Below are 69433 nucleotides of genomic sequence, written 5' to 3'. Positions count from 1 at the left end.
ATTGCCTGTTACATTTTAGACCTGGCAGCTGGATAACCATGTTCACGGCTGCCTTCTGGGGTAGCTTTGAGCAAGTTTTAGGTGTCACAGGACTCAAATCCTTCTCCCAGTCTGCAGAACAGGAATGGCAGGGATCTATATCTCAATTCTTGTTGAATGGAAAGAAATCTTTTAGCCATCCATGACTGGGTAGACTCTTTGAGGTGGAGCATTTTGTGTGCGGGAAAGGAAGGAGTTCTTTGATTGATAATCATCCACGTTGTACAAACAGCAGGTCAGGATTGTCATAGATGGCAACGTTCAGGTGAGATTGATCAGTGATTGTTACACAAAACCCAGCACAGTTGTGTACCTCTTTATAGACATAGTTTTCCATAGTTCCAGTTTAGGACTAAATCTAGTGGATGACACTGCACAGGAGGTTTACTGTGGACACAATATAGTCCACCAATAATGTTGCCTGTGTAAGAGTGTCAAGCAGGAAGTTGTCAAATGCTTGGAAGACCATGGTGCATGGCTTTATTTGGTTTGGTGAATCATTTGTGCAGACCTGGTCTATCTAAATGTGTGCTTATATTGACACAAACTACTCTTTGCAAATATTTTTAATAGCAGCAAAATCCCCCCACACAGTTCTTGGGTCCATAGGAGCAGCGCAAGCAATCTACTCCCAGGTCTTGTTTTCTCAAGCAGTTTGTGGGTGACATCCATTGCTTATCATGTATCTCGTTTTGCTGTGACACCATCTGGGTTCAACAAAAGAAGGAGTGAAAGGGAAGGAGACTTGAGAGTCGGCTAGAGTTTATCAGGCCCTTGTTGTACTAGACCGCAGCTGTAGGAAGATTTAGGGTAGGTTTCATTCAGGCATGATTCTCCTGAGCTTGGTCACATATAACTGAATGGGTGATGTTGCCAGCAGTCATCAAGTGTTGAGCATCTGTGTATGAACTAATTCTTAGCATCCTCACAGTTGGATCAGCACACAGAAGCCCAATCAGAAAGACTGCTTAGTGCCTTCTATCATACTTGCAATCAGGAAGAATGCTAGAAGGCTGGATTTTGCTTTATATTTCCAATGGAGGCTTATCCACATTAACTATTGTGAGTGGAAACCCGAGGGTCTATTTCAGAGCATTCACAGCTGTGATCTGATTACTTAGTGCCTGTAAAGAACTTAAAAAGAGAGTACCTTGTTCCCAAAATTAATGAAATTATTGCAATGGTTTATTTATCATTTGTCCCTGAAGGAAATAGCCAATATTCTGTATAAAACTGGAACATGCTGCAATCAAAACTAGATTCTTTATACCAAGAATGTTTCTGTTACATACCCTGGTTATAAACCTTGAGCAGCAGGAGCTAAGTGTGGTGTTGGTAGATGCTCTTCTTGTTTTAGGAGCTGTCATCTGCAAGGAACTGGGTTGGTGCCAGATCATGGAGGATGAGTGGTTAGTTACAAATCCTAACCAGAAGCCTGTTTACAGGGAAACTCACCAGGAGTCTTGTGAAAGTCTGGTGGCACTCAGTAAGTATCTCTTTCCTACAACATAAGCTCTCAGATCTAAGAGAAGGACACATTGCAGATTCCAGATGAAAGACTTTGGCTGCTTTGGCTGAAGTCTTTTTCAAGTTGTGCCTGTAGTAACTGTTAGAACCAGTAACTGCAACAGGCAGCTGGAGGTTTCTGAGCACATAGAGGCATTTGTACACTGTGGCTTTTTAGCATAGAAACAAAGGGGGAAATATTAATATCTCCACCATCTCTAACAAGAATCTGTGCACTAAACAGATTTTTACTTTCGTGTGGCAGATAAGCTTATTTCGGTTCTGGACACGTCGCACAGTCTGTCAGTTTGCATGGCCCAAACTGAAAATAATGTAGGCAGAGTCAGACCTGCTTTCATAGAGAATCCTGTGAGGGGGCAAATGTTGTGCCCTGGCCTCAGACCTCTTCGATAATGAATAATCTACTCAAGGGGGGTTGCAGCTCTTGAATTCACCGGGCAGTGAGCCTAATTTTCCAGAGGCCCGGGGTTTACGCTTTTGAGACTCTCAAAAGCTTATACCCTGCAAACTCTTTGATGATGGTCTTTAAAGTGCTACTGGGCAGTGCTCATTTCAGTTCTTATAATTTAAAGTTTAAAACCGATTGTCCTCTCATAACTTCCAATGTGCAATGGAGGGGGTTTTCACCAGAGATGCTGTGGTATACGCAACTTCCCTTGGTCATGCGTGAGAAGTTTCCACTTGCTCTGCAACTTAGCGGCAGCTAGTTCAAGTTTGGCCATGGGTGTCGCCAGAAGGATTGGGGAGGCTGTACCTGACAGCCAGTGCGGTGTAGTGGTTAAAGTGTCAGACTAGAATTTGGAAGACTCACTCTGACATGGGATCTTGTTGAGTGACTTTCAGCCAGTCACACTCTCTCAGCCTGACCTACCTCACAGGGTTGTTGTGATGATAAAATGAAGGCAGGGAGAGCAATGCATGCCGTCCTGAACTCCTCGGAAGAAGAGGGGGATAAAATGTACTATATAAAAAAAACTATTCTGCTGGATTCTTTTGAAATGTGGTTTCCATGGGGCATTTTTATTGAAATGCAGATGTGAAAAGGAATTGAAAATTATATCCTAATGGCTAGCCTCAACAGTGTTACTTCCAGAACTGAGATTCAAGTAAATTTTTATTCTGATTTACTCGATGGACTGGAAGATGGTTACCTTGACTCTCTGAGGTAGCCAGTACCAAATGTAAATCTTAGATTAGTGTGCAGGGACAAGTCACTGACTTAGGCTTAGTTAAATGCACACTTGGTTTCCTTACACTGATTATTGTACTCATGACAATTGGTAGTTGAATAGATGAACTGGCGTCAGTGAAGATAATTGCTTTGGAGGCAAGGTGACATGAGAGTTATATCCATGGGCTGAGATATGAGATGACCCATTCACAGATGTAAATCCTCACTTGGTGTTGTCCTCATTAAATGATGGGGTTGTGGGTCAGCAAAAGAGTGTCTGTTTGCATCATCATCATCAATAACATTATGATGATGACATAATCCACCTTTCTCACTGAGACTCAAGACACATTATACAGTGTAAGACAAATATGATCAACAGCTGGGATATCCAATGAACAATGCATGCAGAAGTTCCCAAGTTCAATCCCTAGCATCTCCAGCTAGAAGGATAAGGTTGCAGGAGATATGAAAGACCCTCTGCCTGAGACCCCAGGGAACTGACTGTCATCAAAGTAGACAATACTGACCTTGATAGACCAACGTTCCAACTCGGTAGAAGATAGCTTCCTGTGCTCATGTATTCAAGATGGATATGTGAACTAACCCTTAACCCGCTGGAGTTTTCATAAGAACATAAGCAAAGCCATGTTGGATCAGGCCAGTGGCTCATCCAGTCCAACATTCTGTCACACACAGTGGCTAGAAATCCAGTGCCATCTAAAGGACTGTCAGTGAGGCCAGGACACCAGAAGCCCTCCCACTGCCTTCCTTCCAGCACCAAGACAACAGAGCACCACCTCCCCACAAAGAGAATACCATCTATTCATTCTCTGGCATTAGCAACTAGGAACCAACAGCATGTTACTACTGGATACAATTGGCTCAGGCAGGCCAAACATAAGAAAAAGTAGCATGCAGTCCAGACCAATTAATACAGATTGATAAGTAAAATAAAACATTGCACATATTTGAGTAAGTAGTTCATGCTGGTTAGTTATTAGGTGAGTGGCAGAAGCAGCTAGAAAAAGTGGGTCAAGGAAACCTGGCTGCAGTGGGCACCAGCAAGTCTTAAATCTTTGAGATTGCCTGTTTTTCTTCTCTAAGCAGGATCTTCAAGTTCCAAACCCAATGAGATTTTTCTTGTGGATGAGGAAGAAGAGCATTGCCTCCAAGAGCCTGGAAAACGGGAGAATTCGAGAAGAGCCAGCTTAGGTAAGGAGTGGATAAAGCTTTTTATGCCAAGGGAGCAAGTGCAATAAAGTGGTTAGAGTGTCAGACTAGGAAGACCCACGTTCAAATCCCCACTCTACCATGAGAATCATTGGGTGACCTCAGGCCAATCCCTTTCTCTGATCCTACTTACTTCACAAGTTAAAAACAAAGGAGAGGTGAACTGTGGGTACATTGTCCTGAAGTCCTCAAAGAAAAAAGCAGAGTCTACAGAACCACTGGATTATTTTCATTATGCAGTTAACTTCACCTGAACTTGACACTTATGCCCTCTTACCAGATTTGTGTCTATTGCAAGCATATGTTCACTCCCCTGGAGAAGCACCGAAATGTGGCATCTACTGTTGAAATGTGGCATCTAATCCTGACCATTTTGACTTCCATAGCTGTGGGTGGAAGGAACCATGAGGTCCAAATGCAGAAGTCTCCAATTTGGAGGAAACCAACAAGGAATTTTAGACTGTAATGAAATGCCTCAGGAAGTAAATGTCCTACTAGCCATTTGTCGCACATTCCTTCAGTACAGAGATGATCATTTGTATCATGTTGTCATTTCTTTGCTTCCAGCAGGTGAGGGATTGGGCAGTGAGGAAGAGGAAGAGAGTGAGGAGGAAGATGTTCAACAACAGGACGGTCCTAAGGTGGTGCAGTTGGATGCTAGCATGGTTTCTGGAGAGTGCAAGAGCCTCCGCTGGAGGGTGGTACAGCAGGTTGGCGGCGGCAAGGTTTTGGCAGGAGAGGGGCCACCCATCATGGTTCTGCAGAAAGGATACCAGTGCGAAGACTGTGGCAAGGTGTTCAGCTGCAGCTCGCACTACAGCAAGCACCGGCGCACGCACACAGGCGAGCGCCCCTTCTGTTGCGGAGAGTGTGGCAAAAGCTTCAACGTCAGCTCCAACCTATACAGGCACCAGCGGGCCCATGCCAATGCAAATGCAACGCCGGTGAGTCCCGCACCCTCCCTCCTACCCACCCGTGGCTTGCCTTACCAGTGTGCGGACTGTGGCCGGTGCTTCCGCCGCAACACAGAGCTGGTGACTCACCAGCGGCTTCACACCGGCCGCCTTCCTTTCCAGTGCAGTGACTGTGGCAAGAGTTTCTCATGGAGTTCGCACTTTGCCCGGCACCTGAGGATCCACACAGGTGAGAAACCCTACCCGTGCAACGAATGTGGCAAGCGCTTTAGTCGCAGCTCCCATCTCTACCGACACCAGCGTACCCATGGCACCAATGCTGCCGCCAATGTTACCCGTGCCTACATCTGCACCTACTGCGGGCGCAGCTTCAGCACCACACTGCACTTTGACCAGCACCAGCGGACCCACCGTGGCCGCAAACCCTACAAGTGCACCCTGTGTGGCAAGGCTTTTGCCGATGGCCTAGCTTTGGTGAAACACCAACGTTTGCACTTAATGGGGGGAGACCAACATCACCAATGTTCCGAGTGTGGGCAAAGCTTTGCAGGGCGGTCGCAGCTAGCTCGCCACCGTCGACTCCATGGCACTGCTGACAAACCCTACGGATGTGGCGAGTGCGGCCAAAGCTTTGGTGCTCGAACCCAGTTGGCTCAGCACCGACGCCTGCACATCTCTGCTGACAAGCCGTTTCACTGTGGGGAGTGTGGGCTGAGCTTCACCTGGAGCTCGCATTGGGAGCGGCACCGGCGCATTCATACTGGGGAAAGACCATACTCCTGTGGGGACTGTGGCAAGCGCTTTGGGCGCACCTCTCATCTTTACCGGCACCAGCGCACCCATGCTGGTGGCCAGCCTCACGTCTGTCCAGACTGTGGCAAGAGCTTCAACAGCACCTTGCACTTCCAGCGTCACCAGCATGCCCACCACCTCGACTCAGACAGTGCTCGGCTCTCTGCCCACACTTGTGGGGACTGTGGCAAACCCTGTGCTGATGCATCAGCCCTGCTCAAGCACCAGTGTGTGCATGCAGGTGATAGGCCATATCCCTGTCCCCAGTGCGGACGCCGCTTCCGTGGCACCGCATATCTTTACCAGCATCTCCGTAGCCATGCCCGCCAGGTGGAAGAGACAATGCTCATTCCAGCTTCTACACAGTGTGAGGATATTACACCATGCTAAGGAGCAAGGAAGGCCCACCCAATCCTAAAAAGCATTAGGCTCCACATGGGGGATCCTGTCCTTATCTGGCAGACATTCAAAGCTTTTGATGAGAAGAGTTTCCAGGTATAGGAGCCCAGTCTAAAGCCGAGCAGGGGCTGTTCCTATCTAAATATGTTCTCTGGCCCAATGTTTCCCTTATATTTCTGAATTATAAAGGAGGTAAAATGATATCCTGTAGGACGAAGTTAAGTTGGCAAGGTTTTGGGTTTCACTGAACTTTTTTGTAGGTCCATTTTGCCTGATGTCCCATCCCATGAAAGACAAAAACTCATTCCTTTATCTGTCTCATTTGTCCCTCTTTATAGTGCCTGTCCTTTGGGACCAAGATGGCAATCGGATCTCAGTTTCTGAGAATAGGCCAAATGCTCCACGGGGGCCCTGTCTTTCTACAAGATTTGCTTTCTGAGCAGCAAGCTGGCCTTGCAGAAAAGGCTTTTGACAGTGTTATGAGCACGTCCACACACTAGGCCAAGAAAACAGACACATAGCTAAGAAATAATGGGAAACAATTCTGCACCATGAAAAAGAAACTAGATAGAATCCATTATGGAAGTCTGCACATACTTGCTTTAAAATGGTTAATTTGTGGAACTGATTCCGATTGCAATATATGGGTTTTTGGAAAATTCATTGTATTTTGGAAGTGGTCTACATATGCAGCAAAATGAAATGATAGAATCTGGACATGCATAGGAAACTACGACTTCAGACTGCAGGTTTGCAGAGAATGCCTTTTTTTTAATGCTCTTTCACATAAAAACTCCCTGTAATACTTTTTTTAAAAAAAACATAGCACTTCAGAGAGAAAAGCTCTGGCTCGCCTGTTCCCTGCTGTATCAGTGTTCTTCCTGAATGTCTGAAGAAGGGAGCTATGGTGACTGCCAAACGTTTGCACTCTGAAAATCTTGTGGGTCTTTAAGGTGCCACTTGACTCAAATCTGGCTGTTCTAGCATTCTTCCTGAAGACCAGTTTTAGAGAGAGGAGCCTGTGATCCTCCAACTTGCAGTCCGAAGAAATACAGTCAATTTAGCCTCTCCCCGCCCCTTGCAGTAGACCTGGCCTTTGACAAGTATTGGAAATTAGTATAGAAGGGCTGCTCTGGCCAAAGGAAGACATCTGAGGATAAACTCTGAGGAGAAACCGCCAGGTCTTATTTTTTCTCCAGCTGTCCCTAGATAATATTTTTTCCTGAGGTGGGAAATCCAAATGGCACCCTCTTTTACATGCCCCCCCCCCCACATAACGCTAGTGAACACCCACCATGAGGTTCTCTTGCGCCAGTAAATAAGCAGGAGCTGCACAATATCCTGGCATCTTTGTAAGGAAACCCAAGCCAGGGAACTTCATGGTTGATTATGCCCTAGAGAGGGGGGCTGTTGTTTCTCTTTCATCCATCCTTCACAGCACCTGCTTGGCCAGTGCCAGGTTGTGTCTTCGAAACTGTAAATTGTGTTTCCCTTTTTGTAATGTTGACATGATGCCCATGCCAGTTATAGAAAATGGTTCCCCTGGTGGGGAGAGGACACACTGAGCAGATGGAACCATGGCTGAGTGGCTGACAAAATTGTTAGGGAGGCAAGCAAGCAGCAATGAGTAACGATGGAAGCCTTTCTCCAGGCCAAGCAATCTTCCTCTCACTCGAGTGCTGCTTCTATTGGAGAAAGAGCCTCTTAAGTGGGAGAAGGGCTTCTTTGGTGAAAGAGATTCCATCCAGCTTAAGGTAGGATGCATGGCAGATTCTCCCTCTGGCCACATTGACAGGAGTTCTATACTAGCTGGGAAGTAATAGACCTGTCAGAAAACTCAGCACACACTTCTTCTCAGCCTGCATTTTCAGCGCTGAGAAAGTGGGGTAGCCTTGCAGTGCAGTCCTAAACAGAGCCTCTTTCTAAGTCCCCGGTGGTCAATAGGCTTAGAAGGGTGTAATTCTGCTTAGGACTGCATTGTTAGCTACTTTGATGTCCCTCATCCCATTGCTCGCTTGACAGAAAATTTTGACATGTTGTTCAAAGGTTAATAAATCTGACTGTTTTTCATTATGCCTTTCCTCCACGGAGCTCAGTATGATATAAATTTTCACCCCTCTTCCATTTTACCCTCATAACACTATGTGAGGGGGAGAAAGAATGACGAGCCCAAAGATATCCAGTGAGCCACATGGCAGAAATGGGGATTTGAACCTAGCTGGTCAGGGCATTAGCCCAGCACTAAATACTACCCTATGGTGCCTTGCATAGTTGCTTTCCCCCATTCTACTATTGTAGGTTTGTGCCATGTTTTTCTTTCCACCTCATGCTGCCATTTTGCAAAGATCTTGTGCATGAAATGGAAGCATGACATGAAGAAACTCAACAAAGCTTTTGACACTACTCCAACTATCATGCAGGGAAAGGTTTTGCCTGTTGAACTACTGCCTGTTAGGTAGCCATGTAAAGTACTGGAGCCCTGTGAGAAGAATTAAGACAATAACCCACCCTCTAGCACTCAGTTCCTTGCTGTAACGTTCCTGATTTTCGGAAAACTCAAATATCAAAAATCAGAATAATTTATGCCAGGTAAGCAAAGTTTACACAGATCTCCTCAATCTATGATCTGTTTTGACTCTAAATCTGGCCCTGTGCTCCTGCTATCTAATCTGAGATTTGCCCCCTGTCTGTGGAAGGATTCACATATATTCCATATTAGACTAGAAGGCTCTTCTACATTTCAAAAGAACGGTTTCAAATGAGGTTAACTGTCCAGGAATTGTAGTGTTGTGAAAATGCTGAGAATTCCCTGTGTTCTCCAGCCCCTCAGAAGAACAAGAGCTCCTAGAGTTCCTTGGGAAAGCCACATTAGTTAAATCTGTTTGCGTTTATAGAACAATCACGCGCAAAATTAAAAGGGCATAAAGCAACCACCAAAAAAGCCTTATCGGTTCATGCAGCAGCAAGTCATAGACTGCTAAATGGATTATATCACCACTTCAGAAACCGTATTTTATAATATCTCAATTTAAAGAAAGAGGAGAGAAACCCTGAAAGTAGAAAGCATAAGAGGCAAAGGGCTGGGTTAGAACCTTTCTTCTGCTGCTGCTTGATCTCTGCTTGCAAATAAGGTTTTTGCTTGTGAAAACATTCAAACGTGCTATCCGTCGCCTATATTCAGAAGTGGTACAGCCCATTCGCCACCTCTTTTCAGTCTCATCCTGCTGCATGTGAAAGACCAGCTCCAGTCTGTATTAATTTCAAAGAAACCTACATTTCATGAGATGTTTTTGTTTGCTTTGGAGATAGCCCTGTCTGTTCACATTAAAAAAAATTATTTCAGTCGTAGGTTTAGGGGCTGTTTATACAACAGAATCAAGCAATAAAGATCTTCCTAGATTGCCTGTTTAAATATCCCCATGATGATACAGTCAGCACATAGAAAATATACGTATCAGATAGAAAGTTAAACCTGCCCTTTATGCCTTGCCTATTAATGTTCTCTGTGCAGGGACATATTTCTTTTCCCTATGGGGGAGTATTCAAACATGACCCCTCCCACCACCACGGCTCAGCAATCTAGGAAAACCTTGATTATGCTAATTGTATGATTAGCTCAATCACCTTGTAGGCTTATGGACAGGAAGCCAGAATATCAAGTTAAATGACAATTGTAAAATATATCCTGTGCCAACTGAACCCATGTCTTGGACTGAGTCAAAGTATTGACCTGTCTGACGCCTAAAGATCTTTCTGCAGTTGCTGCCTGGAACCCTTTAGCAGGAGAGCCTTCTAAGAGCAAAAAACGTGCTATGACTGGGCAATGGTTTTGGGCCAGAGTGCACATTTCTGGGCAGCCTGGGTCAGAGTGCTGACTTTTGTAAACGTGCTTTGGATTGGGTTGTGAGGAAGGTGAATAGATTAAGTGGGTAGATTAAATAGCCGTGTAGAACGGGGTGGTATAGTAGCAAGGGATCAGATGTGATGCAGAGCAGGGGGTTACTATGAGAGGCACCTTGGGATCTTTTCTGGTGATCCCACTGCGTCATACACATAATCCCACTGGAGCAGGTTCCCTACCCTGTTATGAAGAGGAACTGGCCCTGTTTGGAAATGTGGCAGGAATATCACCAATATTTCAGTGCCTCAGAGCTGGCAATCCCAGTTCTCAGGTGAAGCCAGTTACAAGAACAACAGGTGAGTCCAGATAGGAAACCAAGGAAGTGCTTCTTTATGTGGGGTCACCCCAGATAAAGGCTGCTTTCACAGGACATCCGGGCCTGCCTTAAAATCGGGAGGTATTGTTTTGTTTTGCGTTTTTAGTATCTACACAATGATTTCACATTGTGTATGGTCAGGATGTTAACATTTTTGCCCTTCCATCAGAGGCTCCAAGCCCGTTTCATCCCAGACCACTTCTGAACACTTCTGTTCTTACTTGTGTGCCGTGGGCCCTGTTTGCTTTAGTGGCTAAAGGTATTTTTCATGGTAGGGAAGCCATTGGAACGTGTAAGCCAATCGAACCCTTGGAAGCCAATTTCAGGCACTGTAGGTGTCATATGTGAGTGCTCCAGTGTCCAAATAAAGAAGTAAAAGCCCAGTTTCAAAAGCCCAGCTGTGATTTTGCCACATCCTTCTCTTTGCAAGGAGCAATCCAGAAGGACAACGTTTCTGCTGCTTTAAAGAAAAGATCCGGTGATCACACTCAACAAAGACTGTCCATTTTCCTCTGTCCCTTCTTTCTGGGTGTCTTGCTAGTGGGTTTTCACATCTACCTAGTATTGTACTGTTAGGGCAAAGGAGGGAGGGAGCCTGCTGTGGCAAGCATAAGGTACACTCCTTAACCACCTCAAGACCGACCAAGAAGTGACTGGGAAGCATCTCTTCACAGTACTTCTCTCCTCATCTTGCCTAAAACGGCTGATGAGAGTGAAGGATGATGGTAGCAGAGTGAGTGCCACTCTTTAACTGATAGCTTTACAGCCTCTCCCATGGGCCTGGAAATCTAGATAGACATCCGCCATCTCTGGGAAATGGACCAGTTTACTAAAAGATGCTGGGAATGAGAAAATGGGAGGGGGGATGCAGGAATCATGGCTTCCAAATTACAACCACCCTCAGAGATTCAAGGCAAAACTAGACTTTAGCTCCTGACATGAATCAAATCAGGGTTTCCCCGGCCCAACTGTGTTCTTTTTACATACAGACACGGTGTTGGGGAACCAATGTTCCCAAGTGTGTCAGCAACAGATTCAGCTCGGAAGCGCAGCACATGCGGGGTGGGAGGATCAGCCTGCCCTTCCATGTCCCGTGCCATTTTCCTGAGTTGAAATGGTGTGTGTATGGGGGGGGTGGGTACTGTGCTATTTGCCCTACTGTGAAACAGGAAAAGAACACAGGTTGGAGCAACCCTGACCTGACTCGTATCAGAGGCAACATATAGTGTGGCCTTCAGTTGCTCCCTAAGATAATTCCTTTGTTGGTTTATCAGAAATGTGGTGCTTGTTGCCCTGAAAGATTGCTGTCTCTCTGATCCACCTGTGTCTGCAGTGAGCAGGAATTTGTGTGTGTTGTGAATACAATAGATTAGGGGAATAAAAAAGTTAGAAGTGTTTTGTGTTCAAGACTGTTTTTCTCTCTGTCTCTCAAGAAATGCCAGTGGGCTCTACTTTTATGAAGAATAAAAACTGTCATAGTTCTAGCATTTCCATGAGTTGAGTAAAATGGATTGAGACCTGCCTGGCTAATACTTTTTACCCAATCCTATGGCCTACTATACACTCATGAATGAGCTCACAGACAAGGTGGTATTTTGTAATTCAGTGGTTGGTCCCCAAATATGAAAGCAGCAGCAGCCGTAACAACAACAACATTCAATTTATATACCACCCTTCAGGACAACTTAACGCCCACTCAGAGCGGTTTACAAAGTGTGTTATCCTCACAACAATCACCCTGTGAGGTGGGTAGGGCTGAGAGAGCTCTGAGAGAGCTGTGACTGACCCACGGTCATGTAGCTGGCTTCAAGCAGAGGAGTGGGGAATCAAACCAGATTAGAGTCCTACCGCTTTTTACCACTACTAATTCCGCCGAGTACCATCCTACAAGTTCCCAATTTATTTATTTACTCAATTTCTTGTCCACCTTTCTCATAGAGACTTAATATGGATTACCAAGTTATAAAAGACAGTGCAACACCCCCCAACAATATACCATGTAGATTGAACAATGCAACAAAACTGAATTATACAAATTAACAAAGTGCCAAAGGGGACTAAAAAAACTTCCAGTGGCTGGGCAGCTCCTCTCTGCGGACCCAGACAGTATAGTTCTATCTTTTTTTGTAAAAGTGAAGACACCAGTATCAGCATGTCTATTCTCCTTTGAGAGCAAGATGTGTTGCATTGTGAGTGTTCTTTGTTACATTAATGCGAAAATGCAACTGGGTGCATAATGGATTGATCAGCTAAGGTAAACCCCAAGAGGTTGGAATATATCTTATCACCGTTTCAACATGGTTTAACACCAAATCAAATCACAGGCCCATCTAGATCAGTATTATCTGCTCTGACCAGCAGCAGTGAAATCTCTCTCGACACTTTCTATCAAAGCCCTGTTGGCAGGAGATTAAACCTAGAACCTCCTGTATGGAGACCACGTGCTCTACCACTGTGTCACAGCCCCTCTTCATTTGAGATCATGCTGGCCATACATGCACAGGTCAGTTGCTCAGTAGCTATGCAATTGGCAAGAGTAACAGAAAAGAAACTGAAAATGCTCAGTCGGAATTAGCTCAGGCAAAGATGCTCACTGGAGGGATGCAACTCGTACAGAATCAAGATAGTCCTAAGCAAAATCAAGATGGGTAAGATGTGTAACTCTGTCTGTAGCAGTAGAAAAGAGCAAGAGTCCAATAGCACCTATAAGACTAACAAAATTTGTGGTTGGATATGACCTTTTGTGAGTTTGCGTATCTGAGGAAGTGAGCTGTGATTCAGGAAAGCTCATACCTGACCACAAATGTTATTAGTCTTATAAAACTGACCTAGATAGTCCAGGACAGCCTGATCTCTTCAGATCTCATGAAGCTAAGCAGGATGGACCTTGGTTAGAAATTGGATGGGAGACCTCCAACAAAGACCAGGGTTGCAGGGCCAGGCAATGGCAAACGACCTCTGTTAGCCTCTTGCCATGAAAACTCCACCAGAGTTGCCTCGAGGGCAGGATTTCATTCATAGGTGCTACTGTACTCTTGCTCTCTCCTAAGCAAGTCTAGATTGGTAGAAAGACAGGTTCTGTGATGCTGGTGGGATACAGAGGGGTGGTTGCTCCAGTCTGTTGAAGCAAAAACAAGCCGGAATCGTGAAACAGGAACATCCGCTTGCAAACGATCGCTAAAGTGCTGTGAAAGCAGCCGGCCCTCGATATAGTGCCAGGATGGATTTTGCAGGAGAAACCTATATAGCTGCCAGTCTACTAAAAGCCAACCAGGGACTTCTCCCACCACGTGCCCCGACGCATCCGTGTCTCTCCTCCCACCCTACAGGTAGCTTGATGAAGAGTTCTGCTGAACTCAAAAACTCGCTCGCTGTCCTGCGGTCGGGAGTTCGGGCCCAGGGTTGCTTTGGAATGCTGGACGGCCCAACCCAGCTCCTGGAGATGCTTCGTGGATAAGCGCGGAAATTCCGGGAAGCCAGCAGAGGGCTCTGGCTGCGGCTCTCACGCACAGGGGGCTGCTGTCTTTTTCTGCGGCTTTCTGCCGCCAGTATCCGGGGTTGAGCTTCCTGGGTCAGGAGGCTGCTGCCGAATCCATAGTGACTTGGGCGTCCCCCGCCCCCCACCGAGCAGCTGCCGATGCCCCCAAGGGACGCCCCTCCGCCCCAGGGGTCTCCCGCGCCCGACCGCGGTGGGGGCCTGGATCCGGCTGGGAAGCCCCCGCACTGTCCCGTCCCGGGCGAGGAGGCGGCGGCGGCAGCCCCCGGCCCTCTAGCCCTTGAACGACCGGCTACCCCGGGGATTTGAAAGAGAAGGGTAAATAAAAGAACGCGGTCCATTATTTCTGGGGCGGAGCGAAGAGAGCCCTCCCTCCGCGGGCAAGCTGGAGAAAGGAACCCGGCTGCAGCCCTAGGCGCGCTCATCTGCCGGGAAGTCCCGTTAACTCAGTGGGTCTTACCTGGAAGTAAAGTGCATAGTGTCTGGCTGCTCGTTCCTCCCACCCTCCAGCACCCGTTACATAAAAACCTGCTTGGAAGACTCGGGGCAGAGTTTATTCTGACGTGGCTTTGATCACGTTTGGTGCAGTGAAACGTGTGTGTATATCTGCATTGGGGCACGTGGGGCTTAATAAAGATCAAGGCGTTTCTTACAAATAAATAGATGAGGGGGAAAGTTAAAAACTGATGCTACTGTTCTTCCCTTCTTTGTAGTCCTCGCATTTCTTTCTCTGGTATCTTATCTCCCTTTCCCCTTTCCCCTTCTTTATCATTTCCCCTTCTTGTCTGTCTTTTCTGATAGAAAAACGACTCAGAGTTGTTTTCAAAGATTGAGAATGTCTGCGCACACATTGGCTGCTTTGAGGGTGGGGGATCTTTTTAGAATAAAACTGGCCAGGGTAGAAGTTCCCGCTTTGCACCTGCTACTTTGGTGGGGAATATGCTGCCCCAGAGAACAAGGCTAAAATACACACAAAGATGGACGCACCTATGTGTCTCTGGGCGCATATTCAACATCACTTTTTTGATTCATTACTCATGCACTCTTTAGCTAATCTGTCGTAGTGAGGAGGTTAAAGAGCGCTCAAAGAAGGCTGGGGGAGGGTTCACCCTTTCTGTGCATACTTATGTGTGCAGCTGGAAAAGTATTTTTGATACCTAAGAAACAGGCTTATATATGGACTATTGACAATTTTACATACTAAGTACAAATTTGCAAGTAATTGGGTAGCCAGACTATTGGGAGTTTCCACCACCCTTCTTAAAGGCGTGGCAGAGATTCCAGATCCAGATGTGAGTTCAGACCCCTGGAGGTAGTGATATGTGGCAGGGCTGTGACCCAGTGGTAGATCCTGTGCTTTCCCCACAGAAGGTGCGAAGTTCAAGCCTTAGTCTTTCTAGCGAACAGGATTGCAGGTAACAGGGGCTGATTCTGCTCATGATACTGCAGACCGCAATGAGTAGGGGGCTCCATGCCTCTGTATGAGGCAGCTTTAGATGACTATGGGCCAGTTCATAAGGCTGTGCTTTGCTGTTGTACATGTAACATCAGTGAGGGTGTTTTTGTTTTAACCTGGAGGGCCAAAAGATGGATGGGTTGTTGTGCTGGATTAAAGGGACAGTTTCATGGAGAGACAGGCTTTGTCCCTTCCCAGAATCCCTGCAAGTGAGAAGCAGGCCATGCGCTTTGGCTGCCACTGCAACTCTGGCCCCAAGCAATGCTCTTACCTTTCTTTGCAGGATCACCTGGTAACTGTTTAAACCTTTTTTCCTGCCCCTGGTGGTCACAGTGACCCAAACCAAGCTAACTTCAGCACAGACCCACCATTTAGTATCTGCAAGGCCCTGTTCTTGGGTTCTGTTTCTTGATCGTTCTAGACTGTGACAATATTTGGGGCTGTTTTTTATCCTTCATTTATTTATCCTCCGTGCAAGGAGCTCTGGATGAGGGAGTTTAGCAGTGAAAGACCTACTATTCACCCAGAAAACTTCACAGCTAAGGGAAGATTTGAACTCAGGTCTCCCCATCCCTAGTATAATTCCTCTGGAGAAGAACTATGTTGGTATTAGTGGTCTGAAATGACCCCTTGATCTGATAGTTTGTAGTGAGATCTGCGTCTGACTGAAATCAGCACGAGGCAGTGGCACATAGAGCAAACGGGAATATTTGTTGATGCTGCTTGCAAATCAGAAGGACGAGGATGTTACGGCAGTCACTGTCTGCCGCAGTTCTCCTTATCCAATCAAATGCTAGATATTCCTACTGGAGTTCTAGAAATAGCAACTGTTAGGTTGCTTTAGCATCTGCATGCTTTGTAACTTCTGGTATAACAGTCTTAGGGTTTGAACAGAGGCCTAATGGAATATTATTTTTATTTATTTATTTATATTTAATTTATATTCCGCCCTCCCCACATCAGCAGGCTCAGGGCGGATCACAACCAAGTTTAAAAGCATATTTCATCATATATACAATTTAAAATCATAAAATATCCCAATACATAGATTAAAATAGATTTTGACTTGTTATTTACACCCTTCTGTAATCCCATCAGCATCATGTTTTTCCACATGCCATGAAAAAGCTTCAGCTGCCCATATCCATACGTTACATCTCTGTTAAAGGAGCAAGAAATATTTTCTACAGGTAGTTGGTAACCCTAAACATTTTTCAGTTTTGTGTTGACCAAATGCTCCACCAGAGAGTTGATTAAGATTGGTTAAGAGTGGCAGGACTCTAATCTGGAGAACCGGGTTTGTTGTCCCACTCCTCCACTTGAAGCCAACTGGGTGACCATGGGTCAGTCACAGGTCCCTCAGAGCTCTCTCAGCCACACCCACCTCACAAGGTGATTGTTGTGAGGATAATAATGATATACTTTGTAAACTGCTCTGAGTGGGTGTTAAGTTGTCCTGAAGGGTGGTATATAAATAAATGTTGTTGTTGTTGTTGTTGTTATTGAGCCCATTGTAAGCAGGCAGAACTGGATTTTACAAAACTCCTTTTCAGATGTTACACCTACATGCCTATTGGGACATACACTACCATGATGCTTCCAATATGCACAGTTATCTGAACAATGAATACAATAGCACATCTCGGGTAGAATTCTACTAAAACAGCCCTTCATCTCAGCGGAAGGTAACACATTGCATCTGAATAACACGAGAGAGTGTTGATATTTTGGAACTGTTAAGTAGAAGAGATGTTTAGCTGGTTCAAATATTTTCTGGTAGGATAACTGAAAATAAATTGGGGAGCATTTCTGATCAGCTGTGAATTTTAATATAGCCCAGTCTTTTTAAAATATTTGGTTTCATACATCTTGCAATGATTTTTTTCAGTGAAACCTTATGAATCAAGCTTGGATTTAATGTGGCAAGTTTTGAATCAATTGGGCTAAATCGAGTTTCGAACCAAGAATCAGCTATTTCTAGTTGTAGAAGAGATGGGAAAGCATTATATTCAACTGTCCATATCCTTTTTAGCTGCCCCCGTTACAATTTACTTTGTAATCAATATATTATTATTCCCTGGACTGAACGTCTACAGAATATTTCTGAACAACAGAAATTAAAGATCTTGCTATCAGGCAAGATAAAAAATGTACATGTGATCTAGCCATATTTATCCATTGAGTTATAAACTACTTATAAAATACTTGACGTATGGCTTGTAGGTTGTTAAGTTACAGGGAAAGGAGTTGTCTGAACAGAGCAATGTGCACATTTTGGTACACTCAAACCAATGGTTTCCAGGATTCTGGTTCATGCATACTGAAGCTGTACACGCATGCAAAACACGCTTATTTTCCTGTTCAGGCTACATGGTGACAGCATGTATTGGGAGCGTCGTAAATAAGTGTTTACTCCCGAAACATGCATGGCCATAATGTCTGAAAAGGGCCAAGCACATAACAATGCGCTCTAGCCACCCAAATGGGACTGACTCAATTTCCAAATCTCTTATTGTGTAAACTTCCATAAGAGTTTTAGATGCTGCAGAAAAACCAAGCAGCTGTTATTCTTCCAAATCTGTACCCTCCTTTCATTATTTATTTGATGCCTTTGTCCCACATCACTCTTCTTTCAGTGGAATATATGAGGTTATTTCACTTTTCCCCCTTACTACAGCCTTGCAGGGTGGATTCGGTTGAGAAATTGTGTCTTATATGTCTAACCCACTGTATTACACTACACTCCCAATGGGGACCCAGAGGTATTTACAACATTCTCCCCATCTTCATTTTATCGTCATAACTACCCTGTGAGGAAGGCTAGGCCGAATGTCTGTGTCCGGTCACGAGGTCACCCAGTGAGGTTCCATGGCAGAGTGGGGATTTGAATCTGCGTCTCCCAGAGTCTAGTCCCATACTTTAACCACTATACCATGCTGGCCTCCCTGCTTTTATCTCTGTTTTAAAGGATCCTTAGGCTGTTACAAGATGGAATTCATCAGGGATGGAAACTTTCTGAGGGAAAGGCCCTAATTGCTGTGCTTTTATAGAGCCCAGAGAGAAGATGCCCATAGCTAGGAATCAAGTCATGCCCTCAAGTGTACTGCATAGGATTGGTTCCCTTGACAGGGCAGTTTTGTGGAAAGTCCCTAAAGTTGTGTTTTGAACCCCATGTTTTGGTAAGTCACCCCACCAAGCCTCCTGGTCTCCCATTCAACACAGAAAGGATTCCTCTAGTGGTTTCAACTCCTCTCTCTCCACAGTTCTGCCTCTGGATTCAGAGGGGAGGAAAATTGTCATTTCACAAGTTGCCAACTTTACCGAAGTACTTTTGTGCATCTCCCAAGAGAGTGACATCATGCAAGAGAACTATGAAAATGTGATCTCACTGGGTAAGAATTTATTTATTCACACTTTTTACTAGATATCAGAATGTATTGGTGGCACAGGCTTAAATTAGAGGGGGTTATGTCAAAGAAACACTTCTCGCTTGCATTTGTTTTTAACAATTGGGATTTATCTTTTTTCTGAACTCAGTTTCTTCAGTATGATTAAATAACAGTTGTTACCGAGTCCTGGTATTCCAGCAATGGAAGAGGTTTGGGAGCAGAACAAAGGGGGAAGGTCTCAGGGTGCCTTCTGTATGCACCTGCCAGTCAGAGTAGAAAATACTGATCTCGATAGACGAATGGTCTGTCTCAGTATAAGACAGCTTCATGTGTTCAAAAGACCAATCAAATAAAAATGTTTTCCACTGCCACTTATAACTTGTAATTCAAACTGAATCTTGGTAAGGAAGGCATTCCACAGCTTAGGTTATCATTGAGAGAACCCCAGTTCTGGTCTCCCTATTTTACCTCAGAAAAAAAGTCCTATATTGTTCCTGCTCGAAAATCAAAAAGCCACCCAAGACCTGATTGTATTTCTCCTAAACATCTCATTTGTATGATGTCAATGCTGCCGTTTCATTATCATTCCATTGTTTAAAATCTAGCAAGGATATATCCTCTGTAGCCATTAACACCAAACATTTGGCTTCTAGGACTGTTCTCTATAACCTTTGCTTCATACAAGTTGAGACCCCATATAGCTAGGAGGCAGCCTACCTTAGAGTAGTTTAATCTTCAAGGCTCTGTGTAACACCATATTGATTTGATCTCACACATCTTCCCGAAAAGATGAAGTGGCCCTTTAAATGACTACACCCTGCCCAGGTCCTCATAGTTTCTTCCGATGTGCATTTTAATATGCATCCTCTGCTTCTCCCATCCACAGCAGAGGAGATTGCAATCAGCTGGCCCAGGATAACTGCTTTTGCTGAGTCCCACAGAAGGAGAGGGCTGATGTCTGGTAAGTTAGCAATGGAAGGAGGGCCTGGCACACAGTACTTTTAGGGAGCTTCAGTTGGTGCACTGCCTGCACCCTTTCCTGGAGAAATATGCTCTAGCTGCAGTCATTCATGCCTTGGCCACCTCAAGATTGGACTACTGTAATGCACTCTACATGAGGCTGCTCTTGAAGACTATTTCAGAAATGTTGTCTAGTCCATAATACTGAAGCTGGGGTGCTGAGTACCCTGCAGGCTGGCTAGCTCTGTCCTCTTCTGGAGTAAGGTCACTGGTTTGGCTGGCTAGGGAGCGTTGACTGGAGCCAAAATCAGGGAGCTTGGAGTTGGAGCACAGGTTTTGTACCTACTGGACCAGTTGGTCCTGCAACACAGCCTTCTCAAGCCTCAGCTTAAATAGCTGGCAGGTGTGGAGGTTCCTGAGACTGCATTTGGCTTTGGCTAGGATCCTGCAAAGAAGCACTACTTTCAGAGCCCTGTTCTAGATCCAGGCTGGGATTGCATGCTGTTAGCCTGGCGCTTTGTCTCCTTAGCACTGCCTCAGTCGAGCCTTCCATCAGCACTGCTCTTGTGGCAAGGGAGCGGGTCCTGAGGGGCTACAGGCCCAAATTAATTTCCTGGCTGGAAGAGGCTTACTGGTTATCTCCAAGGCTGGCAGCAGGGTCTCCCTAGCAGGCTCTGGTAGGGTGGCCTTTGGTGCTGCTGGAGCGTGGCCAGCAGGTGCCTCTGCAGCATCAGGTCTTCCTTGATCTTGCTGGTTCTCCTGGCTCCCTGTGCCTGGGTCCTCAAGCTCCTCCTCCGAGCTCTCATTGTCACCAGGCTGGTCAGAGGGGGTCATGACACCGACAGGTATAAGTGGCAGTGCTCATGTTATACGTGCCTTCAAAGATCTGCACTGGCATCCAGTTTGGTTCCAGGCATAGTTCATCTCTCCAGTACCGTGGGCACTGTTCAGCTGGTGGCACCTTTCCTAGGTGCACCCTGGAAAGGGCCTTCTCAGAGCTAAGCTACAAAAGACGAATTACACGAGGACAAGCGCGTGAAGGGAGTCTCAAATGTTTGCCGGGAAGCTGAGTTTTAAAAGAGATCGGAAGGCTTTGTCAATTTCCCCTCTCTACAAAGCCAGGGTGATCGCTGCTCAGCCGGTTTGTTAATTTTCTCTTTGCCTCCAAAAGGCTCTGTCAGTTTTACCTCCCCTTCTGGGAGGCGAAGAGGAAATTAACAAACCTTCTGAGGAGAGAGCTTTGGGGCTCTGTAGAGAGGGGAAATTGACAAAGCCTTCCAATCTCTTTTTAAACTCAGCTTCCCGGCTAACATTGTGACTCCCTTCCTGTGCTTGTCCTTGTGTAATTTGTCTCTTGTAGCTTAGTGGTGGCACCTGTTGAATGTAGTCCCTAGGATGCACAGTGTTACAGAAATTCGCTTTCTACTCCTCTTTTCATTCATAAATTGGCTCTAGGCTCCGCTGCAGCCAGCATCAGCATACTACAGTAGTCATATATTCAGTTACCTGCTAGAAGGGAGGACGGGGTATGGGGAATTGCCTTGACATTGAGTGTGAGCATTAGGAGCTTCCAAAGCTTGTAATGTGAACCTGGGGAGTGGAAATCTCGATGGCTGTGGGAAGCTTCCCCTGCTGATTTCTGCAGATTGAGCTGCTCTTAAAGACACAAAAGCAACCCAGGCCAGTTGATAAAACTGCGTGCGGTGCTCACTTTTCCTTACCCATTTTCGTTTTGATCTTCTGGGGTGCAGACACAGAGCCTGAACAGGGCCAGGTGGAACAGGCCCCCATGCAGGACTCAGTGGCAGCAGGCCCAAGTGAAGGCGGACTCAACGCTGACCTCCGACGGCAGCTGGGACTCATCCTGCAGACTGCAGGCAGGAGCCAGGTGGAGAAGATGCTACGGGAGCTGGTGAAGGAGCAGAGCCAAGATGGAAAGCGTAAACCTCGGAAGAAAGCGCTCAAGAGCCCCAAAGATGAAGGTGGGTGAGTCTCATCGCATGTGCTGCATGGGCAATAAGAAGAGTGTGTAATTCACTGGAAATAAAGAGGGATGCCCAGCAGGGATGCCAGGTGGACCAGGCCACGCCTCTTGCGTACTTCCATCTCTGTATCTCTTTAATAGATAGCAGCTTGCTTTGATCTGATTTTGTGTACTGGTTGTTGGAGTATCTTGAATTTAGTGCGTCTTGCTTGCCAGGACCAACATTGCTTGTTTTATGTAATTTTTAAAAATTGATTATGTAAGTTTTACTGATTTCAACTATTACAACAACATACTACCTATTGTACAGATGTAAAAGTCCTACGGTAAATGGCTGTCAATTGGAGATAAACTAACCGTTTCAGTTCAGCTCAAAAGATTGTGTAGGAATTTTTTTCAGAAAAAGATGAGCTGGTCAAAATGTTAATTGCACTAATTGCTGTTCCTGTGATGACACTGGCTGACCAAAGTTTACATAATCAGTTTTGTAGGATAGACTCATTACAGATTTATAGCTATAACTAACCATCTGTATGCCAAACGGTTCTTCATTTGCAAATGGGCTTTGATGTCCATGCTGGGTGTCTAATAGAGGCAAGACAAACCAGGAAAATGGCGGTTTGTTGCGGTTCATGGTTTGAACTGCCATGAACTCGCCTGCTTCGTGAACCAGTTCATTTTATTTGTCAGTTCATCACTTCCAGGGCTGCAGAAGGTCTGCAGAAAGCCCATTTCCCCCCCTCCCCCTGTTGCCTAGGCTGATCTGTGCCAGGCTGTCTGCAGTGATGAACTGAAAAACGAACCACACGAACCACTCTAAAAATCATAGCTCCAGAAATGAGCTCCAACAAACCGCTGGTTCCCAAACTAAAAACCGGCCCAGTTCGTGACGAACTTTGGTTCGTATTTCGGTTCGTGCCCATCTCTAGTGTCTAAACCAAAACTATGATCTTAAGATAGCAGAACTATGATCTTAAGATAACAGAAATCTAACTGTAAAAGCCATGGAATGCATTTTAGGAAGAACCTACACAAAGTGCTCAGATTTTCAAGATTAGCAGAGTTCTTTGATGTTAACGAACAAAAGGGGAAGGTGGAAAGATGTTTCAGGCTTTGTCCTTAAGGTCTCTTGTTTGCTTCCTGTTGTAGAATGCTGTACAGATCTGAATAGATAAAGTAATGCCTAGTTGATTGGGTGCCAAGTTGCTATTTGGAAAGAATTAAAAACAGCAGCCTCCAACACAAAATACAGTTTCTAGCACTCTCTTTGTTCCTTGTCTCTGCTCACAGGGTTGTTTGGGTGAGGGTCACATGGAGGAGGGGAAAACCATCTACAGTGCCCTGAGCTTCTTAGAGGGAGGGCAGGATAGAAATGTTACTAGATAGAGATACATCATTTATATAGCACATTCCCTGTTCAAAATGTTTCACAAAACATTATTATAATAATCTCAGCCTAGATAGCATTAGCAGAGAGCAGAAGGGAAAGGGTAGCTTGCCTAAGACTACCTAGTCAGTTTTTAGTTAACCAATCAAAGCCTATTTTCTTCATTGTTATGCTCTACAGACAACATTGGATGGAGATTATTATGTATTTTAAAAAATTGTACTGCTCTATACTTTTTAAAAATGTATTTCTGCATCAAGAAAGATGACATTTGCATGATTTGCATAAATATACACATTTTAAACTACTTTTACAAATAATGGTGCCTAGCTCCTTTCTCTATAGTTCCTGCTAAGTCTGGTTGCCAAGACTTCTGTGGGTGATGTCCATGTATTTTCTTTACCCTTTCAAAAGATGGTGGGGAAATTGCTTTTGAGCAAAGGAAGCAAGCTGAGGTGCTCAGGATGCTGAATTCTACACTTCAGACAAATGTGGAACGATGTGACTATAGCATCTAGCTAGCCTTGTCTACCCCTGAGGCTCAGGGCGGTTCACATATTGAAAGCAATGGAGATTCGTCCAAATTATTTCCAGTTGTTTAAAGTCTATATAGATTGGGGGAAGGAGAGTGATGGAATTAAAAGCTTTGCATGGTTGCTCTAAAATGCTTAGGTTTGAACTTTGGATGATCTCCACGGGAGGGGGGGATCTGCAAAGTTGGGAGAAGCCACTAGGAAATGCTTCTCCATGTCCTCCGGCCTGATTTCTGGAAGCAGGATGACAAAGCAATGAGTAATATAACTATGATGGTCTTAGAATACCCTCTTAAAAGTGTCCTAAGCATGCCCAGGCTCACCTTGCTCTTTTCAGGCAAACCTAAGGAAGGTACAGACTAAGGGAGTAGAGCAGTGGGTAGCGATTGTGGAAGGAACCAGTGCCTTGGTGCTGAGATGGTCATGCTGTCTTTCATCTTCCCATCTATATTACAGTTGCTGATGGGAACGAAGAGGAGCCACTGGCAGAAGAGGACAGCTCAGAGAAGGTGGAGCCACCAGCTTCCCCACTGGGAATATCTGATTGCCAAGTTGAGGGTGACGCTAGAGGAAGCCAATGCCAGCTTGACTCAGAGGAGCAACAGCTGCCACAGGTGCCAAGTGTACCTCAGAGAGAAGGGAAGACTTCCAAAAAGCTCAAAGACCAGCCTGCAGCTTTGGCTGCAGCAGAGAGGCCAGGGGTCTGTGTTGAATGTGGAAAGAAGAACTTGGGTGGTAGTGGACGAGGCCACAATGTGCCCACATCAGAGAGACCGCATCAGTGTGCTGAATGTGGACGTTGCTTCCGGCAGCGGTCCATCTTGGCCAAACACCAAAAAATCCACACTGGCGAGAAACCTTATCCATGCACAGCCTGTGGCAAGCGGTTCAACCGCAGCTCCAACCTGGCACAACATCAGCGTGTGCACACGGGCGAGCGCCCTTTTCCCTGCACTGCTTGCGGCAAGGCTTTCACCCAAAAATCAGACCTGGAGCGGCATCAGCGCGTGCACACAGGGGAGCGGCCCTATGCCTGCCAAGACTGTGGCAAGTGCTTCTCTGTCAGCTCCCACCTTGACCGGCACATGCGCACGCACCAACACAATCACCAGGAAGAGCCCCCTGCTGCCACCCCAGCCCCATCCACCCACCGCTGCCCTGAGTGTGGGAAATGTTTTGGCCAGCGCTCAGCACTCTCCAAGCACCGTAAGACTCATTCTGGCGAGCGTCCTTACCCGTGCAATGCCTGTGGCAAGCGTTTCAGTCGCAGCTCCAACTTAGCGCAACACCAGCGGATTCACACTGGCGAGCGCCCGTTCCCCTGCAGCGACTGTGGCAAACGGTTCATCCAGCGCTCTGACCTGGAACGCCACCAGCGAGTGCACACTGGCGAGCGCCCCTACACCTGTGCTCAGTGTGGCCGGGGTTTCTCTGTGAGTTCTCATCTCGACCGGCACCAGAGAGTCCACCAAGCTCAGGCTGCAGCAGCTGCCGCCCACCGCTGCCCTGAGCATGTTAAGGGCTTCCTTCTCAGTGCAGGGGGCAAACAGCTTCTCAAACATCAGCTCTTCGGCAGCAAGGGGCGTCTCACACGCAGTGGCCACTGCTTGGACTGTGGTAAAAGCCTGGGCAAAGTCCCACCACAGTTGCCAGTGCCCCCCATTGAGAAGCCCTTCAAATGTGAGGATTGTGGGAAAGCTTTTGCCCAGCGCTCAGCACTGGTCAAGCACCAGCGCATCCACACAGGGGAGAAGCCGTTCTCTTGCACGGACTGTGGCAAGGCCTTCATCCAGAAGTCGGACCTGACCATCCACCGGCGCATGCACACTGGTGAGAAGCCATACCGCTGCGACACCTGCGGCAAGTGCTTCAGTGTCAGCTCCAACCTGCTGACTCACCAGCGCACCCACTTGGGCGAGAAGCCCTACGCCTGCGGGGACTGTGGCAAGGCTTTCATCCAGCGCTCGGAGCTCACCATCCACCAGCGCACCCACACCGGGGAGAAGCCCTACAAGTGCAGCATCTGCGGCAAATGCTTCAGCCGCAGCTCCCACCTCAACCGCCATCAGCGCACCCACAGCAATGACAAGGCCTCTGCAGGCACAGCCACAGCCCCTGCCTCACTGCTGGCTGTCGGCACCGCCAAGCCTGCCACGCCTCTCCCCGCCTCAGCCTTCTCTGCTTCCTACACCTCACCCAGCCCGCTTCCCACCTTGCCTTCCTTCCCTTCCTCCCCGTCGTCCCTCCCCATCCCTTCTTTGGACCTGCCCTGGTCTCTCTCCTTTCCATCCCGAGGATTTTCCCATCCGTCTTTCCCTTCTCCTGCTCCTGGCAGTGTCCAGACTCCGTCCCTAATAAACTAGGACTTTCCTTTCTGAAGGGCCCTCTCTGTTCCTGGCCCACTGCCTCTCTCCAACTTTGCCTTCTTATCTTGCTTCCCTAACAAACAAAGGAACGCCACAAGTTGCCGCACATTTCAAAAGTCTGGATGTCATACTCATTGGAGAGTGCCTGTCCTCAGAGGCAAGCTTTCCTGTTGGGCAAGGAAAAATCCAGTAAACGATGGAAGAGCTCTGTATGTTTGAGCTTGGGAGACAAATGGTACACTGTTAGAAGAAGCCTTTGCCTTGATTGGTTTCTTTGGTCTGATTAAGGGGTTTATCCCCCACAAAAGGTAGGAGCGTTCAAACATTCAGTCTTCCTGCCTATGTTCTGACTGGTATTGCCTAACAAAATCTGGACCTCTTAACTATTCTAGTCACTCTTAACTATTCTAGTCCATCTATTTTGGTCTGAGGTTGTGACTGCCCACTCATTTTTGTCCTGCTTTTCTCATCTTATTCTCAAGATTGCACAGATGAGTTCCTCCTTAAACCCAAGATGATACGAGAGTGAGAAAATGTGACTGGGACCACATCCTCCCATCCTAAATGGGGCATAAAGAATGTGGAGGTTGTCTTCAGTGTGTTTCAGATCTGTAGCATAGTAGTTAAGTGGCTGGGTTGTGAATCAGCACTCTGCTGGTTCGACTCCCATTACTGCCATGAGCTCAGTAGGTGGCCTTGGGTAAGCCACTCCTCTCTGCCCCAGCTGCCCAGCTGTGTTGTGGAGATAATAATACTGACCTTGTCCACCGCTCTGTCCAGGGCACTAAGCTGTCTAGAAGAGTGGTATATAAGCACAGTTATCATCATTATCTAGATCAAAGGAGGATGAACTTAAGATTGTGAGAGAGCTTGCATTAGTGTAAGGAATTTTTCTTTTCAGCACCACTTTTGTGTGACCGAATGTATGAGGAGACAACAAAGTGTATGGAAGCCTGGAGCGGTAATTCTAATTGGCCTGAGTATTTATCAAGCTCAAAACTGAAGCAGTGTTTCTGGAGTCAAAGACGGTGATCTGTCAAGCACCCTCCTAGCTTCAGGGACATCTTTGGAGTCAGCAGATAGTTTGGGGCACTTAGCTCCTGATAATTTTCATCACCCTTAAGAGGGCCTGGGCTTCTTGTGCAGGAGAATAAAGTGGGAATGAAGGGAACAGAATGGATTAGACCATATCAGATTTCATGGGCACGAATAGCCTACCTCGCAAATTTGCGAGGATAAAATGGAAGCGAGGAGAACCCAGGTTGCTCTCCTGAGCCCCTGGAGAAAAGGCAAGATAAAATTCTGATGGACAGAGTAGTTTTGAAACAATCTTCCATGGGAAGGGGGGGGAATCCTTGCAGTTTTTAGATATTAAAATCCAAAAACAAAAGCTACATAATATCTTTTATTGAGGCCAATCAACTCTAAAGCCCTTCCCTGCAGTTAGAAAACTAGCAGAACTGGGAGAAGGGTAAGCTAGAACTTTTCTCCCTGATGTGCTAGTTTGTTACCTGTGGGAAACTTTTACATGGGTCATTTAGAACTGTTCCCTCCTCTCAGTATGAAATGGTATAGCCCACTCTGCCATCTTATCCCATACTGCTGCATGTGCAGACTAGGCCACGGTAATTAAGGATGTCTAACAAGGAATTCTCATCACCCTCACTGAAATACAATTCCCAGGTTCCTTTGGGGAAAGTGAAACTAGGTATAAAACTGCTGTAAGGCTGTAGTGTGCATATGTCCTTATCAGTGTTGCCAACCCCAGAATGGCTTTCCCAGTTTCCTTTGGGTCTTCTCACTTTTGGCCTTCATGCTGCTGACCAAGGCACGCCACTTAACAGGCCTTGTGTCCGTCCCAGCAAAACACCCATCCTCTTTGGTGCTGTATGTGGTACATTTATAGAAAGGGAAGATGAGGTGCTGCTTGAGGAGGCAGGGCTTCTGGATTTCACATTTAGACTGAAATGATAGCCTGGTTTGGATTGGCTGCTGAGGACACAGCCCAAAGCCCAGCCTCCGCTGGTGTGTGCAGCAAGGAACACGTGCCTTTTCTGTAAACGGCTCTGCAACTTCTGAAGCGATCACAGCTTTTGGCTTGAAGCTGTCTGAGTTTGGGGGGAAATGTGTGCATTATAGTGTGAACTCCATTGAGAAAAGGCTCCTAAGTTCTCCGAGTTCAAAATATGGAAAATTCGTCATCATCATCAGAATTGTGGATTTCAGTGAACCAAAACTCTCCTGAGCTTCTCAAACAAATGCACATGGCTGCCTTTTTAATTATTATTATTATTGTAATTGTTGGGGATTCTTTTGCATCAAGTTTGTTTTTTATTGTTATTGTTATTAATATTGATGGATTTTCTTGTGGAATTTCTAAACTGTGAACAAAATAAAAAAGAGGGCGGGTTTTTTTTAGAAAGCATATTGATTAAACGTTGACATTGGCAACAAGTTGAGGAATTTTTCAGTTCTTAAACCATTTTGCTCCTTCTTCCCTCTCCCAAACTACAAAGGAAGAAAACAAAGAACTGGATCCTATGACTCCTTTCACCTAATGTTGGATCCTATGTCCCCACTAAGTTTCCCTCAAACAGAGAAAGACTTCCTTCAACAAAGACCGAGGAGTTTAAATCCTCAATCTGCTATAAAACTCACTGGGTGACTTGGGCCGGTCGCTTTCTCTAAGCCCAGCCTTCTACACAGGGTTGTTGTGAGGAAAAATGAGCAGCAGAGAATTATGTCAGCTGCCGTGAGCGCCTTGGAAAGAGGGTGGGATAAAAATGTGATTGCAAGAGATAGCTTGTTTACCTGCTGTGAGAATTTCATCATATTTCTACAAAGCTAGTGGTTGCTAAAGGGATGGGAGTAGTACCCAGTTAAAACACAAAGCCTCCTTTTCTTCTTGAGTTAAACTAAGCTGCTACCTCCACACCTCTGTGGGGCTGAGGGAACATTCCCCCCTCTCTGTTTCATTGTGCTCTCTGTCCCAAAAGTTACATGCTAGGCCCCTATGCAAATCGTCGCCTCCCTCACACTCCACCCACCAATGTGAGCATGAAAGTTAAAATGAGCACCCTCCCTTAGTCAGATGTACTTGTGTGAACATGTTTTTGTGCTGTCCCACACCCATCTAGGCTGCTGGAGCTCTGCAGCTCTACCCAGTTCAACTTTGCAGAGGCGAGCTGTGCGCAGACCTGCTCCGTAGTGCTTTTCGCTCGGAGCCACTATGGCCCTGTCTTTAAGCCTGACCAACTTCACGCTCTTCTTCACTGGCGGGCTGCTCCTCTATCATTACAGCAACTCTTTTCGATACTATTTTCGGGTTTGTTTTTTAATTGGCTGGATGTTGGGCATGTCCCTCATTGTACTTCCTATTGTGGCTCTCCGGGGAAGAAACGTGGCAAATATGAGGTAAGTAGAGCATCGCTCCTGTTTATTTACTTCCATGCTATGAACAGTTTCAACTGGAAATTTCCGCACATTAAGCTCCTATTAAAGGGGCAAGACATTTTTCTCCGGGGTGCTGGCAGGGGACTCCAGCATGGTTAATAAGTAGAATCACTGTCTGAAACCATAAAAGTTCTTCTTTCAAAAGTGAAAATCTTGCTCAAATGAAGAAGGGAAAAAGGAACACAATTTTAGGAAAACCACTCTAAGATGAAAAATATTCGTTCTATCAAATACTTGTTCCGCAAAATAGGCCACCAGAGAAGAGATCTCAAATCAGGCTGTATCTGATTTTACTTCCCTCAGAAGAGACAGAGGAGCTGCTGAAATGGAGATGCCTTAAGATTCATAGGGGAAAAGAGAGTCCCTCAACTATGTAGGGCTAAGGCTATCAAAAGGTAAAAAACCAGCACATTACTTGGAAAATATTCAGGCAACCAGAGTAATTATTTTAAAGTGGGAGTAATATAAGTGAAACAACAGTAATTGAACTGCCATGTTCTAAATCAATTGAAGTTCACATGTAATGGCTATATGGCTAGAAATATGAATTTAATAATTAAAATAAATGTTAAGATTCCCAGGACTTAGTCTGTGACTGCTGTCAAGGTGTATAAATGAAAGAGTTTACACACATGGACAGTATGGGACTACCACTCTACCCATGTAAGTCGTTCTGTTCCTCACCTTGTGCAATATAAAAAGCATCTGTTCTTGTTCCCCTACTTTAGAGTCCTTCGCTGGGTAATGTTGCCTTTGAAATACATCCTCGGCATTAAGATCAGGGTACAGGGCACTATGAACTTAAACCTGGAAGGGCCGTACGTCATAGTCGCCAATCATCAGAGCAATGTGGACTATCTTGGTATGTTGGTGACACAACTATTCATCTTTTGAGCTAGCTAGTTGACTTTCACACCACCTTTCTTATCCAAACTTACCCAAAGCAGCTCACCAAGAAGTATAAAAACATAATAAAATGTCAGTATAAGTACAACGCAGCCAATTTTTAAATAAATTTCAAAATAGTATAAAATAATTAAATACAATAGCCAGCCTTATTTCATCAATTAGTTGTTTGATCATTGAAAGCTTTCTGGAATAAAAACATTTTCAGATTCCTCTGGAAAGCTTGCAAAGGGGGTAGAGGGAACTCTTTAGTTTGGCAGTAAATGAAAAGGCTTGCCATGGGCTTCTGCCAGACATATTTCAGATTCTGCATCTTCCCATTGGAAGGCCTCACCCGATTTTGTGCTTTGGACAGGATGAAATGGTAGAAAGCCATCCTTCAGGAAACTTGAACCAAGCCCTAGCTTTAAAAGTCAAAAACAACATGAATTGAGCTCAGTAGCAGACTGGAAGTTGATAAAAAATAGTGTTACGTATTTGTTGTGGCAGGTTCCCATTGGAAGCCTGGCTAAACCGTCTTCAAGAGTAGCCCTGTGTAGAGCATATTGCATTTTTTTTGTTCATTCATAGAGTTGGAAGGGCCTAGAAACTCCCTTGCTATGAGCCAGGGCTAGTCAACCTACCTTTAACAGCCCTCTGCTGTCCCAGACCACAATCTACTACAGCCAAAAGGTGGTGCCTTGCAGCAACTGATTTATAGAGAAAATAACCCGAGATAGACACTAGTTAAAGTGGGTGCAATCAAATATGGAGTAGCAGGCTAATGTTTAATGGTAATTCAGGTGTACTGTTGTTAAGACACAAGCTTTAAATATTTCTACATAGAGAACTTCTGTATTTTGCAATAGTTTCCTACCGAAATATGATTAGTCATATCCTAAGCCATCATCCAAAGGGAAATTTAGGAAACTATGTCATCACTGTTCTCATCTAAGAACTCACCCTTACGTACAAAAACTCCTTATGGAAGAGAGCAGGGATCTTTCCTAACTCCAATAGTCCGGGCAATGCAGTGCTGAAAATAATTAAGCATAGCATAACAAATGTCCATCTAGTTCAGCAACCTGTTTCCTACAGTGGCCAACCAGGCACCCCAAAAGGACCACAAGTAGGGGCACAGAGAGGCCAAGGCCTTATTAATCTCTCTGTTACCCTTTTAGGGTTACCTAAGCTAGCAACCCCTTATTACTTACAGAGGGGAGTTCCACAAGTTAATTATGAAGTGTGTGTAAGCTACTTTGTTTTGTCTATCCGGAATCTGCTTCTCAAGTAAGAGCCTTAAGGGAGCTCTGGTTCTTCTACTTCCAGGATTTATTACATTTGTATCTAACCTTTTGTCCATGGAACTTTGGGTGGCATATATGAGTATTTCCATTTTCCCTGTATGATAATCTTGTGAGGAAGGTTACATGGAGGGAGAGCAAGTAATAATAATAATAACAGCAACAACATTCGATTTATATACCGCCCTTCAGGACAATTTAATGCCCACTCAGAGCGGTTTACAAAGTATGTTACTATTATCCCCACAATAAAACACCCTGTGAGGTGGGTGGGGCTGAGAGAGCTCCTAGAAGCTGTGACTAGCCCAAGGTCACCCAGCTGGCTTCAAGTGGAGGAGTGGGGAATCAAACCCGGCTCTCCAGATTAGAGTCCCATGCTCTTAACCACTACACCAAACTGGCTCAAGTAGCTCAAGGTCATCCAGCTAGCATCATTGCTGAGTGGGAAATTGAGCCCAGGATAGTCCAGGCTAGCCTGATCTCGCCTGATCTCAGAAGCTAAGCAGGATTGGCCCTGGTTAGTACTTGGATGGGAGGCCACCAAGGAAGTCCAGGGCCTCTGTACAGAAGGAAACCACCTCTGTTCATTTCTTGCATGGTGTGTGTGTGTGCGTGTCACCATTAGGCAGCTGTGACTTGCAGGCACTTCATGCACACACACACACACACACTGGCCCAAATTTAACTAACACTATACGCCACACTGTCTGCCGATCAGGGTACAAGTATGAGTAGCCATATGGTTTCTGCCAAAGGGGCAAATAATTGGTCCCCAAGGCTGTTTCCGATCAGGAAAATGGCATGAGAGGGTCACAATCAGGATTGGCAGCCTCCGTGCCTGATAACTGCACACACACACACACACACACACACAAAGTACTGGAAGCTCTGGTTTTTGGATTTGGAGCTGCAAGGAAAGTGAGGGGAAAGGGTACAACTGAACCCCCACTCTTTTGAATTTGTTCCTTATGTCTCTAACCCAGGGATGCTTCAGGTATTGCCCAAGCGATGTGTCCTCATTGTCACGAAAGAGATCTTCTACATGTTGACAGTGGGGGTGGTCTGCTGGCTGAGCGGCTTCATTTTCATTGACCATAAGAAGACAGCAGACACCAGCAGCAGCATGGCAGCAGTCGCAGACACCGTGGTCCGGGACAACGTGAGTCAGAAAACGTGTGCCTACAGTGCAACCACCAGCTGCCGAATCAAAGTCTTTGCCTCCCCGCACTCCGAGGCAGCCCTGGTTTGGTATTATTATACCTGAACTTTTTAAGTAGATGTGCCACGGATCAAAGCTGGCACTTTCTGCATGCAAAGCTGATGCTCTATCACTGAGCCTTGGCTCCACTCCCTATCACCAGCTTGAGCTGAAGGCATTGGGTCTTCCCCATGCATTTGTTCCTGTTTGTCATTGGAATGGAGGAAAGCTGAGATGAAATAATGTATTTCCATCAGAAATGGAGCTAGAAGACAGGATGATCATGTTGTCTTCCTGACTGGGGCCTCCTCAGAAAGCAAGCACATTACTTCAATAACAGTAGCAGGAGGGAGCTCACAGTCATCAGCGCAGCAGCAAAATGGGACCATCCAGAACAATGGGGGAGGGTTCTCTTGGAGTAAGCAATGTCTCATGCACAAAAAAAGTAAAGAAAAAAAGATCCTGCAGGGGGCGGCATGCTCTAGCTAGTTAGACAGGAGGACTGCAGCGGGCGTACAGAATGCTATTCTTCAGGCCTTTCTTCACGAACTTTGTACTGCCTAGGCAAAGTAGCTAAGTTTATTTTCTTCTCCTTCTATCCAGTTTGGTAGTTCCATAAATTAAAGACAAAAAGAAATAGTTCTTTACACAATGAGCGATTAAGGTGTGGAATTCACTGCCAGAGGATGTAGTGATAGCGACAGGAATAGGTAGCTTTAAAAGGGTTTGGCCAAGGTTATGGAGGATAGGGTCTACCAGTGGCTGGCTACTAGCCATGGTGACTAAAGGGAACCTCCCCATTCAGAGGCAGTGAACCTCTGAATACCAGTGCCAGGAGGCAGCTTTAGGGCTAAGCCTCCATGCCTTGTTGTTGGCCCTCCATAGCAACTGGTCAGCCACTGTCTGAGGCAGGATGCTGGACTAGATGGACCACTGGTCTGATCCAGCAGGGCTCTTCTTATGTTCTGAAGTTTTTGTTACTTTTAATCAGTTCAGTGTTCTTCTGACTGCAACACAGGCACTCTGCCTACAGATTCTATATATTCTGGGGCTCCTGCAATTAAAAATGGGAGGAACATCCCGCTCAGAGGTTCAGAATAAGGATGGCCCTAATATTGCTATGGAATCTTGCCAGGACAAGGGCAAAGTGCTGGCATAAGCCGTCAGTTAGGCAGATTTTCATTCAGGATAATGAGAAAGATTTCTCTTGAAAGGTGATGGTGTGTGTGTGTGTGTGAATCTGCTTACCCTCCCCCCAAGAACTGTCACTACATTTCCATAAAAGTCAGCCAAGCTGAGTATCGTCATGTCTCCCGGAGAGCAGCTTATCTAGCTGTCGTTCTCTGATGAATGTAGTACTATAGAGACCGATGCCATCAAAACACATTTCAAAACACACCACAACATTTTATTGCAGCCCCTACTTGTTGTTTCAATTTTCTCTTTTTCGTCTCCTCCAGTTGCGGGTCTGGGTGTTTCCTGAAGGCACCAAAAACTACTACTCTGCAATGCTGCCTTTCAAAAAGGGGGCCTTCGATTTGGCTGTGAAAGCCCAGGTAAGATCATCCCCCTCTCAGTCTTCCATAACAACTGTTTATTCATATCAATAAATATGTACCTGAGACCAGGGCTTTTTTCTGGGAAAAGAGGTGGTGGAACTCAGTGGGTTGCCCTCGGAGAAAATGGTCACATGGCTGCTGGCCCTGCCCCCTGATCTCCAGACAGAGGGGAGTTGAGATTGCCCTCTGCGCTGCTCGGCGGCGCAGAGGGCAATCTAAACTCCCCTCTGTCTGGAGATCAGGGGGCGTGGCCACCAGCCATGTGACCATTTTCATGAGGTTCCTGAACTCCGTTCCCCCGCGTTCCCCCTGAAAAAAAGCCCTGCCTGAGACCTTGGAGTTGCCTAGTCACAATCGTTCCAAACTGGACGTTTGGAGTGATCTATGCCATTACCATTGGTAGGGAAATGTAGTTGTAATACACTGACTAGTTTGGGTCAGTTTAACAGGAAATATTCTTTTTTTTAGGGCACTCTATCAGCAGCCTTACTATTTATTTAAACCATCTTAAACAATTCAAATCTAACACTCTGAGGCAACCATTTCAATCAGTTTTAGGATGGGGTTTGGCATGAAGATTATCTTGGCTGCCTTTGTGCTATTTCTTTAGTTTTAAAATGTTTACGCTGCTTCTCCAGGCTCCTACCCAGGGCAGTTTACAAAATAAAAAATAATAAAAGATTAAAATATATTAATTAAAATCCAGCATTAAAAACCCAGCCCAGCATAAAAACATAGACCATAAAAACAGAATACTGACAGCTTAAAATAAATTTCCAGACTCAAATAGTATTAAAAATCAACCCCTTAACTGAAAACCAGGGGAAATAGAGACATTTTGGCCTGGAGTCTAAAAGAAACCAATGTAGGTACCAGGCAAGCCTCAAAGGGAAGGGCATTCCACAAGCGAGGTCTGGTGCCACTACTGAAAAGGCCCTGTCTCTGGTTGCCATGTGCCTTGTCTCTGAAGGTGGGGGTATAGAAAGTTGGTGACCAACAAAAATAGTATCCAAGAAACCATCTAAAACCGCCACAAAATGAGAGAGCATAAAACCTCCTACAACACCAGCAATCAGAATAATGCCAGTCAGTGATCAATATGAACTTTACAAAGAGTTATAATTGTGTGGTGCAGGTGAGAAGGTAGGATGGTATAGCCTGATCTCATCAGATATCAGAAGGTAAGCGGATTGGCCCAGATCAGTATTTGGATAGAAGACCACCAAAGACGACTGAGGTTGCTCTGTAGAGGAAGGCACTGGCAAAACCACCTCTGCTCATCTCTTGCCTTGAAACCCCCTTGATGGGGTTGCTAGAAATCAGTTGTGACTTGACAGCATACTCATACATATAAATGTGATTTTCTATGGCAGGTTCCAGTTGTTCCTGTGGTGATGTCCTCATACCAACATTTCTTCAACAAGAAGATCAAAAAATTCACATCAGGTAAGCATGAGAGAGGACTGGAATGGGAATGAGTGTGCGAGGTGCTGACTTGGCTTGTGAAATAAAAGATTCCCAGTGCCAGGCATCCCAAGCCTACATTAAATAAGCAGTCCTTTTTTCCACCTGTCACTCAGGCTGCTTAGCCCACCCACTGAATCAGATATTTTCTGATTCAGAAACCGATAAAAAGCTAAGGGGAAAGCATGAGATGCTGGTCTTTGTTGGATCGGTCCTCTGGTCCGTGTAGTCCAACATGCAGTTTCCCACAATGTTCGTCTAGAAACTCCAGGCAAGCAACAAGCAGGGGCACAAAGGCCAAAGCCTTTCTCTGTTGTTGCCCCCAGTAACTAGCATTTGGAAGTATGCTGCCTTTGTACTAGGAAGCTCCTTTTAGTCCTCTTGACTAATGGCCATTATTGATCTATCCTCTATGAACCTGCCTAAGCTTCTTTCAATAAGAACCAGAGAGAAGGGGGTTGTGGGTTGAAAGGGGAAGGATTATGCATTCTCCTATACTTCATTTATCCTATAGAAACAATGCAAATTCTTTTATTCATGCCCCTGGGACAGAAGATCCCATGTAGTCAGTGTACCATCTAATTTGGCTAGGGTTCACTCGTTTCAGCCCAGAGATGTTGTTCTTGCTCTGGTACCTCATCCCTAATCCCAAAGAAAGCTGACAAACAGCTCCTTCTCTCAGTGCCAACCTTATCTCCGTCTCCGTGCTCATTTGACCATTCCTGAAGGCCTTTGCTACCTGTAAGTTCTTCCATGACACATTCTTACCTCTGTCTGAGCAACCAATCAACACTCTCTGTGTGAGTTTCGGTCTCCCTTCCGTAACTGTACTACTTCCTACCCTGAGGCAGCATACACACATCATTGGGGATTCTGGTGTCATTGTGCTACATCAAACAGTTTAAAATTGAACTATCACTGTGTGGACAAGACAATCCCTTTCCAAATGGCTGCTATAGCATATTCACCCTCTTTCTTTCTTCCCAAGCCAGGTTCTCTTACTGCAAATTGATGTTTTAGTTTTGTGACTAGAACAAGAAGAGAACCCCCTTTGGCAAGCACCAACAAGTGAAAGAAAAGATTAATTACCAGCAGCTCTAGCCTTTCTTTTGGCTACCAAGGCCGTTTTCACACAGCCATGCGCCTGGAAGATTGTGTGAAACTCACGGCATAAAAGCATCTTCCTTGCGCGATTTCCCGGCACGATCCCGTTTAATGGCCTTTTGTCTGACATCATCAGGCCATTAAAGGGGATCGTGCCGGGAGATCATGCTAGGAAGACGCTTCATGCCATTAGTTTGTGCAATCTCCCAGGGCGCGTGTGAAAATGGTCCAGGTGGTATGAATGCCTGCCATCACTTCCTTATGGCAGGCTGAACTTACATATTACATGCACTACAAAACATGTCGCTGTTGTTTTTTTAAAGTGAATCTGCCTTATCGTAAATCAGTCAAGTGGTCTCACTAATGAGGCTCAGTAGCGTAAATACAGTAGGGGTGATAGGGGGGACACCTGCCCTGCACAGAGGACACCTGTACAGTGGACATCAGAAATCATATAACATACAAATATATTCCACACATTGTTGCTACATATTAAAATACCATCAGATTTTGTAACTTTTTCAGTTTTAAACATTTTCAAGGTTGTTGAAAAGTCAAATACCAGGTTGCTGGGAGGATTAGTGAGGGCAGCAGGCCTGGAAGCATTTTTGCAGCTTTTTTATTGCCTCTTTGCCAGTAGCCTAATCCTCTACTGCAGCACAGTCAGCCACTGAAGGCTGCTTCTGAGGAAGGAAAAGATGGGATGTGTGACTTAATTAGTTGTTGCCAATTGGACAGCAGTAATCAGCAGGTTTTTCACACAACACCTTCTGAGATGATTCATTGTAGGGCAGCAGAAGCCTGGGCAATGCAGCAGTATACTTAAAGGATCACATCTGTTCCTAAATTGGCCCATATACCAATCACTCCTCACAGGGACCAGTGCGGAAAGAGCTCCATACCATTTCACCTATTATATATCTCAGAGCCAAGCTACAAGTGACGCCTGACACAGGTTGGACGCTTGTCAGCTTCCCTCAAGTTTTGATGGGTAATGTAGGCATCCTGGTGTTGCAGCTGTAATGGAGAGCCAAGCTGTAAAACCAGGACGCCTACATTTCCCATCAAAACTTGAAGGAAGCTGACAAGTGTCCAACCTGTGTAAGGCGTCACTTGTAGCTTGGCTCTCAGATGTGTCCAGGGTCTGAGGTTCAGCCCCCAGACTTGCCAGGAGGAGGGGATGGGATACAGCTGGGGGACAGCTGCCCAGCCATCCCAGCAGACACCCAGGGCCAGAACCTGCCTACACAGGAGGGAGGGAAAGAAGCACCCAAGCCTCAGAGGGTTAGAAGAGGCAGGTGGAGGCCACCTAGTCCCACCCTCCAGTGGGAGTCTAGGACACCAGGCAGGGAGAGTGGGGTCAACCCAGAGGGGGCCAGAACAGAGGGAGAGGGCAAAGGCAGTGGGGACAGGCACACAGCAACTATCCAAATAGAAACCTTACCAGCCAGGGAGGAGAAGCAGCCACAGCAGCTCAGAGCCATGCCCCAGCCTGCAGCCCAGCTAGAAGACAATAGCCTGAGTCAGGGGAGGCCAGGAACAAAGCAACTCCAGGTGGAGCTGCCTGAGGCACTCTGTGGGAGAAGGTGGGCAGCCAGCCAAGGAGACACAGCTGTGCCTGCCTCCAGCAGTCAGCTCAGCCAGAGAGGCTGGGCAGCTAGCCAACAAGACACAGGTGGGCTTGCCCAGTGCTTCCATCCAAACAAGCACAGGTGCAGCTGCCTAGGCCAGCCAGAGCTGTGGTTAGAGGGCAGGAGGAGGGCATGGTTGACAGGTGGAGCAGGGAAAGGCTGAAGGGATAAAAGGGAAGTCCACCCACAGGGTGGGGTAGGTTGTGTTGGAGGAGGTTGGAGGGTGGATGGGGAAAATGAGCAAGTAAGGAAAGAAGGCAGCTAAGGAGGCAAAGGAGGAAGATGGACACAGGAGCAGAGCTAGGTTGAGTGGGCTTGCTGGTGACTTGAGAAGGTGTATGGGTGATGTGTACCTCCCCTCCTCCCACAAAGCAGGACCCTGCATGATCCCTAGTGGCGTCTTGGTGCCAAAGCTGGGTACCCCGGCGCCCAACGCAGCAACACCCGGGAGAAAACCTGGACAAGCTGTAGTGGCTGGAATGTTGGGACTAGGAATGGGGAGATGTGGGTTTAAATCACCATTCTGTCATGAAGCTTTACTAGGTGTCCTTTGACCAGTCATCTCTCTTAGCCTAAACTACCTTACAGAGTTCTTATGAAAATTAAATGTAGGAGGGAAGAACCACACATGCCACCCTAAACTCCTTGGAGATACAGAGAACTGGAAACCTGCCCTGGGTATAGAAATGGTTAGTTACTGCACTAATCTGGCACCAGCTCTCCAGGACTTCAGACCCTTTCACTGGAAATATGACTGCAACTGGGTCTTCTTTAATTCTGCTTAAAAGCTATAGCCCATCTAAGATAGTGGGAAGGGAATCCTACTTGTCAGGGAGAATCTATTTTTCATACAAATGTATGGACTAGGCTCTATATAACAGTTCCTTTGTTTCTGGGTTCCTCTTCTCCAGGGGAAGTGACAATCAGGATCCTACCGCCAATGAAGACAGAAGGACTTGTTTCAGCTGATGTCCCAGAACTTACAGAGCGTGTGTGGGAATCCATGCTGTCCTCCTTCCATGAGATATCGGGAGGCAAAGAGAAACAAACTTGAATCACCAAAGAAGCCACCTGTTGCCAAGGAACTTAAAAATACCTCATACACACTTTGACCCACAAAATCATGTTTAATAATAAAAGGTATCAATGTTTGCTCAGAAGCCAGAGGTTTAAAAACAGCATGGGTTAAGATCTGCACATGAAATTTTACTTGCCACAAGACAATAGAAGATTAAGAGGGTGCCAGGAGAAGACAGTCAGGACAGGAAGGAGCCGTGGCTGCGTGGTAGAGCATTCCCTTGGCATGCAGAAAGTCCCAGGTTCAGTCCCTGGCATCTCCAGGTAAAAGGATCAGGCAGTAGGTTATGTGACAGACCTCTCCTTGAGACCCTGGAGAGCTGTTGCCAGTCTGAATAGACAAGAATAAACTTGGTGGACCAAAGGTCTGATTTAGTGTAAGGCGGCTTCATGTGTGTTCATGTGTCTCTTTGCCCATCTTAATTGTGTTCAAAAAAGGAATAGATAAAGGACAAAAACAGTAAGCTGGTATCTTACAGTTTGAAAAAACTTTTTTAAAGATAAGGGCGGGGGGAGTGCTATGGTCTTTATAAGAGTGTCCCAGTCATGAGCTCCCATGGAATTCCTTTGTTTGTGCCACTCACCACATAAGAAATAAACAGCCTCTCTCTGCGGCTTAGACAGCAAACACATCGGTTTTGATCTGTGAAAAACTGGAGGGCAGGCCGCCACTGCTGCCACCCAGACTTCTGTTGCCTTTCCTGTACGAGAAGACAGCATTGTGAGGCGAGCACCTGTTGCCATAACAACCGACTCCAGCAAAGAAGCGCCAAGGACAGCTTGGTCTGGGCCAGAGTGATTCTGCTTGGAGGAAACCTTCCCAGCCTCATTGTGAGGCAAGACAGATGTCTCCTATGCCATCCGTGAAAGCTGGACCCAAGGCCTGTGCCCTTCATTTTGCCCTAGAGTGCTCAGCCTTCCTGGACCCAGGTAAACAAGGCTCAAGTAGAACCATCTAGTTTGCTATCCCCTTCCCCCCATCTGTTCCTATTGGATCCCTTCCAGATCACCCCAATGCGTGCAGCATTAACCCCTTTCCACCGTTCCTTTAGATCTGTTAGGTTCATATCGGTGGCAACTCATGGCCCAGGTAATGGCATGGGGGTGAGGATATTCCATTGCCTATACTTGAAACTGTGCTAATGGATCCCTTTCTTATTTTGCTGTTCCTCTTGTGGGCTCATTCCAGGGACATCTGATAATTGGATCCAGCATACTATATGGATCCTTGGCCTCATCCAGCAAGGCAGTTCTAATGCCTAGTGTGCGTGCACACATCCATGTGTACACAGACATTTTAGATCTTGAAATATGGGCTCTGCTGCAAGAACCTCCAACTTTCCCCTTTCTTATATTTTCTGCAACCTCTGGACTTTCTTCTTTATATTATTTTCTGAGCTTTAAAATAAACTATTTCTTTTTGATATGTCGATATGTCAATTTCCTAAAAAAAATGTGTTCTTGTGGCTGCAGATGGATCCATGAAATAAATGGGGTAATAGCTAGTGAAGACCGAGGGCCTAACTGGATGTTACATTGTTCTCATGTCCTTTTTGTGCCCCCCCCCTCCAGTCCTGTCAAAACCAGACATCTTCTGGGAGTTCTCTCCTTGGAACTTAATTCCCAGGTGCCTAATTTGGATCAGAACCGCTATGTATGCCATTTTCCTGACTTGAAACAGTCCCAGAGAGCTAATATTTGCCTCATTTGAGAGATTTATGTGTATTGATCCAGAGGAGTTAGCCATGTTAGTCTGTAGTAGCAAAATCAAAGAGTCCAGTAGCACCTTTAAGACTAACCAATTTTATTGTAGCATAAGCTTTCGAGAATCACGTTCTCTTCGTCAGATGCATGGATGGCAGAAGGAAACTGGTCAGATATAGAGGAGGAGAGGAGGGGAAGGAGGAGAGGGGGGATGTAAACAACTCCTTTGATGTGGAGATGCAGACAGCTCCTTTTGGTGTGGGGATCAGTTTGCTTGTGTAAAGATTCAAAGGAGTTTGCCGTGTTAGTCTGTAGTAGCAAAATCAAAAAGAGTTCAGCAGCACTGCAGCACAAGCCCTCGATAACCACAGTCCTCCCCGCCAGATGCATCTGACAAAGAGAACCGTGGTCCTCAAAAGCCCACGCCAGGTGCCACTGGACTCCCCCTGACCCCGCCTCTGTAAAGGAAATCAGTTACCTGTGATAATGAGATAACCATTCATAGTCCCTATTCAGTCCCAGCTTGACAGAGTCAAATTTGCATATGAATTCCAATTCAGCAGCCTCCCGTTGGATTTTGGTTTTGAAAGGTTTCTGTTGAACTACAACGACCTTTAAGTCTTTGATGGAATGTCCTGGTAGATTGAAGTGTTCTCCCACTGGTTTCTGGATGTTGCCATTTCTAATGCCAGATTTGTGCCCATTTATTCTTTTGTGTATTAATGGGATACACGTGAGCATAAGTTTCCCCAGTGGGTCAAATGGTGGATCTCCTGTGGCTGTTTCCAGTCAGGAGAACAATACGTGGAGGAGCTCCCCTCTTCCTACACACTACAGTCCCAATCCAAATGGGGCCCTCGCAAGCCTGCAAATGATGTTCCAAGCATAGAACTCACAGCACATGTCTGGTCACCATTAGGCTCTCAGAAGACTTGCATCCTGACCCTATACGTATTCATTGGGAAGTAAGACACGCTGAATTCAGAGGGATTAACTACGTAGACCTATGCATTGTTACTCCACATTAAGACCAATGGGCTTAGACTTGGAATAATTCTGCATAGATTGCACTATAAGTGCTTTTTCTTACCAGACTAAGATGGGATTTCTCACCAGTTAGAAAAGGCTCTGGCATTACATGGATGATTGTTTCCCTCAAAGGTTCTTTAGTCCAACATGCACTTCCCATTTAGTACTCCAGTCTTTTCATTTAAAAACAAAGTTAAATTAAATGCTAGATAAATGAAACCATGAAATTAAATTATACATGAAATTAAAGCTTTTTGGGTCTAACATTTTGGAGATAGCTCTGTTAGGCATGCAAACAACCTATAGCTCCAATGTAATTTTTAAAAACCCAGGCTGAATAATGTATTTGTGAGGTTTTGCTTAAATAAGGGAATCTGTGAGCCAAGCTACAAGTGACGCCTGACACGAGGAGAACTTGTGTCAGTTTCCTGCAAGTTTTGACAGAAAGTGTAGGCGTCCTGTCTGGTTTGTAGCTTGGCTCTAAGAGTTTATCTGGTAGGGCTGATGAAAGTTGTTGTTCGGTGATCGCATCCTTGCTTGGCAGGGAGGTGGACAGTCCCTGCAGTGAGTGGCTCTGCCCGCATTCCAGAACCCAGACGCCTGAGCTGGGGAGCCGGGAGGGCTGCACGGCGGCGTCCTCTCTCAGACGGGGGGGGGGGAGGTCTGTCTCACCTGCAGGCAGCACAGCCCAGCAGCCCATTCTGGGAGAACCCTCGAGCTGCAAGAGGGCCATCGGGGTGAGTGGCGAGCAGAGAAGCAATCAGTGAATCACTTCCATCAGCCCCACCCAGATCAACTCTTAGAGCCAAGCTACAAGCCAGACAGGACACCTACACTTCCCGTCAAAACTTGCGGGAAACTGACACGTGTCAGGCGTCACTTGTAGCTTGGCTCAGAGTTTCTAGTCCTCACTGATATGAAAGTGTACTTGACATAACAGGTGCATTCTTTTATGACCTAAAGGAGCAGGCTGCCCAATTCATGGCATTGGGTTCCTTCCTTATGGTAGCTAGATATATAGCTAGACATTTACATGCTGAGCCAGCAGATGGTAAGCTTTATTCAGAGGGTTCCAATGCAAAGAAAGGCAGTGCACACTTACCCAACTTTTGGGCAGAAACTTATATCCTGGGCTTGGAATACACTTTAGTTTTCAGGTTATATATAAAAATTACTTGCAAGAAACCACAATTAACTCTAAGAATAATGATTGGAAACTACTTTGGACTGCTCAGCATTCCCTCCAATAAGACATGAACACTCACTGACTTGAAATGCAGCTACAGTTCCAAAACGGAGAGAAACATATTTCCCCAACAGCAGCAACTTCAGGTTTTTCCCAGGAAATGTCCAGTTTCATACCTGATAATTTCACACCTCTGGACAAGATAGATTTTGCAAGAACAGCTGGAATAATCTTTCTTCAGGAAGCAGCTGGATCTGGACCACTTTGTTGCAACCTCTAACTTAAAGCAAACTCTGCTTCTAACCATGCAATACTCCTTTGTGTGCATCCTGTCAGCCTTTCAGCAAGTGAGAGGGAAAACTTCTGAGTAGGCTTGATATCAAATATATGGCAAAGGGACGAATCCAAGGCCTCAGTCATCCAGTAATGGGACTGAAAACGGATCCTGTTCGGTCTGCCTTACGAAGGCTTTCTCAGGTGCAATCCCTGCGCAGCTGTCACTAAGTGACAGGTAGTGTTGTGGCCAGGCGTGCACCTAAAACCTATCTACAGTGGAAGGGAAACAGCATGAAGCTCACTGATCCTCCAAAACAGAGGCTGGAGTCCATAGTGGTGAAGGGATAAATAGAAGCACGGGATTGATTGATTTAATTTTATTTATTTATATTCTGCTTTTTCTCACTGGGACCCATGGCAGATTACACAGTGCAAGTTAGCAAGAACAACCACTAGGACATTCAGTAAACAAATACAATCTGATCAATAGCTAGAAAGTTCAGTTCAAATATAATAGAGTATGGGTTGCAGAAATTGAAATGGGCATAAATCAGAAACACAGAGATGAAACGTTGCTGAAACAAAGCGTAATAAACCCACCATCTTTAACAACACAGAAAACAGCCCAGTAGGAGCATATCTACATCAACAGATAGTACTCAGTGGAACAGTCTACAGACACTGTCCCTATCCAAGGCATCTCTTTGAGCTAAGAGGGATGACAAGTAAGATTCAAAATGTATTGATTTCAGCCCCACCCTTTCTCCTATGGGGATCCAAAGCAACGTGCAACATTGTTCCTCTCCTCCTCCATTTTATCCATACAAGAAGTTTAGCCCAAGGTCACACAGCAAGCTTTTATGACCCGGGGCGGGGGGGGGGGGGGTCTGCACCACACTTGCTTTCCAGTGTGAAAAGTGTTCAGTTGCACTTGTGGCAGAGGGTGGCAGAGATACAAGGTTTGGGGCCGGCTTCATGGGACACAGTAGGGGGGGTTTTTTTAGCCTAAAGTTGCAGTCTGCCAACATTCAAAATGTTAAAAATCTGAATTCCAAATTCTTAAATTTTAAAATCTGAATTCCCTCATTTGCAATGTTGATTTTTCTAATCCCATTCTCTTGTCTCAGACTGAGATTTGTCACAGATTTTGCTACTGAAAGTTGAGGCTTTTTTCCCTTCTGAGAAGTGAATGTTGGTGCACACATATATACTTCCAGGGAGAAAGTTCCCAAACTGCCATTGGAAATGGCGGCACTTCCAGAATATGCAAGCTACCCTTCAAACCTAGTTGCAGTGGGGCTGTGGCCAAGAGCAAAGGCTGGGGTTTCTGAGGGGGATTTCATAACTTTGTAGGCAATGAGTGTGGACCATCTGCATTTTAGCAGGCTAAAGGATCGCTATCAGTATGCCCATCTGGTGCCCCCTTCCAACCTAGACTATGATACCATTTACCATGACTGCAACTACTGCCAAACTTGGGCCTGCGTTGTTCTTAGATAGCCCGCTCTCTCTTGCCTCTTGCACTGTGGTGGCATTTTCTTGTCAGACACCAAGATCATGGTACAATATTTGTTCCTTTCACCCAGCAGCAGCAACAGCGAGAGCAGCAGCAGCAGCAATATTGCAATGGCAACCACGGGACCTCCTGCCCACCTGCTGACAGGTCAGGTAGGCTCAGAAAAATGGCACAAGGACAACAGCAGGACTGTGCGGAAAGCCCATGAGCTGACCAAAGATTGTGGGGAGCAAGCACTTGACCTTTGGCGTGCCCCCCTGGCCCCGGGCCAGCCTGAGGAGACACCATATGAGCACAAGCTTAGGAAGGACACCTGGAAATTCAAGCTGGATGTGTCGTCATCTGGAGAGGTGAAGAGAAAGCCTCCAGAAGGGCCTGGAGTGACCCTCTGGAAGAGCAAAATCAAGCCTCCCCCTTGGGTTTCCAAGATGGCCATGCCCTGCTTCCGAGACTACTTCAACACCAAGAACAATGAATTTGTGGCTCAGTACTCCAGGGAGACACGCCTAGTGGTGAGCCGTATGCGCCAGGCCCTTATAGAGATAAACGAGCAGGTCAAGGCACTGGTGCGTGCGAGGGAACGGCTTCATGTGATGCTGGCCAGAATTCGCCAAAGTCTCATTACCAACAAGCAAAGCCAAGCCATCCGGGGGCACAGGCCAACATCAGAGAAGGTGAGACCAGCATACAGCTATTTGCTTGACTACTGAGCCCACCCACCGCTTAACTAACCAGCAAGGTTGTGTCACCTACACACTCCTAAGCACTTAGTAATGTGCAACGGGTGTGCTCAGGTGCATCTATTGAATTCCTGGGCAAAGAACAAAATATTTGAGCCTGTGCTCAAATATGATTCATCTTCCCTCCCTAGTGACATCGTGCTCTGTTGTACAGAATAAGGCAGGAAAAACGAAATTACTAAAGAAGCCTTTCTAACACTATTTCTTATTGTCCAGGAGGATCAGAAAGTCAGCTAGGGACATAATGAAAGTTCAAATGTATCCTGTTAATTTCACAAAATGCATTACATGGGAACATTAAGCGGTCTTTCTTAAGAGCACATCTGCACAGGAGTGTAGTTACTTATGCCGTAATATGAGAACACAGGCATTCTGGATAAAATCACATATGGAGCTGCCTTATGTGCAGTCATATAAAAACTGTATCTAGCTCCTTATTGTTGGCCCTGACTGGCAGCAAATCTCCAGGGTCCCTGACTAGCATGTCTTTACCTGTTCTGCTACCTGAAGCCATTCAAACAGGTCATAACAGGGATTAAACCAGCGATCTTCTGCAAGTAAGGCATGAGCTGTACCACTGAGCAGCTGTTCACTTGCAAAGATATACCACCTGCTGTCTCCCCCCCCCCACCCCACTTGGCATAGTTATGTCTGGGAACTGAACCCAGAAGCTCTCACACACAAAGGGAGAAAAGTGCCCCTAGACCTGTGATACTCACTCAGGGGCTTTAATGTGCCACCTGTGGCTCTTCTGAGCATTGTTCCCCTATGTGGCATCTGCCCCATGTTTCAGGAAAGTGTGCCCTTGCCTAGCAGGACTTGTGGTTGGCAGGTGGGTCCCACCTTGAAACAGCTGCCACTAGAGGAATGGGTGAGCTGCATGTCTTCTTGAGGATGCAGGCTCATGCTAGGGATGGAAGTAAATGTGGCTCTTTTGGTTGACGGCAATTGTGAATATGGATCTCCCCGAGCTGCAGAGTGAGTACCACTGCCCTAGACCAACAAGCCCGGCAATCAAAGATCCACTTGGCCTAGTGTTCCATTTCCAACAACAGCTATCCAAGTGTCTCTAGGACGGTCACGAGCAAGGCATGAAAGTGATGGCTTTCCCGTTGTCTGTGTTCACTTGAACTCTGAAGTTCCATTTAGCTGTGATGCCTAATAGTGAATAGGCACTGGCACTGTGCTAGAACTCATGCCTTACTGGCAAAAGGCCCCAAGCTCAAGCCCTGAAATCTCCTGTTAGAAGGATCTCATCTAGTAGAGCCAGTCGAGGCACACATTTTCTTTTTTAAAGCACCTAAAGTAGCAGACATCAACACACCTTGCAGCTGTGAGTTCCTTAAGTTAATTCTGAATTGTATGAAGAAGTACTTTCATTGGTCTGTTCTGAACCTACTGCCAAGCAATGGGTGTTCCTGAATATTATGAAAAAGACAGAACAAAAAAGGTTCTGAATCAATTCTCTCCATACCATTTGGGATGTTATTTCATTTCATTCCATTTACAGCCCTCCCTCCCCGCGAATAGGCTCAGGGTGGGTCACAACAATATCAAATAATACAAATACGATACGTAAATCTCTAAACCTGTCAACCACTTCAGTCATCTGTCCTCTTAACCAAAAAAGCTGGGGGAAACAAAGTGGTATCTGACTATGACAGTAAACAGAAGATAGTAGAGAAGTCTGTGCGCTACACAGGGGAAGGGCTGTGGCTCAGAGGCAGAACATCTGCATGGCACGCAGAAGGCCCCAGGTTCAACCCTTGGCATCAGGAGTCAGATAGTAGGTGGCAGGGCTTTTTTTCTGAGAAAAGAGGTGGTGGAACAGTTGCCCTAGGAGAAAATGGTCACATGGCTGGTGGCGGCGCGGAGGGCAATCTCAACTCCCCTCTGTCTGGAGATCAGGGGGCGGGGCCACCAGCCATGTGACCATTTTCAAGAGGTTCTGGAACTCCGTTCCCCTGCGTTCCCCCTGAAAAAAAGCCCTGGTAGGTGGTATGAAAAACCTGAGATCCTGGAGAGCTGCTGCCAGTCAGCAGACAATACTATGCTCGATAGACTAGTTGTTGGACTCAGTATAAGGCAGCTTCATCTGTTCACAAGACGAAGGGAGCAGGATGATGACAGATATAACAGAGATAGCAGTCCCATGGATTCTTCACACTGTCACTCTGCAGGTTCTCATTTTCAGAACAGATCGCAGGAAAAGATGCTCAGCTTTTCCAGGGAGACTTATGGTTGACCACTGCAATGTTAAACCATGAGCATAGGTGGGTGCCTGCTAGCTGAGGCCTCCATGTAAATCACACAGTTCTCCTACTCCCCAAAGACAATCCACTTTGCTTTCCTCCCTGATTTGCAGGTACCTGACAAGGTGGATGCCTTGATGAAATGGGAGAAGGAGGAGTTACTAAGACAGAAAGCCAAACTAGAGGGGGTCATGGGCATGTCAGAAGATCACCTTCAGGTAGGAAACAGGTCTCCACAATTCCTAGTGACGATGGGTGGGTGGGGGCGGGAGGAGAAGAAACAGTTGGGTGTCATCAGATAGAAGATGACTCTTGAACACAAAGGATGTCATTGGTGCTTTGGGCCGTCTCCAAATATGAAGTAACTTTTCTGTATTGTTAAAAGGAAGACAGATGAAATAAAGTACATTGTTTATAAGCTGCGAAGAGGGGAAGTGTATGTGCCATCAAGTCACAACTGATTTATGGTGACCATATCGAGGGGTTTTCAAGGCGAGTGAGAGGCAGTTTGCCTTCCTCTGCAGAGCAACCCCACTCTTCCTTGGTAGCTTCCCATCCAATTACTGACCTTGCCTAGCATTTGAGATCTGACAAAATTGAGCTATATCATCCCATCTGGGATGAGGAAGAGCTTCTAGTTATTATAGCCCAGCAACCTTCCTGGCCCTGATCCACCTGTTTGCAAGTTTTACCTGCACCACAATCTTGAAGCTCCAGCACACAGCTGGTTCCTCAGCCACTGTACAGGCTGAATTTTTTCCATCTTGCTCTTTATACTGGATTGGTGACTGAGAGGATGACATGACCTCACACCATTCTAGCTGCTTGGGTACCACCATAGTCAGCCCTTGCCATCACCAGAAGGTGGTTCATTAGCATAACTGATTTGCATATGCCACACCCCGTCATCACCTATCCTGGCTGTTTTGGACCCAATCCTGGCTGTTCAAGGCCGAAACTGGGCCCAAAATGGCAGAAAGGGGCTGAAAATGGCTGAAAAGGGGCCCAAAATGGTCAGGATTGGGCCGCTGCTGAGTGGGAGAGTGATCCACCACCTGTCAGAGGCCCAATCTGGGTCATTTCGGCCCCAAATGGCCGAGAGTCAGGTGGGCAGGGCCACCTGACATGTGACCTCTTTGGGGAACTGCCGGAACTGCGTCCCTGCGTGTTCTCCCTTGAAATGAGCCCTGATCACAAGAATGTGGGTTCGAATATTTATGAACTAGTATCTCTTGTGAAACGTACTTGGAAGAATGGTTTTCTCAACCATTTCTGCTGTAATAAGATACATGTGTGGTATTTCTTTGGGGCACAACATGTGTATGTGGGAAGGAGTGGGCAAATTTTTAAATTTGCCTTCCTCTTTATGAATGCCTTGGATTGTGCAGGCACTGGGCATGTGTCGGCAAGCCCTGGAAACAGCTTGTAACGAACGCAGTCGTGTATTGGACCTGGTACCCCATCCCCTGCGCATGGTTCTCCTAGAGGCTGGGCGGGACTCCTGGCTTGGACTGAGCCGGCCCTCGTCCACCTGGGTAGAGCGAAATGAGACACCCAAGCCAGATCCCATTGGACCTTTCACACCAGGTAAGGGAAAAGGCACCTCACTTCTGTAAGAAAAGGGGGAAAGACATGGGAAACCAGAAATGAATCGCATCTCAAGGATATCTGGCCACCACATCAGCTTCCATGACAACATGGGCCTCTGTTGTGAGGATAAAAGAGGAGAGGAGAACGATCTATGCTGCCCTGAGCTCCGTGGAGGAGGGGTGGGATTAGAAACATAGGTGAGATAGTCCCTGCACGTTTAATGCTTGAAATGGCCTTCTAATGCTGAAGTATAAGTGCGCCAACCTCCTGCATCCAGAGATAGATCACGCTACTTCATCATAAGGGGATTATCCTGCAAGGAAGCATCCCAACCTGCTATACATACTTTGCTTTGTCTCTTGCCCCATCTTTATTCCTGTGCTGATATTAGGGTGTGGTCAATCACTGCAAGGGACACACGAGAGAGAGAAGAAAAAATTCAACAGAAAAACAAAATGGAATATGGGATAATGGTATAGACGCAGGCCTCTGTGCTTCTAAGTGGCTCTTTCAGAGCAACGGCTGGGGACAAAATGGCCAATGGGGAGGTCAACAGAAACACTTCTTTAAACAAGTCTTGATTCTCTAATGGGCAGCATGCCAGGGCCCAACTAGATAAGATGCTGGAAATTCTGGGTATAGAGCATTCAAGCATTTGTACTTTTTTAAAAAAATAGCAGATATACAGCACCAGACTGAGATCAGGACCACGGTGCAGGAAGACTAAAGGATGGGAAAGGCTGTTTTCACACTACTAACCTGCTTCCGTAATGTTGCAAAACGTTGCGCGAAACCCGCGGAAGATAGCATCTTCTCACGAGAGTTTTGCGCGATGTCGCGCAAAACTCTCACAAGAAGATGCTATCTTCCGCGGGTTTCGCGTGACATTTCACAGTGTTACAGAAGCAGGTTAGTAGTGTGAAAACGGCCGAAGTATGGTCTCCAAACTACATTGTTTTCACAACCTGAAACCACCTCACAGGCTTTCAGTTCCATCCCAGGTAGTTACACCCGTCTCAACCCACTGAATTGAATGGACTTGGAAGGGTGTAACTCTGCTTAAGATGACACTGTAGGTGTCATCCCCCGAAAGGTCCCAACCCCTGGGTTAAAAACCACTTAAACAGAGAGTAAAGAGTCCAGTGGCACTCTTTACTATTTTGCTACTGCAGACTAACACGGCTATCGCCTCTGGATCTTAGACAGAGAGATGTGCGGTCAGGCTGAATAAAAGGCAGCTCCGTACGTTCAGCCTAGCTGCTTTCATTTCCAATCAGGAAAAACAGCACGATGGGGAGGCTTAACACTCCCCACCCCCTCCCGTACTGCTATTCCAATCTGAATCAGGATCTTATGCCTCTGTTATTTAAAAAAAAAGAATTTAGGAGCTGTGGATGCAAAATTCTCCATGTCTCATGTGGTCTGTCTCCTACAGAAGGGACTACAACAAAAGGAAGGCAAAAACCTACCGGAGGGTCGTGACGTTACAATAATCAATCAATAATTAATTAAATGTTTTTAGAAATGTTTTAAGTTTTGAAAGTGCTAGAAGTGCCCATAAAGTGCAAGAAATATTAATACAATGAAAATTGATATACACACAATCTATGAACTACAATATAACTCTTGGAGAGAGCTAATTAAGTCACTAGTTACAAATTATATACAGGAGGAGGCAAGGTGGCAAAGCAAGTGCATGTCCTGCTGGGCGTGTGATAAATCACGACGGAGCTTGAGACCGGATCACTTCCCCTCTCCTCTCCCTCCCCTACTCCCACCCTCCAGAGTGTTCCGCAGCTCTCGATGATGCCCGGCGCCTCACCTTTCTTTCCAAGGACATGATGCTTAAGGTGCAAGAGGCCATCAAAGAGGCACGGGATGCCCGCAACACGGCTTACAACACCATTGAGAACAGCCTGCAAGGCAAGAGGGAGGAAACTCTCCGTCATAAGGTAATGGGAAGTCTCATACCTCAGTGGAGAGATGTGTGGTACTCTACATGTGATCACAGCTTGCACGCACTGGCAGATGCTGGGGACAGGCCCCAGATATGGTCTTTAATGCCAAGGCTTGGCCCTAACATTCTTAGCATGACTTATATTCTTCTACGGTTTCGTTTCTCAGGCCTGATGAAATTGTTCCTCCCTTCTATGTTTTCTATGGCTCAGCAAATAGGGAGGGCACACAGCTTAGGGTTGAAGGCCCTCATATCTCCAGCTAAAAAGGATCTCTGGTAGGAAGGGCTGAGAACAACTGCTGCCTGAGACCCAGGAGAGCGGCTACCAGCCAGAGTAGATAATATGAAGTTAGGTGAACATCAGAGGAACCCTGGTAGGTCAGCCCAAATGTCTCTCTAGTCCAGAATCCTATAACTAGCTATGAAATTACCCCCAGGAAGTGGAGCTTGCTGCACTGTCATCCACCAGCAGAAGCACCCTTGCTTACATTTAATTATCATAGCAAATGGCTATTTATAAGCCATTTCTCCAAGAATGTATCTAGTCCCCCTTTAAGGCTGTCTACATAGAGCAGTGGTCTTCAACCTTTCCAGACCCAGAAGCCACATTAAACCACATGGGACCCGCTGAGCTGCAATCATGTGGCAGAAACTCATGTGACATAAAAGTCATGTGACAAGAGGAGGAGGAGCCAGACTCTCTGAACCACCCTATGCTAAAAATGAGTTATTCTCTCCCCTGCTGAGTGACCTTGTCTTGCTATCCAGCTGTTCCTCTCAGCATGACTGCAGAAAGTGCATGGTGCTCTTGCTCTCTGCATGTGCACATGAGCAGCAGAGCCTTCCAAAGAATGCAGCCAAAAAGGCAGCCCTATAGGGGCTCATGGCATAGCAGATGGGTCTCTGTGACCCACCCAAGGGTTCTGACCCGTGGATTGAAGACCATGGATATAAAGAAATGAGTAGTCAGATTCAGCATAAGGAAGCTTCACATACTTAGAAATGTGGCTCCTGTGCACGCTCTGCCTTTTCTAAACACCAGTTTTCTGCACTTCCCCTTTACAGCGCCTCACTCCCTTTTGAGCTCCTCCATCCCAGAGCACACCATCTAAGAACGTGAGATAGGCCTGCACATCCTGTTACCTACCAAGCAGAACACGGCCCACCAGCCATATATTGATGCTTTCTTCGTGCATCCCAAACAAACACACGGGGGCGGGGGGGGGGGGATTTCAAACCTGTGGCGAATAAGTAGCCTTCACCTCTTTCAGTTGCAAGCTATGCAGGCCTGATGTAAGAACCGTGCCACTGAAGCAGCATTCTCTTTCTGACAGCAACCAAACACTCATAAGTTATGAGGCTCATAAGTAAGGGTGTCCCCAGTTGATAGTTTCCAAGGTCTGGAATTAACAGGAGCAGAGCATCCAGCAGTTTATTTTCCACTCCTGCCAGTTCCGCTCCCTGTACCACTTTTTCTCCTGCCTAAAGAAGCTGGTTCTGCAGCGGACAGAGAGTCATAGTCCCCCCCCCCCACACTCCGCCCCGCAATCCTAATGGAACCACAACCCATGCTTGGGGACACCTGGGCCTCTTGAGAACCTTGCTAGGGCTACAGCGGATTAACCAATTAAATCTTTAGCTGATTGATCAGTGAGGGCCAATTTCAGCCAGCAAGGCCAGGGTTAGGCAGGATTGAAGTTATGGGTGTGTTTGTTTTGGGAGACTGTTTGGAGCTGGTGCACCTCCACCTCAAGAAATGAAAGAAAAAAAGATAGAAGATAACCTTGCCTTTCCACAATTTGGCAACTTTTATAATTGCATGTTAAGTTACCTTACGCTTCCTTTGGCGTCTCAAAAAGGCGCCTGTATTGAGTTTCTGGCAACATGTAAATATATTTCAGTGTAACCAATAAATGAATCAACCATCTGCCTTTCAGTGAAGCAATCAGTTCAGAATTATTTTAGTGCTCCATCCTTCTTATGGTGCCTGATGTCCTCCCTTTTTAGGGCATTGTGCTAGAGAACATGTCCTGGCCCACGCTAGCATCTCTGTAGAGCTGTATCAGAGTAGACCATTTCATCACATGAGTGTGTTTCTTTCTCCCCCCCAACCCTACAGGTACGGCTAGACATGGCCTTGGGAGGAACACGCAGCACCCTGCATCGCTGCCAACGTTTCATGCACGAGATGAATGTCACCCGAGGAATGGCCCTGGTGAGCAATTAAGGCTGGGAGGCCACAACCTGCCCTCCCTTCCAGCTGTTTGGATTCAGTGAGAAACAGCTGCTCTCCCCACCCTTTCGCTCCCATTCCCAGAATTTACCTTTGGTTGTCAACCACTTTCACTTCTACAGGGTCCTGAAAGTAGCAAGTACTTGGAGACACGGGAGAAGCTGACACGGCCAATGGTGCAGGTGTACCAAAGACATGTGGGGACACAGCTGCCCGAAGCTGCAATCCTCAACCAGGTAAAAGGCAACAAGGACAATGATGAGACAGGGTAGAAACAGTCTTACCTGTAGGAAGTGACAAGGTTGCTGCACAGGTCCAATGGGTGAAAAATAATCTTGGCAGAATACTATTCTGCTCCCCCTTCTTTGAGTGGTGGACATCAATAAGGGATGATTCTATCCTGGACCATCCCTTGGATTCAGTACACCCCAAATCTTCTGTGACCGGCAATAGTTCTTCAGGGCTTCAATGAGAGGTCTTGCCCAGCCCTGCTATCCAAGATCCTTTTCTAAACAGAAGATCCCAGGAGTTAGAATTGGGAACTGAGTCAACCTATAGCTTCAAAAGAGCAAAGTCTAGACCAATGTGGTATGGCAACAGCTCTTCGAGATCACAATGAAGGGTCTTGCCCCACCTTGCTACCCACGATTCTTTAACCAGAGATGTCAAGGGCTGAATGTGGAGCCTTCAGACACACACAGCAGCCTAAAACACTGTGTAGTGACTTACAGCTTTCTAAAGCTCATTTTCCTTTGGGAGAAGGTAAACAGAGTAAATGGGATTGGAATACTCCTTCCACTGGAGCAAGACTCTGCAAGCACTTGAGGGGCTGTCATATAGAGGAGTCTAAAGAGCCAGCCATAGTGTCTGGGTAAAACTCCATTTGCCAAAATGAAATCAGCACAAGTTGTGGTAGTAAACAGCTGGGTCAAAGGGTTATAAAATGCAGGAGGTACAGAGGCAGACAGACCAGCTCTGTTTGTCTCTTGCCATGAAAACCCACTGCGGTTGCTAGAAGTCATCTGTGACTTAATGGCACTTTTCAGACCAGTGTGAGAGTTTCTACACGTCTTTACCATTGCGCAAAAATCATGAAAAACTCACGGAACAACAGCATTCATAGCACGATTTCTGACATCATTGCACCACGAAACCAAGTAATGACAAGAAATCGCACCATGAAGACGCCGTCATTCTATGAGTTTTTTGCAATTTTGTGCAACGGTAAAGAAGTGTGGAAATGGCCCTAATTATATAAAATTCAAACGTAGTCAAAAGTATAGAATGTACCATTCAAAATAGCAGTAATTGGTGATACCTGGTTTAGCAAAGTTCAAGAGAAATTCTGTTAACACCTGTAACAGCTGAGGAGTTGCAAGTCCTTGGGAAGTGGTGTCAAACTTCTTGATGAACTAGAACTCAACAGTTTCACACTTGGGCTTTCCTTTGAAGTTATTTTGCTGGAGAATAGCCTGATGAATCAGAGGTTGTGCAAATCTGATCCAGGCAAACAGCTCTGGAGTATATGTGCCTCTGGAAAGTTGAATCTGTCCACTAATCACTGCCCACCTTCTAACTCCTCTATCTGTGATAGCAGAACAGAAGCTTAAAGAGCCTTAAAGATTTATGAAATTATGCAGTGATGTGAAATGACTCAAGTCCACCCTGTGGATGTGAAGCTGATACCTAAGGTCTCCTGCTCCCAAACATCTGCTTACGAGTACCTTTGCTTCTTTCCCCAGTCCACCGCACTGTTAGATTGCGCCATAGAAGACACAGCTAAGAACATTCAGAGCCTACATGACACCAGGGGTCACCTGCAGCTATGCATTCACGACAAGGAGACTGGCTACGGCGTGGATGGCAGCATCAAACGTCTGCGGCAGCGCCGCATACTTCCCCGCACCTGCCTGCAAGAGACTCTTGATCTGGTCTACACCTAGGAAGCTCAACAAAATACATAAAGAGATCATGCAAATAAAGACTCCCGAATGGCCCAGACAATTTCTTCCTAACTTGAAAGGCAGAGAGCAGTTCTCTTTGTCCAAAGAAATCATGAGATGTGCTCAAGATCAAGTATCTAGAAAGATCAAATTGTAGCTTTTGACTGGAGAGGATTTCTTTCAGGAAAAGGAAAAGGTGGTCAGGCTCCACGCACAGCAGTTCACCTGAAGGAATAAGAAAACTTTCTTCTTGCTTTCTTCTGCCAGTCATGCAACAGACCATTTTTAGGCAATAAGCTGCATGCTCGGATTTTGAACCTGGGAGCCTCACTTAGCCATGGAAGATCACTAGATGATTTTGGGGCAGTCACTTTCTCTCAGTCTGGCCTATCTGAGGGTTCTTGTGAGGATAGAGGAGGGGGAAACACATTCTTACCCACCTTTTCAACCCCCCTCCCCAAATTCCCATTAAAACAGCTTACAACAATCTAATACAATTTAGGCAGGGATTCTCCACTGAGAGCAATCCATTATAGGGGGGGGATGTCTGCCTTCTTCCTGCCCTTCCTTTGATAGCCTTTACAAGGGACTACTTTATTTTATTTATTTATATACTTTATTTATAGTTCCTTATCACTGAGACTCAAGGCGAATTACAGAGTGTTAAGTCAATACCATCAATGTAATATTACATGTGAGGTGATATCACTCCAGGAGTTTTTGTGAGTCTTCAAGATGGCATGCATTATAAACTCTGGCTAGAGAAATTCCTAGAAATTTGAGGGCAGTGCCTGGGGAGGGTGGAGTCTGAGAAGGGAACAGACGGGATACCCACAAAGGGCACCTACTCTCCTAAGCTGCCATTTCCTCCACGGTTCGGTAGTACTTTAAAGACCAACTAGATTTCCAGGGTATGAGCTTTTGAGAGTCAGAGCTCCCTTCATCAGATCCCCGACTCTTGAAAGCTCATCCTAGAAATCTAGTTGGTCTTTTAAGGTGGTACTGGACACAAATCTTGCTCTTCTACAGAGCAACAAGGCTACCCATCTGAAACATTTCCTCCAAGGGAACTGATCTCTGGTCTGGAAATCAGTTGTAATTCCTGGAGAACTGCAGGCCCTGCCTGGAGGAGAGGCTGATATACTTGAACACACGAGGCTGCCTTATACTGAATAATTAGACCACTGGTCCATCAAGGTCAATACTAGGAGCAGCTCTCCAGGGTCTCTCGGGTAAAAAGCCTTTCCCCCGAGTACATCATCTACGATGGTATTATTTTTTCTTTTATTTTTCAGAAAAACTGGAACGCCTGTATGTAAAGCGGCTCATTTCTGACTGAGACACACTTCCTCCATAAGCCTCTTGATGGCTTTTTCTTCCTAGGCTGTATCTACCAATACGCGTCCTTCCCAAAGCGTCCGTTTCTTTCCCACGGGATTTGGCTCACACCCTGGAAAATGTAGTTGGTCTCTAAGGTACTATTATTCCCGATCTTGCTTTTCTGTATTGGGGAAGCGGTCATATAGGCAACTTTAACCAAAAGTAAGGGCACTTTGCCCTTACTTTCAAATCAGTCAAAATGATCACCACGCATGCTCTTGTAGGAAGCCTAGGTTCTCATATCGCGCAGGCGGCAAAGACAAAATGCTAAGGTATAGCCTCTCCTTTAACCCTAGGGGAAGTGAACACGAAATAATAGAATATTAAAATTCAACAAGGGGGAGGAGGAGCGAAAAGAAAAAACATCGCAACACGCATCTTCCGTATTCCACTATATTCAAAAAGGACCGAGAAAATAACAGAAACTCCGCATGCGCAAGAACAGAGGCCAGCACGTGAAAATGCCGTCACGACAGCCGCCATTTTGGGGTCAGTAACTGCGCCTGCGTACGATGCGCCGGAAGCCGGTGGCCCGTGGATAAGACTCTGGGCAGCCCCGCGCGTGGCCCTTTTCCGTGTGAGCCAGCGGAGGGGAGCGCGCGGCCTCCATGTGAGTCTTTGCTGCGGAGGGGTTAGGGTGGAACCGGAGAGGAATATTTGGGGAATGTGAGCAGTTGGGGAGGGGCTGGATGTGTGTGGAAAGCATGACTTGGAGGAGGTTTGGGATTATAAGAGGGGGGACAGAACATGGGAGAGCCCTTAGAGACAGGCGGGAGGAGGGCAGTGTCCGCTGAGAAAAGGGCTACACCTGGATAAAGAGGCCTTGGGGGCGATGTGGTTGTTTGTTTTTTTACTGCCCCTACCTCGTTATTAACTTTGGTTTGAATTGTGTTACTTTCTCTCGTTACTTTCTGGATTTTTATCATTTCAGCGTCTCTTTTACTCCACGCACTGCCCAAAGCAGTGGCAAATCCAACACAATGCCCGTTTTAGGTTTTCTCTCCAACCAAAGGGGGAAAACACCCTGGTTTTTCCTGAACAATGGGGAAGGGAAAAAAATCTGGACTGTAGCAGGAAAATAATGTAGCTTCGCACTACAGTCCTGAGCAGACTTGCATCCTTCAGTGGTCATCAATGTCAGCAGACTTTGAATGGTGTAATTCTGCTTAGGATGGCATTCGTCAGTCTTTTCTCCAAAAGAGAAGTCCCCCATCACAGGCAGAAACTGGATTTGGTCTGGTCTACATATGCAGCAGAATGGACTATCCCATTCCAGATTAGTGGTGCAAGGAACAAAATGGACTAGATTTTCCCTCCTCTTTGATGTGCATGACTTTGTTTTCTCATTTGGATCTGTATTAAAAATGGCATCCTAAAATAGCAAAGTCCATTTTACTATTTTATTTTATTACATGAGTGAATTAGGGCTCCTATAGCTTCAGGCCCATGATTATAAAGTCATTGGTTGCCAGATGTCTTTTATCCAAGGGGGGATGTACACAGCATTTTATAATATTTCTGCACAAAGTTCATTTCACCCTTTCTGGGGATGGCTTGACTTGAACTATGGATCTGCCAATTTGCCAGGCAATCCAGATATGAATCCATTCATATGCATAGAAGTCCAGTGTTCAGTGCTGGCTGAATGTGATAAACACCCCTTCTAGCCTTTAGACTAGTCCATATTAGCAATTAATGAATGTGCTTACATAATATCTTTTCCAGATCAAGGTTGTGTGTGAATCTGGCTATTTTTTTATGGATGCAGATTTTATGTAACTTACGTATTTGCACTGGGAGACAGGGAGTTCCTTTTACATCCATGGGGCACTGGTTTGGAACAGTTTGGTGAGATAACGGTGTTCATATATTAAGGAATGTAGGTGTAGGTTATGTATTATACCAGAGCTAGCGAAAATTGATCTGTTCAGGGTCTGATATCTCTTTGTTTTATCTCCAGAATGACTGACTGGGAGACAGCCCCTGCTGTGGCAGAGACCCCAGATATCAAGCTGTTCGGGAAATGGAGCACAGATGATGTGCAGATCAATGACATCTCCTTGCAGGTATGGTTCTCAGAGCATTCTGAAGGATTTGTAGACTTTTGTTCTACTCTCTGTGGCTTAGTGAGAGATGAAACAAAATTAACATTCTAAAATTCTAGCTCCCTGACACATTTCCCTTTATACTTCTACAGGATTACATTGCAGTGAAGGAGAAGTATGCTAAATATTTGCCTCACAGTGCTGGCCGCTATGCTGCAAAGCGTTTTCGCAAAGCTCAGTGCCCCATTGTGGAGCGCCTCACCAACTCCATGATGATGCACGGGAGGAATAATGGCAAGAAGCTCATGACTGTGCGCATCATCAAGCATGCCTTTGAAATCATCCATCTGCTCACAGGAGAGGTAAGAGGGACGTGGTGTAGGTTAAAATAAACTTTTTGGAGGAATAAAATCAACAGCTCATGAGATCAGGATGTGCTCTTGGAGGCCAGGAGAAACAAAGATTTCTAGGAAGAAGTGATCTAGTAGAAAGTAATATTTTTTGTGGTTTGCCTCTTAGGCTCAGTTAGATGCAGTCAGCTTGACTGGGTATCAGTGTTCACAGCTGACTACAATCTGTTTTCATAAGTAACCTACCAGTCAAGCCTTTGTCAATAATCTACATCCATTATGATGTTTATACTGTTCCCAGTGTGACTCGGAATGTTATATTTCTAAAGATTGTCATTGCTGCAGCTATATGATTTGTCGTTTGCTTGGACAGAGTAGCAGTTTGCTCTGCATCTGTTTTTGCTCCTGGCCACCATAGTTTGCAGTTTTCTGACAGCTGTATAGGCCTTCTCTTCTGGTTTTAAGGCCAGGGGTAGAAGACATGTGTGGTTGTCATACCATAGCACAGCTTTTGGGTAGCTGCTTGCCCACCACCCGTAGCTTAAGGCCAGGGGGGGATCTTGCAGTGGAGTGCTGCTGCGCTATGACAGCAGGATTTGAGTCCAGTGGCAGACCAACACAGCTAGCTACCTGAACCTGCTGCATTGTGGTGGAGTTAATGCAAGGAGTGGTTTCTGGCGTAATGGCACAAATCAGTTTCAACCATCTTTTGCACAATTGTAATTTAACATTTCCCAAATAAAGGTAAACTTTCTCCAAAAGAGATTTTTGGTGATTGCTCAGTAGCTTGTTTTCTGTTTCTTTGTTCATTGTGAATTTGTCACGGGAAACCGGGTCAATAAAGTGTTGTAAAGGTTCAGCAAAAAAAACCCAACAACTGTATATAAAGAATTGCATAAGTCTGTATTTACCAAGGATGCTGTTTGTAGTATAGTTTCTATATTCCACATTTATTTATTTATCTCATTTATAGTCTGCCTTTCTCACTGACTCGAGGTGGATTATACAACATAAGATTAGGATAGTCAATATCAGGGACATTTCTGTAAACAATGCCATAGGGTAAATAAACACAAGTTTATAAAGACATAACATTAGAAAGAATCCAATACAGTTGAAGAAATGTGGAAAACATAAGCAATTCTAGTGCTGCTATTAGACAGCATGAAGCACAGGTAGCTCACAGGAGCACATATTTAAAACAACAGATAGTACATAAGGCAACATAGTGGTAAAGTGTATGGTTCCTAACTATTTGTGAAATCAAAAAGAGTCCAGTAGCACCTTTAAGACTAACCAATTTTATTGTAGCATAAGCTTTTGAGAATCACGCATCTTCTGCCCTCCATGCATCTGACGAAGAGAACGTGATTCTCGAAAGCTTATGCTACAATAAAATTGGTTAGTCTTAAAGGTGCTACTGGACTCTTTTTGATTTTGCTACTACAGACTAACACGGCTAACTCCTCTGGATCCATAACTATTTGTGAAGCATCTGAGGACCCCCCCCCCGCCCATTTCCAGCTAGTCTGAAGTGCTTGGTATGAGGACGTTCAAGTAGGTCTTATCCACTTTTGGTATGAGATTTGCAGCTTGAAGGTGAAGGCAGTCAGGGTTACAGGATGCTTTTTAGCTCCTTGCATAGGTATGGCCTCTGTTTTTCTGCTGCATTCTTATGCTATGGGAATTGATTTTTTCATTGGAAAGAGTAATAACCACCAGATAACTGGTAGTCAGGAGCTGTGCTTGGCAAAGAGAAGTCACTTGCATACTGTTTTAAGATAGTGATGAAACAAACATAGACGTTTATGGTGGTTCAAGCTGTACACTTCCCCCCAGAGTTGGCTGCAGTTGTGCTGTAAACTATCCTATCTTGGTTACAGAACCCCCTGCAAGTCCTGGTGAACGCCATCATCAACAGTGGCCCTCGTGAAGATTCTACTCGTATTGGTCGTGCTGGTACAGTGAGGAGGCAAGCTGTTGATGTGTCACCGCTGCGCCGTGTAAATCAGGTACGGGCTGTTGCTGAAGGGAAAAACCAGGTGGTCGGTATTATCTCAACTGGGTATTCTAGCTAACTCGTCTATCTCTTTCTGCAGGCTATCTGGCTGCTGTGTACTGGGGCACGCGAAGCTGCCTTCCGCAACATCAAGACTATAGCAGAATGTCTTGCTGACGAGCTGATCAATGCAGCCAAGGTGGGTTTAGGACGCTGACTACCTACTCAAGGTAGAGTAGAGAGAAGAGTCCTCAAAGTAGTGCCTGGCATCTAGAACATCTTCATGAATAGGAATAGAAGAGGGTCCTCAGACCTGACAGCTGTTAGGAGAAACTATAGCTTAGCATAGAGTACGTGCTTGGCATGCAGAAGGTCGCAGGTTCAGTCTTTGGCATCTCCAATTAAAAAAGGCATACTGGCACTTCTAAGCCTTTTTTCTGCATGAGATCCAAGTCCTCTCATCAGAAAACTAGCGGCAAGGCTTTGGGAGTCAGGTGAGAGAGCAGTAAATAGGTCCTGATTCTAATGTCAGCTGCTTTGTTTGCTGTCAGTTTCAAGGCACACAAGCTTAGGTTTTCTTGAATACTTGAGTAGCAGTATACAAGTAGAGATGTCCAGGATAATTTGGGGCTTCTTTTTTTTAAGCAGCATGAACAGGAGTTGATGGAAAGTTATAATACAGTGGCAATAACAAGAATATGTTACATGTGCACAATTCATTGAGTCTAATGACAGATTTTCCAAAACAGATATAATAAGCTGGAGACCTGCAAGGACTTCTGGTAGTGGTTGCAGCCATCTAGTTTCTTCCTGCACTATTTCCTTTTTCCGTTATCCGAAAGCCTTTCCCTTTTTCCTGTTTCCCTCTCTCCCTGCCATCCACCAGCCAGCCTACCTTTATGACCCTGCCCCCATCTTCAGCTTTTCCTCCTTCTCTCCCCCTAGAAACTTCTGTCGGGGAAAACCATGGCCCAGTTTTATGGTGCTGACTGCTGGGCTAGGCCCAGTTGCACAGTGGGGAACCTGCAAGGACTACGCTGGGGAACTCAGCTGTTTCCTGTATCCCCCTTCCCGCAATACTTTCTCTTTCCCTCTGCCTAGCAACCTTTTCCTGCTGCTTTCTGTCCTTCCCACCCCCCAACCAACCTTTTATCTACCCCCCCCATATTCAGCTATATTATTTATTCATGTATTTCATTTATACCCCATTTCTCTCCCCAGTGGAGACCCATAGCATCTTACATCATTCTCTTCTCTATTTTATCCTCACTAAAGCCCTGTGAGGTAGGTTAGGCTGAAAATGTGTATGTGGCTGAAAGTCACACGGTGAGTTTCCATAGCGAGGTGGTGATCTGAACCTGGGTCTCCCAGATAGTAAGTCTCAAACTCTAACCGCTACACCACACTGGCTTTCGTGGGTTGTTGCTGTTGGACAGTAGCAAGCTGCCAGTCCTAGGTGAGTCATGCATGGTATTAGGTTGCCCATTGGTTGCTGACAGGCCTGGCTCTGACGAGTCCTCCCTCAAAGGTCAAAAAAGGCCTGAAAAGGGCTCTTCCCCTTGCCTTTTACTGATAGAAACCAAGTCTTAAAGGTTGGCCAATAGTGTTGTGGTTGCCCCCATAATTTCGTAAAAGTTAGACCGGCTGCTTCTATTACTTTGGTGCCTTTTAACCCCCAATGTATTTTTAATTTAGATTTCAGATGTTTCTGACTTTTACAGTTACCCATTTAATCCTGCTTTCTATTTTATACATTTATTATCAACTAATATCCATCCGTTTTCTTCTTTTACCCATTCGTTTTCAGTAGCTTTACATTCCACCATATTTTTGTATTAGCACGACAATTGAAAAGATCATGATCTAGTTCTCATTACAAAAATCACACTAACACCTGGTGGAAAGAAGTCTTCAGCATCCTGTCATCTGAACATCCCATTTCGATTAGTTTAGCTACTTGTTTCATTTATCCAGATATTTCACTTTTCTCATGTTCGGTGATACTCATCCTTGGTACTGTGTAAAGGTCTGGAATTGATAGGAGATTAAAGTGCTCTGGTACTACATTGTCAGGTTGGAGCTGTGTTTTTGGCTTGTGTCTCACAGCTGTTTCTCATTCATAGGGCTCTTCCAATTCCTATGCCATCAAGAAGAAGGACGAGTTGGAGCGTGTGGCCAAGTCCAACCGTTAGAACTGTTGCTGGAGGTCCAAAGAAAATAAATTCATTTTCTTACTGTTCCGCTTCTCGTCTCTGAATTGCTGTTCACTTTTTGATGTATATGGGACACGCTGTGATTGAAAGGGGAGTGCCAGTTGTGATGTCATAACCTCATTGCTTGAGATGTTTTCTAGACAAAGCTGTATTTTGAAGTCTGTTCGGGAACATGGTTGCAAGATTTTATGTGTATTGGTTGTAGTTTACTTATATGAAGAATGCAGTCTGGCTCCAGATTCCAATTTGGCTCAACCAAGTACATTCATTATTGTGGAAGGATCACTAGGGGTGCCTGTTCCCCATACCCTCCGGGAAAGAGTCTAGAGGCCTGGCACTCGCCGTTGTGTAGGTCTTCGTGCACGTTTGCTCCTGGGGCCGTGCGATGACGTCATCATGAAGGGACTTGTGCCACCCCTGGGAGCGCTCTCATGCTCTGCAGTGGGCCAATTTCAGCCTGTTTGGGGCCGAATTAGGCCCGTTTGGGGCCAAATCGTCCTGCTGTGAAGTGCAGGAGCGTTCCAGGCCCTCCTGGCAGCACTCCCGTGCTCTGCAGCAGACCAAATAGGGCCCGAAATTGGCCCGCTGCGGAGTGCGGGAGTGCTGCTTGGGTGGCACAACAGGCCCTGGAGTGCTTCCATGCTTCTTAGTGAACCACTTTCAGCCCAAAACGGGCTCAATTCGGCCTGCTGTGAAGCGCGGGAGTGCTGCTGAGAGGGCCCTGGAGTGTTCTTGTGCTTCACAGCAGGCCAATTTAGGACCCAAACAGGCCCAATTCGACCCATTTGGGGCCCATATCAGCCCACTGCGGAGCTAGGCTGCACGCTACCTGGGAGCACACTCCAGAAGGCGCATTACCCTGCCGGTCTGGTAAGCAGGAGTGGAGGGTAGGAGCGGGGGATCCCCCACCACTGGCGGGAGACTGGCAACCCTAGGCATCACTTTGGTGACCTGGAAACTATAGCCAGGCCAGTTCAGACAACCAGGCCATCTGTACCATTCTGTGTACCCGCAATTGGATTAATGCAGTGTTGTCACTGTGGTATGAAAAGTAGCAGAGCTGTGAGCTGGATGTGCTAGCTCTACAGAAGCATGACTTAATGGAGGATGCTTAGTATGTGCATCGGTGGTTGGAGGAGGCCTGGTGTGCAAGTAACTTTCTATAGAGTTTGTGGCTAAAAGGGGGAAACAGGCTTACTGCTCTTGTGGCCCATCTAAGCCTTTAAAACCTTTCTTGAATACCTCATGCAACCACATGAAGGCCCTGGTTTAGTTTTTCCTGTGAGGAATGTAGAAAATCCAGTCCCCTTTCTGCTCCCTCAAGAAGGTGAAAACAAGAAATGGAAGTACTACTTTCCTAAGAGCGCCTTTGGAAAGGCTCAGAGTTTGGCTCCGGAAGAGAAACGGTTCAAAGGAGAATAAATGCATAGTGTGTTTCATCATCAATTAATGCATTTACCTGGATGTAATGTTGAAATGCCAACCCTGAATTTTTTTTTGTCTGTTTTCAAAGAGGTAGGTTTGGCAGGGGACTCGCCATCTTCATTTTAGGGGTTGCTAAGCAAATTTTAAGTTCCTGGGTTTGGCTAGGGGTGGAATTGAATAAGCAGCAGCTGCTTAAATCGTCTGGTGTCCTGGGAATTAAACCTCTGAAGAGCTGGTCAGTTGTAGCACAGTATTCTCTGGCCTTTAATCTGCTAGGATTTCAGAGGATGCCAGAATAAAATGAAGAAGAGAACAATATAAGCTTGGGAAGAAAGGCTAGGGTATAAATGAAGTAAATAAGTTTGGTAATGCTTGGTTGCTCTGGCCATGGGTGAAATTACAGAATACATCTGCATTAGTATGATGCCATCCAAGAAACTTAATACAATTTAACCTTCCTACTATCAAAGATCTTTTCAGCAGTCAAATATAATTGAATTGGACAATGTAAGACAAAGTCTATGTTGAATCCTTAGCATGAACAATTCTTGTGGTACCTTAAAAGACTGACATTTAGAATGAACTTCAGCGCGCATGTATATAGTCTGCACTGGTAAATCTAATGAATCATAAAAGACACCTAATAAGACCAATGGGGATCTTATTAGCTATTTGAACAGGTGGTCTTAAATGCTCCCTATGGCTATGCATTTATCTGTATTAAGGATACTTCGTTCCTTTATTGTCAACAAACCATATTGTGAATGCTGCCTGTGGTGCCTGCAGGCACTTGCTCTGGTGCAGTCCTCCCTGTGTGGCTTCTGGGGTCCAGAGATTCCACCCCACCCACCCCATCAGTTTCTTTATGAGGGTATGTTGAGTCTCCATTATGTGTTCAAGGGTGGAAAAACTTGGAAGTGCACAAATAGATGACCGAGTCAGACTTTGAACTGGTTTTTTAAAAATCCTTCTATAAAATGTACTGCAGAAAAACACCTTGTTTGAAACATCTGGCACCCACAGCTCAAACCTGTACAGGTTTTTAAACTGCCTTAAGCTGAAATGACTTGGATGTTTTTAGCAGACAGGCTGTCTCTTAGATGTGTGCAATTGGACGGAGTTGCTTCCTTTTGATAGGCCTGGGCCTCAGACAGAATTTTGCAACTTTGTCCATTAAGTGCATTACTTAATTTTTTTACAGCTTTATTCAAGAGATGGTAAAATGTTGCGCAGGGCACTAAGAATTACCATTGTCTTCTAGAAATCCAACTTTTATTCTCTTTTCCCCTTGCCCCTGAGATTTTTTCAGGCAGTCTTGCTTACAATCATCTCAGCTATATGTGCGAGAAACTACAGTTTCCCAACAAAAGGAACCCGAGAATATCTGGGTGCTGAATTCTGTACTTGGTGCTATCTGCAGTTTGGATCTGCAGGTTCCATGTGGCCCTTCTTGTGTGACCTGCAGCATTGTTGGCATGCATGTTGAAAGCATTACTTTAGCCTTCAGTCTGAAACAGGTTCTATGGACACGAAAACTGGACGCAGAACCTGAAGGCTACTTGATGTTCCTAATTTTAAATTTTAAAAAAGTTTGTTGCTCCTGTGTCAAAATTTTTAAAGGAGAGCCCGCCACCTGTGTATAGCAGTTGTGAGTTCACAATGATAACTTCAGATGTTTCTTCTCTTTCTCTTGTGTCATACCTTCAAATCTCCTTTTAAATATAGGAGAGTTCTGTGGGGTAAGGCTGAGAACCTCGTGTGTGTGCTGGCAGTGACCTCCACTATGACCTTGATCTACCTGCATGTGCTGTAGAATCTGAGGCATCTCCTCACCACCCCATACACAAAAACTTAGCTAGAAGTTGACCTGAAGAAAATTACGAATCCAGTAATGAGAAACTAGCTGTAGGAACTTGCGTGGTCAGCAAGCTTCAGCTAATCGAACCTTCTGACTCCCGCAATGCCTTTGCCTGATTGTTTTAAGTACCTAGTACTCAAATGTATGCTGTTGCTCTTCAAGAAGGTTCTACTTACATTTCATGATAAAGTATTCTACGCTACAGAGACAGCAAAGTTGGCTTGTTTTTATGTTCCTCATATAGATAGATTCAAAATGGTCATCAACATAAAGATCTTTTGAGTTTATCCTCAAGCGACAAGTGATGGAAAATAGAGTGGGTCGCACCAGTTGACCCAGTGAATGTATTGTGGAGCAGGTCTCTCCTGTTTAGCTGCATGGTGGTTCCAATACCCTTCTCTAAAGCAGTTACTACGACATTCAAGGCATGCAAATCTGCCCCAAGGCAAATGGCTTCCTGTTCGTACAAATACCTCGAGAAAGGGTATGGAACATCTTTGAGCCTGCTGCCGCCATCATAACTCAGTTCTAGGGAGAAGATGAGGCAGAACCATTAAGGGTGTCATATTGGGAAAGGGAGAGATCTGATCCATGTGCTGAAATTTATCAGCACATTCTGGGGAGATCCCATTGAAATGCATGGGAGCTGCACAAGAGCATGTGCTTCAGTGAGGTTTATGCAAGAAAATGTACCAACGGGTTGGCGCCTCATGTTAAATAATTAGTGAGAAGGTGGGAAATTTCTGCTCCAGGTCGCTTCTAGCAATGGTGGCTATTCCTAGTGTATTGGTACTAACCCACACTACTGTTGCGGTAACAGTATCCTAAATCATAGATCCAGAGGAGTTAGCCGTGTTAATCTGTAGTAGAAAAATCGAAAAGAGTCCAGTAGCACCTTTAAGACTAACCAACTTTACTATAGCGTAAGCTTTCAAGAATCACAGTTCTCTTTGTCAGATGCAACATGTTGATGACGCATCTGATGAAGAGAACTGTGATTCTCGAAAGCTTATGCTACAATAAAGTTGGTTAGTCTTAAAGGTGCTACTGGACTCTTTTCAAGTATCCTAAATGCTTGTCTTCTGCAGTGGCAGCTGGTAGGATTTGATCTATGAAGTGGCAGCTTCACTTGTTTGTAGCTGAGGATTGGCTGCTACTGATTTTAATTGCAGAGAGTGCCAGAGCTTAATAGCTTGGCACAGGCTGTACAGGTAGAAAGACCTCCATTAAATTCCCTTTCCCCCCAGGTTTCATTTCTCTTAGCTGTGTAGGATTGCTCCGGAAGACCTGCTTCTGACCTTGGAGACTCAGTCCAAAAAGATCTTGCTGCTGGTTAAAGCACTGCCACGTATAACCCCTTTTGATCAGTTCCATTTGTGAACCAGTGGTGCAGATACAAAGCAGATTTCTTGCAGGGATTTAGGTATGCTCTTCTAGCACCAGCTCTTCCCGCTTGCCAGAGTACAAAGTGGCATGATCCAGGTTTGTCTCTTTACTTACTTGGCTTCCTCATGGAGACTCAAGGTGGATTACAAAATACAGAAAACCAATCAGAAAACATAAGACATCCAATAAATGGTGCAATAAGTACTAGGGTTACAGAACTAGAAAACGGTGCAAACAAAAAAAATGCCTAAGGCATGACCTCCCATAATGCAGATGACCCAGGTTCGCCTGATCTCGTCAGATCTCAGAAGCAAAGCAAGGACAGTTCTGGTTAGTACTTCGATGGGAGACCATCAAGGATGTCCAGGGTCCCTATGCAAACCATGTTGGTTTTTTGCCATGAAAACCATATGGGGTCACCATAATACAGTTGTAACTTAGTGGCATTTTACACACACAATTATTACTGTTATCACAGAGAAGACAGTGCAATCAAAGCAAAGTGATAAATATATTCAATCAACAGTGCAAAAGACTATAATCCTGTTCCCTTATAAAAGTCTCCTCCTAAACTGTTTTATGATACTACAGTTCTAACCACTTTATAAAAATACCCTCTGGAACATTTCTGAGTCAGTGCCCTGTTCCATCTGGTTCAGTGTTGCCTACTCTGACTGCCAACAGTCGTTTAGCCTGTAACAGGTCGAATGAGGCACTTGGAGCGGTCAGCTAGGAGCATTCTCGTTCAATTCTAGCTCTTGTTTTAAGCCAGCCTGTGCTTGGTTTCAGCTACTCATCTTTAATATGGGGAGA

General features: G+C 45.7%; 5 protein-coding genes across 5 annotated transcripts in view; all 5 read left to right on the top strand.

Moving 5' to 3' along the window:
- The window catches only part of LOC129328972 (zinc finger protein 135-like), a 7793-nt gene extending 1018 nt beyond the window's left edge, over positions 1-6775 (top strand). The window contains exons 2-4 of the mRNA XM_054978325.1: positions 1397-1525; positions 3845-3952; positions 4538-6775. Coding sequence (XP_054834300.1) covers positions 1435-1525; positions 3845-3952; positions 4538-6066 — 1728 coding nt within the window. The 5' untranslated portion in view covers positions 1397-1434 and the 3' untranslated portion in view covers positions 6067-6775. The remainder of the gene's footprint in view (positions 1-1396; positions 1526-3844; positions 3953-4537) is intronic.
- Positions 6776-18481: 11706 nt separating this feature from the next.
- Positions 18482-28266, top strand: LOC129328428 (zinc finger protein ZFP2-like). Its single transcript, XM_054977494.1, has 4 exons — positions 18482-18636; positions 19520-19594; positions 21345-21575; positions 23954-28266. Exons 1-4 carry the CDS (start codon positions 18603-18605, stop codon positions 25858-25860), a joined length of 2247 nt encoding a protein of 748 aa, XP_054833469.1. The 5' UTR covers positions 18482-18602; the 3' UTR covers positions 25861-28266.
- A 747-nt stretch (positions 28267-29013) lies between these two features.
- On the top strand, positions 29014-40962 carry LOC129328518 (1-acyl-sn-glycerol-3-phosphate acyltransferase alpha-like). Its single transcript, XM_054977633.1, has 6 exons — positions 29014-29277; positions 30045-30178; positions 32489-32664; positions 34164-34259; positions 35636-35708; positions 39373-40962. Exons 1-6 carry the CDS (start codon positions 29093-29095, stop codon positions 39513-39515), a joined length of 807 nt encoding a protein of 268 aa, XP_054833608.1. The 5' UTR covers positions 29014-29092; the 3' UTR covers positions 39516-40962.
- Positions 40963-45359: 4397 nt separating this feature from the next.
- Positions 45360-55964, top strand: CCDC105 (coiled-coil domain containing 105). The gene is made up of 7 exons (XM_054975357.1): positions 45360-45923; positions 48355-48459; positions 49630-49828; positions 51617-51783; positions 53908-54003; positions 54144-54257; positions 55764-55964. The coding sequence occupies exons 1-7, from the start codon at positions 45360-45362 to the stop codon at positions 55962-55964; spliced, it is 1446 nt and encodes a 481-aa protein (XP_054831332.1).
- Positions 55965-57847: 1883 nt separating this feature from the next.
- On the top strand, positions 57848-63977 carry RPS5 (ribosomal protein S5). Its single transcript, XM_054978836.1, has 6 exons — positions 57848-57954; positions 59305-59410; positions 59542-59751; positions 61623-61751; positions 61839-61937; positions 63862-63977. The coding sequence occupies exons 2-6, from the start codon at positions 59306-59308 to the stop codon at positions 63928-63930; spliced, it is 612 nt and encodes a 203-aa protein (XP_054834811.1). The 5' UTR covers positions 57848-57954; position 59305; the 3' UTR covers positions 63931-63977.
- The last annotated feature ends 5456 nt before the right edge of the window (positions 63978-69433 follow it).

The sequence above is a fragment of the Eublepharis macularius genome, chromosome 4, assembly GCF_028583425.1.
Source record: "Eublepharis macularius isolate TG4126 chromosome 4, MPM_Emac_v1.0, whole genome shotgun sequence".
In the NCBI taxonomy this organism is placed as follows: domain Eukaryota; kingdom Metazoa; phylum Chordata; class Lepidosauria; order Squamata; family Eublepharidae; genus Eublepharis; species Eublepharis macularius.
Note: the sequence above shows the minus strand (reverse complement) of the source record. Positions and strands in the feature narration are given on the sequence as shown.

What these genes read in the sequence shown, in the direction of transcription:
- LOC129328428 (XM_054977494.1), top strand. Translation starts at nt 18,603, where the DNA reads ATGCAAGAGAACTATGAAAATGTGATCTCACTGG. An exon ending in TGAAAATGTGATCTCACTGG is followed by an intron (nt 18,637 to 19,519) that starts GTAAGAATTTAT and finishes TCCCATCCACAG; the next exon opens with CAGAGGAGATTGCAATCAGC. An exon ending in CAAGAGCCCCAAAGATGAAG is followed by an intron (nt 21,576 to 23,953) that starts GTGGGTGAGTCT and finishes TCTATATTACAG; the next exon opens with TTGCTGATGGGAACGAAGAG.
- LOC129328518 (XM_054977633.1), top strand. Translation starts at nt 29,093, where the DNA reads ATGGCCCTGTCTTTAAGCCTGACCAACTTCACGCTCTTCTTCACTGGC. An exon ending in GAGCAATGTGGACTATCTTG is followed by an intron (nt 30,179 to 32,488) that starts GTATGTTGGTGA and finishes TCTCTAACCCAG; the next exon opens with GGATGCTTCAGGTATTGCCC. An exon ending in ACACCGTGGTCCGGGACAAC is followed by an intron (nt 32,665 to 34,163) that starts GTGAGTCAGAAA and finishes CGTCTCCTCCAG; the next exon opens with TTGCGGGTCTGGGTGTTTCC.
- CCDC105 (XM_054975357.1), top strand. Translation starts at nt 45,360, where the DNA reads ATGGCAACCACGGGACCTCCTGCCCACCTGCTGACAGGTCAGGTAGGC. An exon ending in TGTCAGAAGATCACCTTCAG is followed by an intron (nt 48,460 to 49,629) that starts GTAGGAAACAGG and finishes TGGATTGTGCAG; the next exon opens with GCACTGGGCATGTGTCGGCA. An exon ending in CATTGGACCTTTCACACCAG is followed by an intron (nt 49,829 to 51,616) that starts GTAAGGGAAAAG and finishes CCCACCCTCCAG; the next exon opens with AGTGTTCCGCAGCTCTCGAT.
- RPS5 (XM_054978836.1), top strand. Translation starts at nt 59,306, where the DNA reads ATGACTGACTGGGAGACAGCCCCTGCTGTGGCAGAGACCCCAGATATC. An exon ending in TCAATGACATCTCCTTGCAG is followed by an intron (nt 59,411 to 59,541) that starts GTATGGTTCTCA and finishes ATACTTCTACAG; the next exon opens with GATTACATTGCAGTGAAGGA. An exon ending in AGCTGATCAATGCAGCCAAG is followed by an intron (nt 61,938 to 63,861) that starts GTGGGTTTAGGA and finishes TCTCATTCATAG; the next exon opens with GGCTCTTCCAATTCCTATGC.